The sequence below is a fragment of the Dasypus novemcinctus genome, chromosome 22, assembly GCF_030445035.2.
Source record: "Dasypus novemcinctus isolate mDasNov1 chromosome 22, mDasNov1.1.hap2, whole genome shotgun sequence".
NCBI lineage: Eukaryota > Metazoa > Chordata > Mammalia > Cingulata > Dasypodidae > Dasypus > Dasypus novemcinctus.
The window spans coordinates 72,444,665-72,516,753 of NC_080694.1; the positions used below are offsets into that span (position 1 = coordinate 72,444,665).

General features: G+C 39.0%; 1 protein-coding gene and 2 pseudogenes across 1 annotated transcript; 2 read left to right on the forward strand and 1 right to left on the reverse strand.

The window, feature by feature from the left end:
* Positions 1 to 21,746: 21,746 nt before the first annotated feature.
* LOC101432497 (olfactory receptor 11A1-like) lies at positions 21,747 to 22,692 on the reverse strand (annotated as a pseudogene).
* A 15,394-nt stretch (positions 22,693 to 38,086) lies between these two features.
* On the forward strand, positions 38,087 to 39,009 carry LOC101432942 (olfactory receptor 12D1-like; annotated as a pseudogene).
* Positions 39,010 to 42,656: 3,647 nt separating this feature from the next.
* Positions 42,657 to 47,403, forward strand: LOC101433383 (olfactory receptor 12D2-like). The gene is made up of 3 exons (XM_071211080.1): positions 42,657 to 42,742; positions 43,376 to 43,539; positions 46,475 to 47,403. Exons 1-3 carry the CDS (start codon positions 42,657 to 42,659, stop codon positions 47,401 to 47,403), a joined length of 1,179 nt encoding a protein of 392 aa, XP_071067181.1.
* Positions 47,404 to 72,089: the final 24,686 nt, after the last annotated feature.

Below are 72,089 nucleotides of genomic sequence, written 5' to 3' on the forward strand. Positions count from 1 at the left end.
AGACAAGACACTGAGTGGACAGCATCATTTTCAACAAGTTAGAGAAATCGTCAAGAATTATATTTTTATTTTATACTCTCAAATTCATCAGTATTATTAAGCTCTAATTTTTTTAGGAGGTGCTGGACATTGAACCCAGGATCTCATCCATGGGAAGCAGGGTCTCTGTAACAAAGTTACATCCAGTCCCCAATGAAAGTTGGTTTCTACATTTGTTTGTTTTTAGGAGGTACTGGGAATAGAACCTGGGACCTCGTACATGGGAAGCAGATATTCAACCATTTGAGCTACATCCAATCCCCTCACTCTAAATTTTAAAGTCCATGCTTACTTGGATTACTTATAAATTCATTTGCTACATCCTTAGTCTTTTTTCCTATTGATTATATTAATTACTAAAAATAAGGAGCAAATTATCCAATTATGTGGATTTGGATAGTCAACAGTTTCATTTCAGGCATTTAATTTTAGTGAGAATTGAGTTGGGTCACATCATAGAATTAACTTCTATTTAAGTAGTTTTGCATATATTTATAGACAATTTGACTATTCTCTTTTGAAACATGTCTATTCAAAACATTTATTCATTTTTCTTCTAGGCTGTACCTTTATTAATAGATTTGGGTGCAACGAATCTAGTTATAAATTCTCTATCAGACTGGTAGATAGACGGCAAATATATTCTCCCACTCCTAGGTTAACATTTTATGCCCTTGCTTGTGCTTCAAAGTATGGAAACTCACATGAGTCCTTTCAATTTTTTTATTTCTGAAGCATATCCAAATAAAGTTATTAAAAGTTTAAGAATTGAAGATGAACAAACCTTTATAAGAAATTAAGTGACATAATTACATGTGGTATTTTGCCTCACTAATTTGTTACTACTTCAAGTATAAACAGATTTAAATATATAAAATTCTCTGATTCTATTATAAGAATCAGAAAAAAATTAGTGAATTTATTTCAGTTTAGCAAAGGGTGCTAAATTTTTAAGTTCCATGAACAGTATCATTCAAGTCAAAAGAAATTCTCTACTTTTGGTCTCTACAAGTGACCTAATGACTAACAATTTCAAAGAAAAGTTGTTGGTAAGTTTTTTGCTATGAAAGGCTTGAAGCAAACAGTGAGCCATTTGCATAGAAACACTAGTAAAAAGCAAAAATCACATGAAAACATTCCCTAAATTCAACAAATTATTTGGAAAGTATCAAATGCAATTGATGAAAGATTTATGTCTCTATATGATCCAGGAGCAGTTTATATTTTACTTCATTTAGAGAATTAAAGGATAATTATTAAATAAGTTATTTCATTACACTGGTTAAGTATTCTTCACGACACATCTGGATATGTGCTATCAGAAATATTTCCTTTAGCTAGTTGCTCCAGAGATATAAGCACCCTGATATCAATTTTCATGCTAAATCTTGTTTTGAGAGTTCCAAAAGTTCTCCATTGGTATGAAGACAAATCCATGCACCCTGAAGAGTGGACTACAATTACATCTTTTTTAAAAAAATCAAAGTTTAGGCTACAGTAGAACTTCTTTATTATCTCCCTCTGTCTGAGCAAAAGCTTCTTTTCACTACTTTCTTTTTCCTTCAGGCATTCTGGCTTTACCTTAATGATTCCATTATAACCTACCACCTTCTGTTAGATTCTTCCTTTGTGGGAAAAATAAGTTATGTAAATATTGACACTCCTTAGGAAATGAACTGTCAAATCTTATCAAGGCATTTTTACAGGAAAAGAATACATGTCAGATTGACCTACAAGATATTAAGTCTAACAAGAAGGTCATGTTAATTAAAATGCACAACGTTACCGGCACAGACACAGAAGAATCACTGGAATAAAATGGAAAGTGGAGGAACAGGTAGCATATTTATGAGTAGTTGTAGCATTTAAGAATGGCATCACACATCTGTGAAGAAAGAGTATCCAGTTTGTCTGACTATGCACAAAGTAGAGACAATTCAGGCTGAATATCTCAAAGCATAAGTAAGTGAAATTCTAAAAGGAATAGAGATGTAAATAGCGAATCTCAAACTCAAAAGTTAATAAGCAGGACCAGCAACATAATTTGTGAGAATTGGTGTGAAATAAAAGGGAATTATTTGTTCAAATATTAAGAAGCGTTTTAAGATGGTGACAGCAAAGTATTAAACCAGGGACATGGGGCCATCTGAGCACAGGACCCTGTGTGACCATGTAGGTTTCAAGCCCCTGAAGCTGGCCTTACTAGTACAAGAAAATTTAAGACATTATCATTATGACTAAAGGAGGGTTATTATTTCATAAACAAGACCCCAGAATGACCAAATATAAAGAGGAAAATTGCTGGTCATGGCCTCATCAAAATAACAGACTATTAGTCTACAAATGAAACTGCTGATAAAATTAACATGGTTAATGTGGGAAAATGTGGGAGGGGTAAGAAGTGGGGCAGATGGGAGTCCCCTATATTTTTATGCAACACTGATGTAATCTAAGTAATCTTTTTAATTTTTTAAATTAATATGGTGACATTTTTTTAAAAATGGGGACAGCATGGCAGTTGTTTCTAGAACTAGAGAGCCTCATACTGAATCTTAGTACTAGAATTAATCTCAAGTAACTGAGATATTTACTTAACTCCCCTAACACTCAGTTTTCTTATGTTAAAATTGTAATCATGTTATTACTTTTTTGTTGGGCTTCTGTAATCCTAAGTGAACTAATATACATGAACAAATAAAATAACTTACACTTCCAAAGCAAACATTAAATATTATTTGTTTGTATCATATTTGCAATATATAACAAAATGGTGATATTAATGATGTGGTGGGTATAAACAGAACTCTTCTCCAAAACAATAAGAATGGAAACAATACAAAGAGGGGGAAAAAAACACTGCATTTATAATTCTTACTTGAAAGTTTGTCTAGTTGGCAAGATCACATGGCAATAACCCTTAGGTGAAAAGATAATATTTTCTTACCTAAAGGATACAGCAAGATTTGGGGATACATACTGATTTATACTGGCATCATTCCCCTACAGAGAAATGTGATCTTTAAATCACAGAATAAAAGAAATATATTAGTGTTAGTACCACAGTAAAGAGTCAGCTTTAGCAGGAACAAAGAGGAATCCTACTTCTCTTGATTGTGTTACTGAGCAATAGGCTCTCTGCCTGATATGCACAGAAGCTAATATTATGACACCAGGGTTTTGAAAAAATAAAGAGTTTTATTGGAATGTTGACCAGGAAAGAGACAGAAAGCAAGTCCAAATCTCTCTCCTCAATCTGAGAATTTAGGGGAGTTTTACAGCATGGAAATAAAGGGAGGTGGGGACAGTGTTGGGGACTTGGGGTGGCATGTTTTGATAGGTTGTTCATAATGTTGTCTGCATATGGTGGTAATATGCACCACATCTTCCTTGTTGAGGGACCCATCCCTTTTTCTATTCTCTGATGACTCATCACCCTCCTAATATTGATTCTGAAGAAGGTGATTTCTGCTCCTGCTGTCGGAAAGGTGGGCTAAAGGACAAGAGTCAGTGTTTTCTAAGCAGGTTCAGGTTAAATTACCTGCAGTAAAATAAGCTCAGAAGAAAAGGTTACAGGAACAGAAAACATCACTCCAAACTAATTTTAGCCTGTCCATGATTTCTATTCCTCTTTCTTTGGTTTCCACAGAACTAGAGCAATATTTTTGAAAAGAGAATATTAAAGATAATCATATCCTTGTATTAATCAATAGGATGTGACTGGTCCAGGTTCCCCAACAATTATTGGCAATTTTCTTTCTACGTTATAAACCAAAGAGTATTTTCCAAGGGAACACTCAAATGAGGAAGCGAATCCATACCTCTGTGCCAGGAAATAAAAGGAATATCAACTGTGGAATCATAGCAGGCAATTGATGCTTGTGTTACTGTCCATGGTCCTGAAATAAAGGGCAAAGCTTTCCACAAGGTAAGGATAAAAGAAGGGAACATAGAATTCAAGATAGGAATTCCCCAAAACTATATTGCAGGGAGGAAAAAAAGATTACGCTGTTTCTTCTCAAAACAGTTCTTTTCTGCACCCAAAGGAAATATTCCTCTAGATTTTCATGGCTAGACATCTTTGGCTCATAAGAAGGCATGCAGAATTTCAGAAAGGTAGGCAGAATTTTTGGAAGGTGTAGAACTAATGCTGAGATCCCAGCATGAATTATCACTTCAAGTATTTTTCAATTATTTTTTATAATCACTGGGAATATAAACCTAAAAAGCATGCTTGACTATTTATCTGAACAATCAATCAGGTAAGAACTAAAGAGGAGACAGGCTGGGATGTTATCCATATAGTCTACCTGTTACTGAATGGTATGTCTTCTTCCTATTATTAAAGTTAAATGCCCAGTATTTAAAACAAATTCCCTTCTTTATGGTAAGCCACAACATAAGTTGGGGGTTATGACGTCACTTTACTTCCCATATTTTTATTGCTATATCTTATTTTCAATTCAACACCCTGGTTCTCCAGATGTTCTCCAAAGCATATGCTCAAACTCCAAATATTTTTAAAAATACATGAAAATCATTGAGAATTGACTTTAATTTCTAATTTTCTTTAAATATCAGGAAATTCTTTTGTGAATGGATTTTTCATACAATTCCATTTTGTGGATCAGAGAGTTAGTAATGGGGTTGGTCACATCATGTGTATTTTAAAACAGATTGTAAAATTCTTCAAATATGCAAATTATATATGACAATGAAAAAGGTATTGGGATGTTTTGAAAGCAACCTTCATTGGAAATTTAGTAGAGGTGAGAAAATTTCTCAAAATCTTTTCCAATTATAAAATCTGGAATCCAATGTGCTCCCTAAATCTGCTTCCTAGGGCACTCATTATTTTACTGTAGCCATTTCAAAACAATTTCCTTCTCCTGTCATTGTTTTGCAAAATGCTATTATACAGTGCTCCCCAATTTGCACCTACTTTTAGATTTGAATTTACTTTTTTATTCTTCCATCAGTGTCTCCTACACCTGTAAAGGTCCCTTATGTCCTTCCTTCTTCCCTCCCAACTATAAGAACTAATCCACTACATCTGGAAATGAAAGGCTCAAAAAGAAACTATAACACAAAATATGCCATCTTTGGTACAAGTACATAAAGGAGATAATGTCAGATTTTTGCAAATAATGAAGGAAAGAAGATTCAAAAGTTTTTCTCGCTTTCTGCAAAGAACCCAAATTTAGTGAACTATTAAACTTTATTACAATTAATTTATTTACAGTCCTCAAGACTTTAACATCAGTGTCATTATAGAAGTGCAAATGAGGTGAAAATGAATGAACTACTTTAGTAGGAAACATAGGTTTTTTTTGATGGAAAAAGGAGCATAAAGAGAAAGCACTTTTTCAAATGAAAAGAGCTGAAACTTATGGTGACCTCAGAGGGAGCTGAAATGAAACAGATATTATACTGGGTTGATGGAAATCAATGTTGCTACCAGTGTCATATTAATGAAAATAAGGGGAAGAAAATACATCTCACTTAAAGTGGACTATTCTTTAATACTGAAGAGTCAGTTTGTTTAATAGAAAATAAAAACAGAGAGAAATTGTAATAGATAATGGTATTAGGTACTTAGCTTTGCTTTGAAGATGCATTCCAGGCTGCTTAATGATTGGCACTCACGTGCTTCACCAAGTGCTTCTGGTGAACTGGAACATTTTGGGCAGTTAGTTTCATTCAGGATTAGTGCACCAAATTGGAAATTCTTCTAGTTATTAGCTGTGGGAGTGATCAGAACTACAGAATAAAGATTTTTACATTTTGCTTTTAATTGAATAATTTCTGGTAATTTTGACAATTTAATAGGTGACCCACTGCTAGGAAGCAAGTCTCATTTTGCCACACTGTAGAGTACAGTAAAGTACTAAGGTGGCTGAGCCTAGTATTAATTAACTGATTACCTGTAAACCATAAGTGGCCCCATTGTTTTTAGCTATGATGGCTATTTTATTTTATAAACATGTTAACTATTTAGAAAATAAAATTTACCAGGATTTTAACATGTCTAATGTACTTTTGTACAGGATTTGGAATAGAAAACATTATAATTATCAGGCATATATTTAGAACAGGATAAAGGTACAGCACTTAATATTAATTAATGTATTACTTAATGCATAAGGATTTTGAGCTGCAATTAATAGTCTTAAGTTTCAGGTTTGTAATACTTTACATGTTATCTCTCCATGGGAGCAGGCCATAATGCCAATTGTGTTTAAGTGTTACTTACAATACTCTGATAATCATGACTCCACTTGGTATGTTCTTCACACGGTGAGAAAGCTGCAACATTGTTGATCCTAGAGAGAAGCTAAGAGGTAGTTTCCAGTGTCCCACTGGCCTGGGTGCATAGTGCTCTCTGGCACTATGGAACAGTGCCAGTCTGGAGGCTATATCCATTGTACATTTGTCTGTACCAAACCATCGTTGGCTGCTGGAGGAGTTTGAAACTGCAATGCAGTTTCTGTTGACTTCTGGAGTACAACCAGAGGTGTGATGTAGTATTGTTTGAGGGGTCAGTGACCAGCCTAGCCAATAACTCATATGGAGAAGCAACCTGTAATGTATGCAAGAGCTGGTTTGAATGCACAAGAGAGTTTGACAATGTTGAAGCTTGCCTCTTGATTTTTATATACTTTTTAAACATTTCCAATGCAATGTGTTACATATCAAATGACATTGCTTACTTTTGCAATTTTACCATGAAGATATTAGTAGGTATTTTACTTTAGTAATAGAGGAGGGTAGGAAAAAAACAAACTACTTTTCATTGTTTAAATGAAAATGGAAGATTCTCAATGGAATCAAGGTAACTCTTCATTACTCTTTACTTAAATCTGCACCTTGGGGTGACCTGCAGACAGGTTTCACTATCATTAAGTTACTCTTTGCCATCAATACCAAAGCAAGTTTTAGTTAACAATGGCTTCTAGAGCTAGAATCATTTAAATGCTTCAGTTTGGAAGATATTTTTGCAAACTTTTTACATTTGAACCACAATTATAGGCTGGCAAATTTACTCCAGCAGATTACAATTAGCAACCAATGGAATCTATCCCATGCATTTAAGAGAGAGCGATTTTACATTTAACTTAATTTTATTAAACACAAGCTTACAGTTTCCATTATTTTAAAGATTCAACACACACAATGTTAACTAACTAACCTGGTATTTTATAAACCCAAGAGACAATACTTAAGCTAAACAAGTTGAAATTGTTATTGATTAAACAAAGAATGTTGTTTTTCTTTTTAGAGGGGCTTTTTAAAAACTTTTGTTTTTTGATAATTTTAAAACTGTGAATAGAGCGGCAGACTTGGCCCAGTGGTTAGGGCATCTGTCTACCACATGAGAGGTCCATGGTTCAAGCCCCTTGACAGTGTGGAGCTGGCTCATGCACAGTGCTGAGGCACGCAAGGAGTGCCCTGCTATGCAGGGGTGTCCCCCATGTAGGGGAGCCCCACGCGCAAGGAGTATACTCCGTAAGGAGAGCCACCCAGTGCAAAAGAAAGTGCAGCCTGCCCAGGAATGGCGTGGCACACATGGAGAGCTGACACAACAAGATGATGCAACAAAAAGAAACACAGATTCCTATGCTGCTGACAACAACAGAAGTGGACAAGAAGACGCAGCAAAATAGACACAGAGAACAGACAACCAGGGTGCAGAGGAAGTGGAGAGAAATAAATCTTTAAAAAAAAACTGTGAATAATTTTAAAAGCATACTAACTTTTAGACTCTGGAATATAGCACAATTATTTAAACTATTTTAATTTTAATAATGAGGACTTTATAGCGTTTTAAGTTTTTATATTTAGATTTTATATGACCTTTTATACCATTTAGTTTAATTTGGGTTTTAGAAATATATATATATATATATATTACTTATAAAACTGCATATTTAACCTTAATAAATTGAGCAAATAGACAGACATGAATAGTTTGATACAGAAACACTACTTAGTTATTTTTACAAACCCGTTTATTATTATTTTTTTCTGGTTAATTCAAGATATAGTTCCCTCATTGATTGCCATTTGGAGGGAACCTGGCAAGCATTTGGAGTTTTGCTTAGACTGAAAAAGAAACTGGGTAGCTTTTACTAATTTTTTTTTTGAGACAGCCTGAACAATGGGGGTTGTTTAGTAAGGCCTGGTACACTGAGAAGAGTATTGCTTACTTTTGGAAAACCTGGCAACAGTTATTTCTGATTTCTGGTGGAAATAACCAATTAGAATTAATTTATATTATAAAAGTTAAGTAAAATGACAGTTTTTCCTTTAATAGGGTAAAGAGGAAATGAGAAGCCCAAAAATATTTAGAATGGCACAAAAATGATATGCATAAACCCCCTTTCCTTTTTAAATTTTTTTTTTATTTTATTGAAATATATCATTCATACATGAACACACATAAACAAGTGTATAGTAAAGATTGCAAACTTACAAAATAAACATACATAAATCACACAGTGGTCTCATACATCACCCGTCCATCAACACTTTGTAATGTTGTGAAACATTTGTTATAAACTATGCAAGAGCATCCTCAAAATATGACTACCAACTATAGTCTTTATCTTACATTTGGTGTATTTTCCCCGAACCCATACTATTTTTTAATGTATTTTTATTACAGATATTGTGAACTTGCAAAACAATCATACAGATGTGTAGATTTCCCATACAACTCCAAACCCTGGTGGAACATTTGTTACAGATTATGAGATAATATCATCAGACTATTACCACCAATCATGATCCATAGCATACATTTGGCACACTTTTTCCATGCACCTCTATTATCAACACAGTATAGCTTGGCATTAATGCAAGAATATTATAGTATTGCTGTTAACCAGTCTGTATGTCACACCAATTGTAGTTTTCCCATATTTCTCCATATTCCCAACATCCTGCAATAGCGATGTATATCTTCTCTAGCTCATAGAAGGACTCTCTTGCATTTGTACCCTTAACCACAATTCTCAACTGCCTCTGGGTTCACTAAACCCCCTTTCCTTTTGATTTAATTATAAGTTTTAAAATTTAATTATCAAGTTGAATTGTTAAGGGGTGGGCCAGATTTACGGGAGTCATAAGCAAAGGAAAATGCAATTTATAATTATCATCATAATAGTTGAAGACTAGGGGTGAAATTAGTTATAAAATAACTATAGGATAAGTTTGAGTAATAACCACTATTATCATAATAAGCACTAGATCAACCCAATGTAGCCATAAACAGGCAAATTAATTTAATATTACTATTATAATAGCCAAAATGCAGATTATATTCACTCCATTGTAATAGTTTTATTATAAATTATATGTACATAAATATATATAAAGGTATTTATATAATATTTTAATTTTTAGTTACAGTTTTTAGGATGTTTTTACTTTAAGATGAATTGGATACCTTTATTAATTAGGTTAAAATAATCTTATTAGTAACAATCCTGTGAAGTTTTTTCTTGCTTTTTTTCTTAGTAACTGAGCAAATTTTATTTGCAAACTATGCATTTAATTCACTAGCAAGGCAGTATTGACATTTAAAGATTCAATTTGAAACTATCTTTTACCATGATTTTTTAGGCACAAGCATATTGACAAAAGCCAAACACAGATTTTAAAGTTAAGGTTTACCTTTTCTGTGGGCAGTTTTCATGACCCTTACTCCTGATTGTTCTCAGCCAAAACATTAAAAGGGCTACCAAGTGATTAGAGGTTTATTGTTTTCAAGCAATAGCCTCTTTCCTTTAGACAAGTTTATAGCTTTAAAGCATTTCAAAACATTTTACATAGACTTACAAAGAGAGAGATTCAAAAAAGCAGAACCTGGGCAGAAGTCAATTGTGCGAATTTATTTTAGCCTTTGATACTTTAGGAATGGAAATTTATTGCATTTTTTCTAGTATTGCTTGACACCCTATTTCATCTCCCCCTTCCAAGCAGTTGGGTGCATAGTGATAAAATAGGAATGTGGCTTATGAATAGAAGGTGTGGACTTACTGAAAGGGGGCAAGACACTCCCCCTTTCCCAGGCTGTCTGTCTTTGCTATGCATCCTCCTAAAGAGAGGAGGGGAAGGTGATGGAAATGAGTTCCAGGCTGCTAAAATGGTTTGAAAATAGCCTTTTAAACTTGGTGCCTTCTTGGGGGATCCTTGCTCTGACAGGGTTTTGATTTAAGTTACTGATTTCACTAGCCACTCTGACTGGGGCCAGTTTCAATGAATTTGGGTGTTCAGCATGGACACAGAAACTCCCCGCTCCCCAAGTTCTGGCAAATGGGATGGACCCAGAGATGGGAAACCAGAGCATGCACAAACATTCAGACTCCATGGTTTTGCCTTATAAATGATAATCTTTTCACTCCTTTGCTAATGGCAAGGGAGGGTTCCAGGTTAACCAGAGCTTACTATTTCATGCAGGTACACAATCCAACATGACTATCCTGAGGCATGAAAATACTGGCACAGAACACAGACAGAAGCACCAACCCTATTAATCTGACTTACAATTTCTATATTTTCCCAACATGGCTGCCCCTGGAACGATTTCAAAACTTAGAAAGAGAGAACTTTCAATACTAAAAGTTTAGAGGAATTTCTGTTTACCCTGGCTGTTTAAAAGAGAATTTATCTGCAATTCATCACCAAGAAAAAAGACTCCTGGCTAAACTTTTCTCACTGTTTTAACTTTACACCCAGACCAAGCTTCAGTAGAAAGCTGATTCATTTTCCTGTAACCAAGTTTCTCAAAATCCAGACCAATTTCCAGGATGTTAGGACTCAAACTTATAAACATCCTTTCCTATTATAATCAAGCCCTCACTACCTCAGTGGAGACAAAACCAGAACCAGATGCTAGAATGCATTTAGACAAACCCAAATACCAGACTTTTTCCCTTTTTTTCTTTCCTTTCAGACCTTGAGAGAACAGCTTCCCCCCGAATTTCTGGAGGTAATGGGGCTCTCTCAGAAGTAGATCAGACTTCCTCTTTAATATTTAAAGTTAGTTTTCCCTGACTATGCTCCCCAGGGGTGTCTTACATTTTCCTATATTTGGAGTTCCTTTTTTGTTCCCAGATTTTTTTCAGACATTCTGTTGCCCTCAATTTTCATCAGGAGGATTCTGGCACAGCCCACATCTTTCTAGATTAAATGTAATCCAGGGGTGCCCAAAGATTTGGGGTTCACTGAGTCCTCCCAGCTTCCTCGGGAATCTGGAAGGGGTAGCAAAATTCTACCTTCTCTGGCCTTCATTTGCAAATCCCGGACGAGCCCCCAAAATGTTGTAGACATAAAGAGAGGTTCAATTATTGCATATGGAAAGGCAAGGTCTCATAAATAATTTTGGAAAGGAAAAAGGAATTTATTTATGGCCGGCCAGATTTGAGAGCTTTCCGTTCAAAACCTGAGCCTCAAATGAGGTTTCCGAGTTCCTTTCACACAGAGGAAGTGCCAAATGGTCCTTTGTTTCAGTGCTCAATAAGCTTGAATTAACATATATTTCCCACATTTTAGGTAAGCTTTTAGCATGGATTTCATACATTGTATGTAGGTTTTTGACACATTTGGTTTGCATTTTCTCTGAATATTTAAAGTTTATAGAGTTTGCATTGCTAAATTGTTTCTCTGGGACTGGAGTTTTTACTGTACTTACCAAGGGCAGGGCTGCAGTTCTCACCATTCGACACACACAGCTCAGGTTATTTATCAAGATGAACAGCCCCCACTCATAGCTTATATTGTCATGGCTTACAGATCTTGCAACAAGTGCCAGACCCCAGACTTCTTTTTTATTACAAAGATGGGCATATTCCAAGGACTGAATGAAGGGCTAATATGTCCAGCAGCAACTTGTTCTGTCACCAACTCTTGTGCCACAACTAATTTCTCTCTAGGGGGGAGCCGCTGATCCACCCACACCAGTGCGTCACTTCACCAGGTTATTAGAGCTGCAGTAGTATGGGCAAGAGATGCTACAGGGGCCACTATGGAAAAGGTGAATGTCCCAAGCATTGTCGTCCTCTTTTTGGAGTTAAAGATACTGGGGAGACAATGCCTTGTTGATGTTGCCCAAGTCTTTTTGAGGGACGAAAATTTTAATTAAGCGTTATTTGAGCAATGGCTAATGAGGAGCTCACTAGTAACAATCACATACCTGCCAGTACATCATGTCCCCCGCAGATTGACAGAATAGAGGGTAAACTAAAATGCTGAAACCATCCCTGTTGTCTTTCCTCTTCTTCCCATTTTAAAATTTGTGAACTGTGACAAGGATGATGGGCATGGCCAACATCTTGCAAATCCACAGAGGTGGGGGTCAATGGCCAACTGGTAGGCCAATGGCTTTGGGAGAAAACTGAAATATAAGTTCCTGTATCAATGAAGCCTTCAAATATTTTTCTGTTGACCTTGAGTGTGAGCATGGGCTGCTCAGTTTTTATAACCTGGGTCCAATATGTAGTTTGTAAGCCTTTTGGTATGACTTGGGGAACAGCAGTATTCAAGAAACAGAGAAGAACAAAAGGTTTTCCTTACTCTATGGCAAGAAAGCCATGACTAAAACAGGGATTCAGATTTTCTCCCTCCCAAAAATTGCCAGAAATAGAAATAGGCAGAACTTGAAGAGGAGATGAACCTTGGGCAAATTGAGAATGAGGCCTACAAGGTGGGGAGTAATAGGCCCCAAAATACCAGTAGAAATGGCTCATGGCCCCATTTCAGGAGTTAATACCCATTGGGAGGTGGCAGAGAGGTCCAGCCCTATTTCATAGAGGGACAGTTAGAACAGGAGGAGGAATTCAAGTGAAAGGTGATGGGACCTCCCTGGGAGGGGGTGTTTGATTCTACTCCCTATGGGCAAAAAGTGGCTGTGGGGAGAACCGCTCCCATTATTTCTCGGGGTCGGGGCTGGCCCCAGCCTCCATTTCCCAAGGGTTGCCATGGAGTTTCTTTGTTAGAAGACATTTTAAATTTGCATTTACTGGCCCAAAGATTACTTGCAGGCAGCGAGGAAATGGACTTGGGAGCTGGCATGATTAAGAGGGGCCCAAAGACCAAGAGCCACGCACTGCTGCAGTTTCTACATTTGGACACTCATGCCAAAAATGACCAGGTTGATATGACACTGAAAACAAATGGGTGCAGAAGAGGGTGCAGAGGCCTTTTTGAAAGCCACAGCCATGAGAGCCGAGGGGCCAAGGTCCACACACAGCCAAACATAATGCTATGCTGGCTATTCTTTTATGTGACTGGATAGCTTCTTTTCACCCGGTATTGGCATTTTCAAAAGCCAGCTGCTTTACAAGTATATTTCCAGCCTCGGGGTTAGCAACCACCCTGCCCACAATTTTAAATAGCTGAGCACCAAAATCTGCATAGGGTTCCTCTGGACCCTGTATATCTTTTGATAACTCCAAAGTTTTTCTCATTGAGAGGGAAGCTACCTCCACATGCACAGAGTACAAATGTTAATTTGCTGGTAGGCTTGCAGGCCATACAACATTTGCTGGTCAGTAGGGTCATAAGCTCCAGTGCCAGCGAGCATGTCCATGGTAATAGCAATATTATGAGTATGATTTTGCACTGCTTGGGCACTGCTCTCTTCAAATCAATTACACTTCCATAAAAAATAGTGGCCCCCTGTCAAGCAAGCTTTAGCCAAAACCATCCAATCTTTAGGACAAAGAGGATCTTGACCTTCTGATTCTACTAAAGATAAAGTGAACGGGGCAGTGGGCCCATATGTGTTACAAGCAGATTTCAATTCTTTTAACAATTTTAAAGGAATGGATTCATGCAGACATACATATTGTGCAGGATTATTGGGATTAAGGTGTTCTATGATGGGAAAAAGAGTAAATTCAGAAATATCCTCACCCTCCATCTGGGTGGACCAGAGACTGGCCTTTAAAGGAGACAGAATAGGAGAGACCACAGCTACGGGAGACACTAGGGAAGGAGAACCCACGTTAGGGGGAAGGCACTGTTGACCAACAGGGGCAGCTTTCTGCAACACTTGCTGATCCTCCAAAGACAACTGTGACAGCTGCCATTGAATGGTGGCAGGGGAAGACTCACAGTTGTCTTCCCCACCCATTTCATTACTATCTAGGTCTATCAGAGTAGCAGAAGGGCTGTTTTAACAAAGTTTCATAACCATGCATTGTGGTGGCCAGAGAAGCCAAAAGAGGAAGAGCAGAACCTCTTTCCCTTTCATGAACCAGATCTAGTGAATCACAAATTAAGGCCCACAAAGTGAAAGTATTTACTGGAATATTAATTGGGCCTTCAGCAGTATAGAGGTCTCTCAAGTTTTGACCCACCATTTGCCAAGTATCCTCATCTACAGTACCTTCCTCTGGAAACCAAGGACAAGCATGCTGGATAAAATCTAAAAGCTGTTCTAGCTGTTGGGTAGTTACCTTAGAACCTCAGTCAGACAACAGTGCCTTCAACATTCAAACATACAAATCATGTAAAGAAGTGTGATTCCTCATGTTTTACACCTGGTGAACAGCTCCATCTTATTTCTAGAATATGGTCTATGACCGATGCATCTATCCCTTTACCAGTCTTGCTGCAGCCAACAACCTCCCTCAGGATAGGACCTCATCACCTGTTGCATTCAGACTCCTTGAAATTCGCCCGTGCCTTGAGTCCCTGTTCGGGCACCACTTGCTGTGACCTACACAGTTCAGCCACAGCCAAACAGAGTCTGCACAGTCCCAAAGTCAGAGGATGAAGGGGGTGAAGAAATGAAAAACACAAAATAGCGGGGACAAGGTGGGCTGTGAGGAGACTCCAGGAGCACAGCAGCTGCCTCAGGCACCCAGCTTACTCAGGCAGGTTATTTTATACCTTAAGTGACATCAACACATTAAGCAGTTCTCCGGGGAAGCTCTTGTTTCTAGATCACTACAAATACAACAGCTATTCTTCTTTTCAGTAGCCCTCTGATACAGTTCTATTGGAATTCTTATCCACACCTAGTATATTTTGTTCAGCACTTAACCTTGTCCAGCGCACCTCCTTCTTTCTCTACATTCTTCCTGTGAACTTTGGAGCCTGCTTTGCCGGTATCCTAGTACCTGCTCCCCATGCTAATAATTAGAAACCAGTAATTTGAACAATAATCCTTGGGACTGAATGGATGATGTCACAAACAATTTTTTTAAGAGAGCATGGTGTGTCCTGGACTGACAAGGGCTCTAGCGGGCATGTGGGCATGAGCATCTCTCTGAGAAGAACGAGGCGGTGATCCTCCTGAAGGGGTTGCTGGAGCAGCCCCAGTGTGGCCTCAGCAACACTGTGGTGCAGATCCTGGGCTGCATGGCATCCACAACCACACAGATTGAGACATGCTGGATGACCCATGCTCTGGCAAAGTATTAAAGACTGTTCCAACAGGTCACCATCCACAGTTGTGCCTCAACTGCGAGTTTGTGGGCAGCTGTGACATTGTACTGCAGATGCACCTGGTGGAAGAACTGAAAAAGCTGGGGATCCTTTCAGTCCCTTTAGAACAAGGTCTCTTCTCCTCTTTGTTCCATGAACCCCTTTGCTGGTCAGGTGAAAACCACAGACCTCTTAACAAAGTCCACACTACACTGTATATCATTTAATAAATATACCACACCCACACCAACATGTCCCCACAAGAATAATGTTTTTTTTCACTTCAACTCAAGCTTATGGACCCCTTGTTAAGAACCCCTGGTCCAGATGAAGAGAAAGAACAAGACTCAAAGTGAGGGGGGCACAAGTCCTCGCCAAGCAGAATTTCCTCCATATTTGGGTTTTATCACTAAGGCAGCAAGTGCTTGCACTACTCTTCAGGTCTATGAGCGGTTGGGTGGTTTTAGTTTATCTAGTACTTGGATTAAGGATAATCTATAGAGAATTATAACCAGTGCACTGTAATAATTCAGTGTTGCACTGGAAAACTAGAGAGTAAAACTAGGGGCTTTTTTTTTTAAGATTTATTTTCATTTATTTCTCTCCCCTTTCCCCGCCTCTGCCCCAGTTGTCTGTTCTCTGTATCCATTTGCTGCATGTTCTTTTTGTCTGCTTCTGTTGTTGTCAGTGGCACAGGAGCGGCACCATTCATGGGCAGGCTGAACTTTCTTCACGCTGGGCGGCTCCCTTAAGGGATGCACTCCTTGCGCATGGGGCTCCCCTATGTGGGGGACACTCCTGCATGGCAGGGCATTCCTTGCACGCATCAGCACTGCACATGGGCCAGCTCCAATGGGTCAAGGAGGCTCAGAGTTTGAACTGCAGACTCCCATGTGGTAGACGGATGCCCTAACCACTGGGCCAAGTCTGCTTCCCAAAACTAGGGGCTTTTGAGTCACTATCATTCATGGCTTCTCAACCGGTGAGAAAATCTGCAAAGATGTTATATACCCCTCCCCAATTTTGTAACTTTTTTGTTAAGTAAAGGATGGGCAAGGAGAAAAATGTTATAACTGGGGTGATGTTTTTTAAAATAAACTTACAACTTGGGGGGGGGGGAAGAAAACATGGTTCCTATTCTCAAGGAATTTATAATATAATATGACTGAGGATAGACCACTTAGTTATGCAGGAAACATTAGAAAACACCTTCAGACAGTATCCAACCTTCGAGGCTTGATCACTGCATATTTCAGAAGATATAAAATACAAGGAGTTGAATGTGCATGGACAGCTTTATGGTGGGGGAGGAGTAAAATGTTAACTCAGCCCTGCAGGCCTGGTGATGTTTGGATGAGAAAGGAAGGGTTTTCAGGGTTGAAGTCAGCAGGAGTAAGAACGTGACGGCAGTAGAGAGCGCTTTCATGGAATGCAAGGTGGTCAGTCCAAGAAGAGAGGACACTGAATGCTGGTATGTGGTAGGAAATCCTATTCCTTAGGTAGGTAAATGCAGAGTTCTTGATACCAGGCACAGATATGTATACGTGATTCAATGGTAAATAAGATGTGAGAGCATTTGAGCAAGAAAGAGCATAAAATTGTACAATTTTTGTTCAATGCTGGCAGCATGAATCTCAGTAATTAAAGAATGGAATCAGGAGAGCTGTTTAGCTGCAAATAAAAGAAGGTCAGATTGAGTGATGAGAAAAAGCCCAGAAAGGTAACTGAAAATAGTGAGAAAGGGACTGCAAAGGGACATTTTGTAGGAGAAAGGTTATAGTACTTAGTCTGAATTTGAGGGATAAAGGAAATGGAAGAATCAACATTTCCAATCCATGTAACTGAGAAAATATTTGGAAAAAAGAAGTTTATTTTTGAAACGTTGGAACACAAGAGGACTACTTGGGAGGACAAGCTATTGCCCACTCCTGCCTTCAGTGTCCATTAATTAATTTTTTTATTCATTTTGTGACAAATACCACCTTTTGCATTCCAAGCACTCAGGATACAATGGAAAGAAAAAAGAAAAACATTAAATCCCTGTCATAATATACCTTATGACCTTGTGAGTGAGACAAACATTAACTAAGTAGCAAGTGTTTAAACAAAATAAATGTGATTACACCATCTTTCAAATGAGGTAAGTTCTATGACAGTGCTACAACACCTGTGAGAGATAGGAGGCAAAGAGCAATGACCTGAGATTGCAAGGACAAGCAGCATCTATTTCAGTGAAGGAAAGAGACACTGTGCACCTGACAGGCTGAAAGGCAGCGAGAGTGGCCGGACAGCAGGGAACAAATGGGCATGGTTCATTCTCTGCGGCCAAGGTACCTAGAGTAAGTCATGCTAGGGATTTTGCCATTTTTCTACCTTCCATAGAGCAATGGTTCTCTGGAGAACTATATTTAAACAAAGGACTGATGTAATCATATTCTTTTCTAATCATAATCAAATACATATATATTTATTTATTACAGAAGTTGTGAACTTGTAAAACAATCATGCACATGTGTGGAATTCCCATCCAACACCCCTTCACCAATACACTGCACCATGGGGGAACATTTGTTACAGATTATGGGATAATATCATCAGGCTATTACCACCAAGATAGCCTACATTTGGCACACTTTTCCTTACCCCCCATTACCTAAACAGTACATCTTTGGCATTGGTGATGGTATTCTTTAAGGATCATTCTGGCTGCATTGTGGAGAATGTGTTGGATTGGCCCAGGCTGGGCACAGTTTGGGAAGTTAATTGTCCTGTCAATCAACAACAGCTTGAACCAGAGAAGTAGCTGTGTAGATGCTTAGGAGCATTTGCTGCGCTCCAACTACGTGCCAAGCACTGAGCTTAGGATGCACCCTTCAACGGTCTAGTGATGAAGCAGATTCACAAATAAGTACTTACACAATCCCGTAAATCAACATTTAATAAGAGCTCCTTCCCATACTTGGAGAACTCCAGCAAGCCTCCATTTTCCCCCTCAGTCTCTCATCTTTGTACCTCCCCACTTGTACCATCCTTTATGAAGTCCAACCTCTTATTCCTCCCTTTGCTATTTCAGCTTCTTTTCTCCACACCTCAGAGGGGCAGCATAAAGGAAACCCATTGCCAGGAGACAGGACTGAGGGGGCTGCCTGCCCCAAGCCCAATATCAAGTGAATCCTCTTCATACTATTCCCCTCTTGCAGTAAAACACAGCCCACAGTGAGCCGCAGCAAGACCCTTGACTTCCTTCTGGGATGCTCAGTGGCCAGAGCAACAGCTGCCCCTTTGTGTTACATGGGCTCCACGTGCTGGGCCTCCTGGGGAACTGGCTGCTTGCCCTGGCTGTTGGTGCTGACCCACCTCCACACTGCCATGTGCCTCCTCATCAGCCACCTCCCCCTCGTGGGCCTCTGCTTCACTTCAGTCACAGCCCTCAGAATCCTAGAGGCCTTGGGGACCTGTAGTGGCTCCATCTCCTCCTCTGGATCTCGCCAACGATACTTCTTTGCTGACCTCTCTGCTGCCATCTGCTATCTGCGCTATCCACTCATGATGACTCCTTGCAGATTGAGCTGCTGGTGGGTGTGTTGTGGGGAGGGGCCCATAGCCGGTTGCTATGCTGACTATCCTCCAACTCTAATCAAGAGAGTCCCCACTGCTCTATGACCCCAGTCCCCTCTTAAGGCTTTCCTGTTCTGGTGAGGCTCTGATAGGACTTTCAGGGGCCAGCACCTCCTCTGCACCCTACGTTCCTGTGCCCATATTCTCCATGCTGTGATGAAAATTCCATCCACACAGGGAAAAACAGAAAGCCTTGGGTCCATGCAATTCCCACCCCTCCACCCTCATCCTCTCCTGCAGCGCAGTCTTTGCCCCTCCATGAAGCCCAATCGTGTTCTCCTTCCCCCGAGGAGCTGTTTCTGCTGTTATGTATGCCTTGATCCTCCTTTAAACTCTCTCATTGATAGTCTGAAAAAGAAGAATGTGAACAGTTCATTGAAAAGGATTCTTGGCGTGGCACCTTCTCAGGAGTAGAGACCCTCCCCATAACCAAACATTCAGGGGAAATCATTCCTAACTTTATCCCGACATGTGAGTTAGTCACTTAACACCAAGACATCACAGAACAGTTCATGAGCTCCTGGGAAGAGCTCTGAAGCAGAGACCATGGGCAAGGCTCGAGTCTCCTACTGGAGTGGGTTTTTAGTTATATACACAGGTAAGCGTGAATTGAACGCCCTTTTCTTTATACTGCCCTCAAACACTAATATCACTAATTCTCGATTAACCACCGCCTTCACTACCACCATTTTGATGACCACAGCCATTTAATCTTTTTTTTTTTTTAAAGGAGGTACTGGATTGAATCCAGGACCCTGTACATGGAAAGCAGGTGCTCAAACTGCTCTGTGCTGTGCCCATTTCTATCAGTGGTTTTAAAAATCAAGATCCTCATCCCCCCTCCCCACGTTCAAGAGTCAATTCACCATCGCTGTCATCAGAGTCGCCATACAAATTACCATCTTCACTACTTCCCCATCAATATCACTATTCATAAGGAAAACTAAACATGTTCTATACACTTTCCCCTTTCTCCCTTATTTTTTGGATCTTTTATGTCATGTGTTCCTACCACGTTAGACAGTTTCTGTGGATTTCCTAGTAGTTACGGCTGAAATTCTGAAGAAAGGTAAGGGTGGGAAGATTTTTTAAATACTGTTTTTTCATAGGATAAAATATTATTTCCCATTTAAGTTCCACTTTATCGTGAAACGCAAAAATCCTTTCTCTGAGTCATCTTTCAAGTCTATATCTGAAAGAAGAATCCATTCACTGATTGATGCATGGAGTATACTGTTGATGCTGAACAAAAGTCATTAACAAAGCTTAAATAATTAGGAGCTGGGTAATAGATGCAACAAGCTGAATCTAGTGGCCAATGATATAAATAACATTCCAAGAGTGGCACAACCACACAGTGCATGTCTCAAGGTGCCAGAGGGATAGCGCAGCAACTTCAGCATGCCCACGCTGGAAAACAGTAACTCAAATATAATCAAGTTTAGATATTTCATTATCAATTTATAAGAAATATAAAATATTGAGATAGAAGTTTACAGCACAGGTACTCAGTAAGTCTAATTTAGAAAATGGGATATTCGATGTGATAAATAACCTGATTTCCAATATAAATCATTGGCAAGAAAAAATGGAGGAAGAAGAACTGTTATAAAATAAAAGGAAATAAAAAGCATAGCCAAAAAAATGCACTGTGGAAGCCTAATTGGGATCTTAATTTTAAAAAATTGCTTAAAGGAATCATTGATTAACCAGAGAAATTTGAATATGATTTGAGTTTTAGATGATATTAAGGAAATACTGATTAGTCTTGCTACGTATCATAATGGCATGGTGAGTATATATTTTTATTTAGGTCTTTATCAGCCAAGAAGCATACTAAAATAGCTGCATGTGGAATGACTAGAATTTCTTTAAAATTTTCTAACAAAGAAATGGAGTTATGAGGAGATGGAATAAGATAGACAAAATGTTGAAGTTGGGTAATAGTTACATGAGGTTTCATTATGCAGTTCTCTCTACTTTTGTTTGAAATTTTCTAAAATAAAAAATTAAAAATAAATAAGTGAAATACATTTAACTTTAAGTTTTTAAAAATATGCATATCCTTAGACCTGGCAATTATACTCCTAAGAGCTTATCCAGGAAAATCACAGATGTAAATGATGTTGTACAGGCAAGACTTAAATACAACCAAGAATTCCCCAAAATAGAATATTATCTAAAGAAACCATGTTTTGCTATACTATGAAACCTAGAAGAATAAAGGAGATACTTATTAATATAGAAAGATATTCATAGCATGCTATTCCATGGAAAACCAGATTATAAATTTTATGCTCCAACATGTTATAAGTATATGTATAGAGAGAGAACAAAATTCTGGAATGTCATACAATAATAATGCAGCTTATATTTCTTGGTGGGTTTTTTTTTTGATGTTGCTAATTTTGTTTATCTTTGCATTCTCTTTTTCTATGTTAAATATTCATGGGCTGTTTAATAAAAACTTACAAAGTTTAAAATAATTTTTAATATAGAACTTGAAAATTATTGCCCTGCCATCCTCACGTTCAGAATAACTACATAAAAGCTCAAAAGGGAGCATCAGAATAGAATAAAGTTATTCTTCTACATCCAATCTTATAAGACTTCCCTTTGGAAGTGTGTAAAACAAAAATCTTCACCACCCTCCTCCTTCATTCAGGTGCTTCAGTTTGCCTAATGTAGAGAAGCCTCCTCAGTGTCCGGTGAACCTCCTTGTTCCTCAGGGCGTAAACCACGGGGTTGAACATAGGCGTGAGCACCGTGTAGAGCAGGGAACAGACCTTGGAGAGGAGCAGAGAGTGGACAGCAGGGGGTTCAATATACAAAATCATGAGGGTTCCATAGAGTGTGGACACTACAACCAGATGAAAGGAGCAGGTGGAGAAAGCGTTTCACCTGCTGGCCCCAGCAGGAACTCTCAGCACGGCCACCAGGATCCGGCATAAGATGTCAGGATCAGTCCAAAGGAAATAGCGAGGCAGACCACGGAGAGAATAGATGTTGTCACCTGGGCCACTCTGGGATTTGAACAGCCAGCTCCACCAGGGGCATGAAGTCACAGTAAAAGTGGTTAATGTGGTTGGGGTGGCAGAACTTCAGCTACACCATCAGGGCCACAACGAGTCCATCTACCAGGAAGCCAGAGAGCCAGGCTGTCAACACCAGCCCCAAGCCCCATCTGGGACCCATCAGGAGAGGGTAGCGGGGTGGGTAGCAGACCACAAGGTAGCAATTGTATGCTATTACAGCCAGCAGGAAGCACTCAGTCACCACTAGAGAGCGAAATATAAAGAACTAGAGCAGGCACCCAGCCACAGAGATGGCTGCCTCCTGCAAGAAGCCCTCCAGCATTTTGGGCACTACTGTGGAAGTGTCGAGGAGCTCCAGGAGGGACAGATTAGCCAGGAAGAAATACATGGGTGTGTGGAGCCTCTGGGAGCTAATCACTGCCACGAGGATTAGGGTGATCCCTATGACAATGAAGACATAGATGACAGTGAGCACAACAAAGAAAGGGAGGTGCAATTCAGGGATGCCACAGAAGCCAAGGAGGGCAAATTCAGTAAAAGACTGGTTTCCTATGGAGGCAATTCCCATATAGATCATCCAAGTTTCTCCTTGGCAATGAAAACCAGAGAAATTTTCGTGTCGCTCTATATTTTCTACCCTAAACCTGGAACCAGTAGGCTTAAAAGAAAAAGGTTAGAGTGAGTCTCCAAAACAAAAATCACGTGCACAAATCCTCATCTGTCCCTCTTTTTAACTGCTTCACCGACTCCAATTCCTCCCTTCCTTGCTTAATTGTGGGTATTCTCCAAGGCTCAAAATGTTTATCCAAACTCACTATTTGAGTCTTTCAAAGTCCTTTATCCTTTAGGTCAATCTACTATGTCTAATATATCATGACGTTCACCCCCCCCCCAATCTGTATAACCAGCCATAGGATCCCTCTTAAGCATCACCCACATAATATCTCCCAAATGCCTGTTAGATGCACCAATCAAGACTTCCCATCATCAGCTCAAAATCAGCACGTCCAACATCAAACTTTGTTATCTTCCCTGGTCACACTCAGCTATTCTATGATTGCTATGAAAATTCTTCCTTGGTCCTGCTTCCCACCCTCTCCAATCACAGGTTGAATTTGGATTGAGGTCAGAAATGGTAGAAGAGAAGGCTATAGAGGTGAACCTTGATCAAGCATGGAGAGCCTTTCATATCATGAGAAGGTGCCATACCTTTATCTTGTAGGCAACAAGGCAAACCTAGAGGCTTTTAAACAATAGGGCAGGCTGGTCTAACCGGCATTTAGATAATAATGTGTAAGCTAGACCCAAGGTAACAAGAGCTGAAGTTTTGGATTGTATGCACTTTCTCCTCCCCAAAAGAATGCACGCTCATTTAACACAGGGACTAAATTTTTATATCCATCACAGCACCCAACAAACAAAGATGAAGTCTTAAATAATATCTAACGCTTAAAACCACCTGTCCCCTAACACAAGACTATGTGGAATGACCAGAAAGGTGGCCTCTGCTCCATGGACCTAGAAATCTGACAGGTTCTTTCACCAACCTCAAACTCCTACCTCTAAAAGCTGTTCCCTTACACTCTGCCCCAATCTGCACTTCTTTATGGCAAGACCCTTTTGTTGTAGAGAAGTCAGGTGTACGCAGTATGGAAGGCCAGGACATGAGAACTCTGAGAAGGAAGTTGGTTTATTTGACCAGCCAGACTCAGCGGACTCCTGTCCAAGCCCCAAATAGAATTTTTCGATCCCTTTTATACAGAAGAAATAAGAGTAGGGAGACAAATGGTGCTTGTATGCAAAAAGACTTTTTGTTAGTTTCTTCAATTGTTTTATCTGAGTATTAGATAGGTTATTTCCTCCAGGTGAACTTGCTTAACACATATTCCCCACATTCCAAGCCAGCTTGAATTTAGCATATCCTCCACATTTCGCCTGGATGCAACCTTGAATAATCATTCAGTCTTGCATCCTTTCTGAACATTCAAAGACTTTAGGGACTATATTATTTATTTGGATTTCTAGAGACTAGGTACACTTGGAAACAATTTTGAATTTATGCACAGGCTATATTATATTCCCCCCTTTGAAGCCAAGCTTAAATTATTAATCTTCAGGATCACTATTGTCAGAGTCCCTCTGGACTAACTGGTATGCATATAGAGCCATGAGATGGGCAGCTGTCTACCTTTTTATTATATAATTTATTAGGTTGCACATTCTGCTTATGATGAAAGGGAGAAGGCAAGGAAGGAAGGTGCATGCTCCTATGAGGAAGACATTTATTCCCAGTAGAAGTCTGAAATTGTTTACCTTTGACTGCCAGCTTCCAAAGGGATTATTTAAATTCTAAACATTCCAGGTTTGCACTGGGACATGAGCAATTTTTACTATTTTGCTTGTAATTTCATCAATAACCTTTCCAGTGCTGTCCAATTCAAGGCAGCAGTTAGAGAATTCGAATTTTCTACAAACTCTCCCTTCAGCTGCCAAGAGATAATCTAGGGCAAGATGGTTTTGACATATAGCATTTCTAAATTTAGTTTGCTCTTGGGCTAATAAGTTTAGTGCATGGGCAGTTTCATTAGTTATTAACTCTACCACAGCTTGTAGGCAGATGATTCGGTTTAACATATACATAGGGGTTTGATAAACCCACATGCCATCTTCTGCCCAAGTTGCTGGCATTTAGCATTCGATTATATGTTCAGGGGGCCATTTTTTCACCTCCCCAGGTAATGACAGCCCTTTTTTCTCTTATGTTTTGATATACTGGCTGGCTTACCTCTTTCCCTTCTGTTAAGGGAATGAGGAAGAAGGAGGGTTTAATTGTACCGAACATGCAAGTACCACACCAGTTTCTCAGAAGTTCTTGGAAGGCAACCTTCTCACAAATATAGTACAAACCATTTGGAGCAATAAAGGGGCCCTTTGCAGTGAAGTTCCACACTGAGAGTAATTTGGGGAAGGTACGATTTATGAGAATGAGGTCAGATTCGTTCCATGTTCCCCAAGGCTCTGTTGTATTTGTGGTATAATTTTGGAAATTTCCCCCTGTACATGTTAGGTTTCCAACAGATATATAGGAGCTTAGGCAAGCCCTTGAAGCACAATATTTTCCTATGACAGAAGTTTGCAAGGGCCACATACTATCTCAGGGGACAGCTGGGAGTCCAGTTGCATTATATGGTTGGCTGTAATTGTATTTTCTGGTTTCCCAGGGCCACTGGTCTCCCATATTAGTACCTCCACATACATAGCATGAGGAGACATTTAAGGCTGCCCCTTCCACCTCAGCCATACTTATAAATAGGTTTTTTGCTGCTTGTGGGATGGAAAGGGCATTTCCACTTCTTCATAGAAGGAGTGAAACACAGAATGGGCTTTACTTGTGAGTGGGTATTTCCGATACCCAACACAGATGTAGACTCCTGGGTTTATTCCTTTATCATTAATGCGGAGACACATTTGGACTCCCTGAGTCTGCCAGGATTCAGGTTTAAGGATGGTGAGATTTAAGGGGTTACATTGACCACATGGACAGTTAGCCAGGGCCATACCCTTGGTGAGGATGGCTGTTTGTTTAGCTGTGTCTGTGTTCCAGGTGGCCCAAGTGACACAGGACCAGTAGGGGCAGTAGTATGCACTTACGTATTTTCACCACCCCCCCCCCCTTTGGGCTGTAATTTTCTTTTCTGGAGTACATATATACTTATTGTTGTGAGCATATGTCTGCTCCCAGCTGAACCCTCTACAATGGTGTTCCATGGTATCCTGGAGTCTATAACTTGACATGCGTCAAAGAGGAGGGCACTTGTTGGTTCTGGCCAGTGACTGGGTAGAGGAAAGTAGCTCCCCATTTTGATCAAGCACTCTTATTTTCCACTTACGGGAGACTGTTGGGGGTCTAGGGTCATAGCAGGTCATTTGGCCAGATGCATTATAGATACTATAGGAGATTCCCTGAAACTGACTGGTTTTCTGGTCTTTGCAGGTGTAATGTCTATGGTATATTAATGTGGTATTGGCATGGGTCCCTGTACACACTGTTTGAATACAAGCCTCATACTCTGTGGTATCAACCCGGGACCAGGGGAGGGTCAGGGCTAGAAGTAGGAAAAATAGCTGAAGGGGCATTTTAATGGATTAAACCAGATTCCTATTCTTTGACTGTGCGTAGACCAGTCAGCTTCCAGGGTGTGACTGGAGCAGGGCTTGGTGTTCTGTCCTCAATCTTCAGCCATGTGTGGACCAGTCAACTTCCAAGGTATGACTGGAGCAGGGCTTGGTGTTCTGTTTTTTTGCAAGATGAGTTTGGTTGAGCTGTGGGTATCTGGAATACAGGCCCGGACTCTGGGGCAGCTCACTTGACTCAGCTATGGTGTGTCCATGGGGTGATTTCAACTACTTTAACTGCAGTGGGGGTGGATAAAATGACAAGATAGGGCCCTCGCCATGGAGCTGACTTCCAGTCCTTGACCTAAACTGCATCTCCTGGCTTGTATGGGTGTATAGAGCTGCTTAAGCTAATGGGGACCCTTTTTTGGACCTAGTGATGCAGGTTCTGTAGGGTTTTTCCTAAGCTTATCATCTGCTGAGCTATTGATAAGTTTCCTCTTTCTCTGAAATCCCCTTCTATATTTCTGATTAAGGGAGGAGGCCTCCCAAAGAGGATTTTATAAGGGGCTAGGCTTAGTTTTCGGCTTAGACTGACTCAAACTTGTAGGAGAGCATTTGAAAGTACTTGCACCCATGTTAGCCCAGTTTCTTAGCAAATCTTGACAATATAACTCTTTATTGTACAGTTCATTCTCTTTACATTTCCTGAGCTCTGAGGATGGTAAGCCATGTGCAGTTTCCATTGGATGCACAGTGCCTTTGCAATCTTTTGAGTGATTTTGGAGACGAAGGCAGGTCCGTTATCAGAGCCAATCGAGAGCAGTAGCCCATAGTGAGGAATGATTTTCTTGAGGAGAACCCATCCAACTTCTGCAACTTTCTTTGGATGTCAGTCTTTGACTGGGCAACGAATGCTGCATTGACCATTGTTTGGCTCTCTGGAGCTTCTGGGTTAAAGGGCATGTATATACGAAATGCTCTGCACAATCTCTCATAGAATTGAGTCAAACTCTCATCCAGAGCCTGTAGAATTTGACGGGTTTTTGCCATATTCACTGCCTTGCAGCTCCCCGCCTTGAATCCTTCAACTAAGGACCTATGGAACATTTCTAGTTGGTTGAGCCTGGCGGCGCTATTCGGATCCCACAGGGGGTCCTCCTCTGGGAACTGCAAGCGGACATATTGATCACTGTCAAAAGTTCCCTCAGTTGGGTGCTCTCTAAGTCAGGTTAGAGCTCCCTGTGTGACACGCATTCTTTCTTCAAAGTTTAATAAAGTCATTATAAGTTTTTTACAATCAGCCCAGGTGGGTTTGTGGGTCTGTATGATGGACTGGAACAGGTCTGTCATGGCCTGAGGCTTCTCCAAGAGTGGTGGGGTGTGGCTTTTCCAGTTAAAGAGGTCTGGTTTGTAAAGGGCTGACAGATGAATGAATGTCTGGTTCCCACCCTGAACCTGGCCATCTGCATCGTAAAAAATTGGGGTCCAGGCTTCATGGAGAGGTAGCAGGAAGGCAGCCTTTCTCTCTGCTCCTTCTGCTCCCAGGGATCCCTGTAGTTTGAGTTGCTGTCTGTCAGCATTTCCTTCCCGACTGACGGGCAGCGCTGTAGCAGCATTGTCAGGGGCAATCGGCTGTAAAAGCAGCTGCTCTGCATTTTCTGTTGCAGAAGCTCCTAGAGATGTCTGCTGAGATGGTAAAATCTGCTGCAGAGATGACGTAGGGCTCTCAGGTGCAGATGGCGATAAAGGCAACTGTGGGGATGGTATGCGTGCCCTTTCTGATGGTGATAAATGCAGTGGTGGGTATGGTATGGACGTCACACATCCTCATGTGGATGAGGACAACAGGGCACTGCTTAGGGAGATTAGCTCATTTTCATTCCTTAGTCCTGCCAGGGCAGGAGCCATTGCTTAAGGTGGTGGAAATTCATGTTCATATGGCCCTTCTAAAATGGGCGGATTGGCACTGGACTTGGGGCACACTTTCTCGGTGCCCTTTGCACGGTGATTGTTTGGTCTGGTCCCTGGGACGGCACTCCTCGGTTTCTGTATTAGGCAACTTCTAACTTCCTTAGTAATGCACTTCCCAAACCAAGTTAGATTTTGGCTCACAGCATTTTTCCAAGCATCGATGTAGGGGAATTGATCTGGATGTCCTGGATTTCCAGTTACTGCATTGTGGACTTTACGGATGATCCAAGGATCCAAAGTGCCCTCCTAGGACCAGTCCAAGCCGAAAGTTGGCCATTCTAATTCACAAAGCATCCTAAACTTTCCTGGCTGAAACCTTATGCTGTACACATCTTCATGGAATGCACGGGGGAAGTTTTCAGCATACAGCCTAACGGGGTTTTACTGTGTGTGTTTCCCATTTCCACCCAGTGCCAATGGTGCACAACAGTTACTCAAGTCTAGGTTTTGTCTGTCTCCGACTGCATCCCTCGTGGGAGCTTTTGGCACCTCTTAAACTTAGCAGATCAGTATAAGCCCCCAATTCAGAAGAGGGTCCCTTTGCAGGGACCCCCCCAGACCACCCTTGATCGTATGAGGTCACCACAGAACTGTGGATCAGGACTCCGCACTCACCCCGCAGAAGTGATTTTCTGCGTCTCACTCAGTCACCACAAGCACACGCACACAACCACCCCCCTTTCCTTTCCTTGGACCTGGAGAGGAGATGGCTTCCTCCTGTATTCTCAGGAGTACTAGGGCCTCCCCTTTGAGAGTTGATCAGGCTCCCTCTTAATTATAGAATTAGGCTTTTCCTGCACTATGCCCCCGGTGGTCTTACCAGTCTGACGTGCGGAGCTCCTTGCTTCGTTCTCAGGGTCTCTCAAACCCTCTGTTGTCTCCAGTTCATCCAGGAGGGCCCCAGGAAAGACCACAAACTCTTTCTGGACTTAAATGTGGTATCCAGGGGCACCCAGGGCTGGGTTTCACCCGGACACTCCCAGCCTTCTCAGAGACATCCAGGAGGGGCAAACAACTGTTGCCACTTCTGGCCTTCTCAGCACAACCCTGCAACAGCCCCCATGAGTGTTGTAGAGAAGTCGGGTGTACAGAGTATCGAAGACCAAGACACAAGAACTCTGAGAAGGAAGTTGATTTCTTTCAACTGGCCAGACGCGGCGGACTCCTGTCCTAACAAAAACCGAGCATACAATATAATCTCATATTTAATTTTTAACAATTTCAATAGAGCTCTTTTAAGAATTTTTATTTGTTAATTTGATATTATCATCCTGATATATGAAGATATACACTGAGCAAATAGGCAGACACAAATAGAGTTAGACACAGAAACACAACTCATTGATGTTACTTCTAATTTGCATTATTTTATATACCATTAGTTTAATTAGTTCTAGAAATACATATTACTTATATACTTGCATGTTTTACCCCAACAATTTGAGCAAATAGGTAGACATGAATATGTTGACAAAGAAACACAACATAGTTACTCAAAACTTTCATTTTTTACAAAACAAGTGTGACTGCAAAATAATTGAAGATTTCGAAAAAGTTTTTTTCTTAATTTGCACTATAACCATGCAGTTTTGCTCAAGAGTTTTGTTTCTTAACTAATGGCTTGTAACCAAAATGTTCCCAATGCTTTAATACAAAGTTCCTTTGTTTTCAAACCTTATATTTTATTTTGATTTAGTAGGTTTTTGGATAAGCAAGGCTAATTCTATGCATATTTACCAGTGCTATCAAAGCCTCAGGGAAACTAGTTTCTCTCAGGAATTGTCACTCTTAGGAATTCTGACAGTTAAGGCAGGAGACTTCCTTTATTTTTTTATTCCATGTAGATGAAAAACCTCCAGGGGATGTTTAATCTTGAGGGTTAAGAATTCCACCAGTCAGCAATTTAGTTCACACTTGGAATCATGAGAGAAAGCAGGATTATTAATACCAGTAGGACAGGAGACAGGGATGTCTCACATTTGCTTTTCCCTGAGCTATAGGGACAGAAGCTCTTATGAAATAACCGTAAAGAAAGGCAAGGGGTGAGGCTCGGCTTGACATGACCGTAAATGAAGGAAGGTTAGTTTAGAAGTTACACTTACAATAATAGTTTCAGGCTAAAATCACCCAGTTAAAAATTCAGTTATTATCTTTTTATTGTTTTGTAATGTAAATGCACGTATAGATGATTTTAACTCTTAGTTTTCATTAATTTTTAACCTTGAGGTGAATTGGATACCTTTATTAAGTAAGTTACAAGAATTTTATTAGTAACAATCCTGTGAAGTTCTGCCTTTTCCTAATAATGGAACAAACTCTCATCTGTGAGTTTTGCATTTAATTCACCAGCAAGAGAGTATTGGCATTTAAAGATTCATTTTTAAACTACCTTTACTGTGAATTCTTAGGTGCAGGCAACTGACAAAAGCCAAACACAGGTTTTAAGTTGAGGTTTATCCTTTTTTTTTTCCTGCAGTTTTACAACCTTTACTGCTGACATTCCCAGCCAGACCATTAAAAATACTATCAAGTAATTAGAGGCCCATTGTTTTCAAGCAGTAGCCACCTTCCTTTAGACAAGTTTACAATTTTAAAACATGCAAAGCATTTCGATATAGACTCGGAGATATTTGAAAAAGCAGAACCTAGGCAGAATCAGATTTATTTTGATTTTTGACACCTTGGGGAAGGAACTTTATTCCATTTATTTTGATCCTGCTCTGCATCCCCTTCACATCACCTCTTCCAGGCAGTCAGGTGCATAGTGATTAAATAGGAATGTGGCTTATGAATAGAAGACATGGACTCACTGGAAAGGGACAAGCCACTCCCCCCTTTCCAGCTCTCCACTAAAATGGCTTGAAATAATTTTTTCAAATTTGGCACCTTTCCTGGGGACCCTCTGTACTGACAGGGCTGTGAATCAAGTTACCAGCTCCAGCAGCCACCCTGACTGGGCCAGCTCCAACACCTTGGGGGCAGGCATGACGCAGACACAGACACAGATGATCACTGGGTTCCCACAAATGGGGCGGACCAAAGACAGGCAAGCCAGCAGAGCATGGGCACATATAACCCTGCAGCAATTTTGCTTTATAAACTACAGTCAACTCATTTTGTTGCCGATGGCAAGGGAGGGTTCCAGCTCAACCAAATTCCACCACTTTACACAACCACACAACTCCAACTCCAGCATTGAGCTGACACAGACAAAAGCACAAAACTCATTAATATGACCCACAAGTTTTACATATATCTTCTTCAGCAAGGCTGCCCCTGCAGTCATTACAAACTTTAGAGAGAGAACTCTTAACACTAACATCTGATATGAAGTGAATTCATTCACAATTCAGCACCATAACAAAAGATTCCATCTAGACCTTTTCACTGTTTAACTTTACACCCAGACGAAGGTCCACTAAAAAAAAGGCCAATTCACTTTCCTGTAACCAAGTTTTTCAAAATCCAAAATTGAAACCAATTTCCAGGATGTTAGGACTCAAACCTATAAATATCCCTTCCTATTATAATTAAACCTTTATTACCTCAGTGGAGACAAGACCAGTACCAAATTCTAACATGCAGTTAGACAAATCCCAAACACCAGGCTTTCCCCCTTTTTTTCTCCTTTTTATCGGACCAAGAGAGAATGGCTTTCCACCCAAATTTCTGGAGGTACTGGGGTTCTCTCGGGAGGTGATCAGCCTCCCTCGCTACAATTAATGCCAGAGCTTTCCTGACTATGCTCCCCCAGGTAGTCTTATTTTCTTCCGTGTTGGAGTCTTTTTCATTCCCAGAATTTTTTCTTAGAGATATTCCATTGCCCTCTATTTTCACCTGGAAGATTCTAGTGGAGCCCACATCTTTTCTGGATTAAAATTTATCCAAGGGTGCCCAGACTGGGGTTCACCTAAGCCCTCCTGTCTTCCTTGGGGATCCATAAGAGTAGTGAAATATTACCTCCTCTGGCCTTTGATTTCAAAACCTGGAAGAGCCCCCCCAAAATGTTGTAGAAGTCAAGAGAGGTTCAATTATTTGCATAAAGAAAGGCCAGGACTCAGGAATAATTTTCGGAAGGAAAAAGGATTTATTTACAACTGGTCGGGCTCAGAGCTTCTCATTCCAAAATCTGAACCCTGGAACAAGATTTTTGAGTTCCTTTTATACAGAAGAAGGGTCAAATGGTTCTTTGAACCCCTAATGTGTATTTGTTTTAGGATATTAATTGCTATAATCAATTTGTTATATATGTTAATGTACTCTAGTATGAAATCAAAGTAATATGCCTATATTACTAATGTGTACAGAATTAGGTCTTTTTATCTGTGTAATCCTTACTGATTAATACATTTTAATATGAGTAATAAATACTATCATTAGTAATATTTTTATTGCTGTTATTAAATTTTGAGTATGTTGATTTAGGGTCATGATTACTCAAATCCAAAGCATCTCCTAATTCACACATGAGTTATGTAGAATTTTTGAAAGGTATGTCATGTGTTTTTCTTCTCCAAGCAGGGAAATCAATAAGTAATTAAAGTCAATGACATTGTAATCAGTAATTAACAGAAATAAAATAGCCAAAGGGCCACCTAAAGTGTACTGGAACCTCTCTATCCAGAGATCTTTTCCAGAAGAATTCAATAAAACTTTTTATTGTTTTCCTTTTCTGACAACAAACTCCTACTAATTTAAGGCAATGAAATTTTTGGTATTCAGATGATTCTAGAACAAATAGACAAAAGGTAGTTTGTTCCTCAACTCAAGGTACCTATAAGTGACAAATGGTACTAAAATATATGGGAGTTGCCAGCATTTTGTGTATTGAGAAAGTCAAACAATAATAGAAGACCATGAAAATACATTTTGAAATGTAGGGCTGCAGCTCAGGTTGGCCCTGGAGAAAGGGAATATGCATACCTTTTACGAGTACTGGACACATGATTTGATTGACATTGATCCTCAAAGAGACTTGGCAGCATGGGCCACCTGTGACTGGGGCATACAGAGGCAGTGTAATAAACAGAATCTTGGTTAAAATCTCTTCTACAGTGTATCTTCTGGTACTGCAGACATACTCAATAGTTATTTGTTCAATTTCTGGAGGTATAATTGGGATTAAACCATACTTGTCAATTAGAGAAACCTCTACACCAGGCTTTTCATTGTGGAAAATGAGATATGACAATGAAGAAGATCAAGTGGAAGCCTTTAGAACTTCCCTCCTCAATCTGGCTAGGAAATGTGATAGTGACAGTAGATTATCTCAAGGCAGTTTAACAAGAGAAGAACAAGCGGTGGAACCATCCGTAAGATATAAAGACTTACAATCAAGTAATCGATTATTATGCAGTTTATTGCTGGCATAAAAAGGGAAAAAGCAATGGAACTATCAGTGGAGCAAAAGGCTGAATATTTACAGAGACTTGGCATACTTTTAAAATAGCATCACACATCAGTGAAGAATAGCTAGCTGTCAGACTCCACAGAAAATAAAGTAAAGCCAGTTCTTGGTGCTTATCTCACAACACAAGTAGGCCAAACTCAAAGAGGGCCAGAGATGCACTTAAAAATCTAAATTCAAAAGCTAATAAACAGACCAGCTCTATAATTGGTGGGACTGGAAAATACAGGGCTCCTTGATCAAAAATTATGATAATTTAAGGAGAGTGAGCTCAAATCACTCAGCCGAGAGAGACTCTGGAATTCAGGGCCCTGTGCAGCTACTAATGTCAAGGCTCAAGACTCCAGCCTGCCTAATAACACTTAAGACCATATCATGATGATTTGAGGAGGAAAACTACTTCCTAAATGACATGAGGAATGAAAATGTCATGAAGATAAAATTGCTGGTCATGGTTTCATCTTCCTAATGGATTTCTGATCAACAAGGGAAAAAGAGTAATATCGAGATGAGATGAGGAAATTTGAAAAGAACGGATGGTCTTTTTAGGGGTCTCTAAAACTAGGGAACCTCAGTTGAGGTCGTAGTTCCACAACTGATCTCAAGAAACTGAGATAATTTCTTAATTCCTCTGAGCCTCAGTTTTCTGAGGATTTTTGTAAGAATTAAAGGAGGTAATACATTTTGAGGATCAGAACAATAATGTATGCATTAAATTTATTTAATTGTATCATATTTGAAGCATATAAAATAACAGAATTGTTGATGTAATGACTGTATACTTAATTCCCCTACAAAGCAGCAACAATGTAAACTGAAAAGAAAAAAAAAAATGGAAAAAGATATGGCAATTTAACTGTTATTAAAAAGCTTCACTAGGTATAAAAATCATAGGAACATATTGGTTATCTAAAAGCCTGAGATTTTATTACTAAAGGATGCAACAAGAAGCAGAATACACTCTGTAGATAACAGATTTATTACCACAAACAGAGAATTGTGAGCTTATGGACCCCAACATGAAAGGAAATTACTCAGTGTTATTAACAAAAGTGATAGTAAGATTTAGGGAGTGGGAGGGGAAATCCGATATTTGTCTTTATTCCTCTTTCTTTGTTTCCCAAATAGAGAAACATTCTTAAATGATGAAAAAGTTAAAAGCAATCATGTGTGTCCTGTTCAATGGGATGTCACTGCTCCCCATTCTCTAACTCTTATGGCCAATTTTTCTTTCCACTTTATATAAAACAGTATTTTCCAAGGGAGTCCCCAATATGAAAAGTCAATCGATATCTCTTTCCTAGGATCTCAAAGTAAATTCGACAAAGGAAATATAAAATGCAATTAACACTTGTGGTTTTGTACATGGGTCTGAAATAAGGGAAAACGCTTGGGAAGGGAAGATTATAGGAAGAATGGGGAAAAGGAGAAAGAAATTCCCTGATGAGGCCGCCTCATCTTGTAGGTGCGGAGAATATCCTGTGTATTCTTAGAACATTCTTCCCAGCACCCAGGGGACGCATTCTCTCAGGATGTTTATGGCTAGAGATCTGGGGTTCATAAAAAAGCAGGCAGATAAGTGAAAAGGAAAGAGAGGTTTTGAAGGTGAAGAAAATATGCTGCAACACAAATGGAATTACCACGTGAGATAATGTTCTCCTATTTATATTCACTGAGAGTGAAAACTGGAAAATCTTTCTGGCCTGGAAGTCTGAATGCTCAAGTAGATAAGAATGTAATAGAAAACAGACTAGGAAGGTCCCTGTATAAACTATACATAGTGAGTGATCTGCTCCTTGAGGTTGCAGTTTATGGAGACACCTTACTTCTCATATTTTTAAAAATATCTAATTCTCAATTATATGTCTGGTTCTCTAGACAGTCTACGAAGCAGGGTAATAATTGAGTAGAGCAGAGACTCATTTCTAATTTTCTTTAAAACTTAGGAAGAGTTTATTTTCAATGGATTTTTTATACAATTATGTTATTGTGTCAGAGAATCAAAAATGATATGTGGTTTATCAACTCTTTTAAACAAGTACAGTAAAATTTTTAAATACACAAAATATATATGGCTATGAAAAATCTTTTCTAAGACTTTGGAAATCAACACATATCTAAGTGTATGAAAGATTAGACAATTTCTCCAAATTTCACATACTTACAAAACCTAGAATCCCATGGATTTCCAAAAAAGAGCTTCCAAGTTCATTCATTTTTTTTAACTCTAGTAACATCAAGTCATTTTCTTTTCCCCTCCATGATTTCTCCTACTTTGAATTATTCACTCTTTATAGAAAACTCCCTAATACCTGCATCTCTATTCAGAATTCCTTGCAGTTTTTGTTCTCCTAACAGTTCCTCACACTCCTCTAAGTTTCTCATATATCCTTGCTTCTTCTTTCCCCAAACAGCCACTACATCTAGAAATGAAAAGGACAAAGAGGAAGCTACCATGAAAAGCATGTCTCCTTATATGAGTGTATCTATAGGAGATAATGTCAAGTACTTTGTAAACAAAAGATTTAAAAAATCCAAAAATTTTTATACCTCCCTGTAAACATGTCAAAGTTTACTCAAATACTAAACCATATTATAATTAACTTAATTTACTTTCTCCAAAAATTTTATCATCACTGAAAAACACTATTATTTCAAATATGCAAATTAAATAAAAATTAATTAATAACTTTGTAAGAAGATGTTTATTTGATGAAAGAGAGTGCATAATTTTTGGGAATTTGGGATTGTCGAGAATGACCTTGCAATGACACATAGGGGTCATTACATATCTTGACATACCTTACAATATTATGTGGGAGCCAGTTTAAACTACAATGTGAACTATAACCCACGCTTAGAGGAAATGCTCCAATATGTTTTCATCAATTTTAACTTATGTACCAAACTAATGAAAGATGTTCTTAATGTGAGAAAGTGTGGAAGGCCTAGGGAGTGGTTCTTATGGGAATCCCCTATATTTTTTATGCAAGCTTTTTGTAATCTAAGTATCTTTAAAAATCTTTTTAAAATATATTAAAAAGAGGGGGATGTAAAGAGAAACATGCTTTTCAATTTAAAAATCTTGAAGCTGGGAAGCGGCTGTGCCTCAATCAGTTGGGTTCCTGTCTACCATATGGGAGGTCCTGGGTCCACATCCCGGGGCCTCCTTGTGAAGACAGACTCACCTGCATGCCACAGAGTGCCACATGGCCTACAACGTGGTGGAGCACCACCCTGCCCACAAATGCTGTAGAGTGCTGCCTAGCTTTAAAGCACCGTGGAAAGCCAACTCAGCAAGGTGATACAATAAAAAAGGAAGACAAGCAAACACACAGAGGAGAACACACAGTGAATGAACACAGAGAGCAGACAGCATGCAAAAAGTTATAAGGAGGGGGGAGTCTGGAACCTGACTGGTATTTGGAAGGACTGATCTGGATTCCACATTAATGGAAGTACAGGTGAGGAAGGTGCACTTCACTAGAGGTAGATTATGTCTTTATATATGAATAGTAAGTCTGTATCCATCAAAATTAAAACAGGACCTAAGAAAACAGGTATAAAAGAAGCTATGTTTTCAAGGGAGCTGAATTGTTGCATACTCAAGGAGAGGAGAGCATTGTGTGATCTAAAGGAGGAACTCTTGAGTCCATCGAGAAAGGATCCTCTTACCTAAGGATGCAGGTATCTAGGAAATGGAAAAGAGCCCCAGGAAAACAAGAAAAGATGATTAAAATACCATTTTTCATTAAAAAGTAATTTGGGGAGCCTGTTTAAAGATGATAATAAGGCTCAGATTTAAAGAAGACTACATTTACCAGTTGAAAAGCAGTGAAAAAATTCCAACTGCACATCAAGCTAACATCTGACATTTGTGGGCTCAATTCTGACCCCAGATCAGAATTCATGATGCTTCCAGGGATAGGAGTCAAAAGGGATCAGAAATAGGTCACTTCTGAGGATACTTGCATTGTAAGATGAAGTCAGTATGATTTTTTAAAATTGTATTTTGTTTGTTACAAATGTCACGGTTCTGATTATTTCATCCATATCCACTTTTAGTAAGCGAAAATCCTTCTGGTGGCATCTTACTTGGCTTTTGGAAGTCCTATGGTGGAGTGCATTAAACATCACCCTGTTAGTACTGACTTACGAAGATGGGAGTTGAATAAATACATACATGTTCAGCCATAGAAGACAGAACTTATAAGACTGAACCCTGAGAGAAGGGAAATATTAATGATTAATCTAATAAAGAAAAAAAGGTCTGTGCAACAGTTAATATGTAAGCTTAGTATTTACAAGTCTAAAGGCCTGTTTCGGTAAATCATTTTACTGACATGTAAAAGAACCATTCTCTCCCTCAGTGTCTTTTTGTCTTGGAGAAATGATCCTAGGCTAGAAGGATTTGACTCTCCATAGTGAATATTTCCCAGATGTTACTTTGCCTTTTTTCCAGGTGATGCTGAATCAAACCTCAGTCACTTATTCTTTCCTCCTGGGACTAACAGGCATCCAAGAGCTGCAGCCTCTGCTCTTGGTGGTTTGCTGCACTATCTACATCGGCAGTGTGGCTGGGAATGGAGCCATTCTGATGATCATCATCTCTAACCCAAGACTCCACTCTCCTATGTACTTCTTACTGGGAAATCTCTCATGCCTAGACATCTGCTTCTCCACGGTAACACTGCCAAAGATGCTGGAGAACGTAGTCTCTTCAAACAAAGCAAATTTTTTTTTGAGATGCATAAGCCAGCTGCACTTCTTCAACTTCCTGGGCAGCACAGAGGTCTTGCTATTGGGCACAATGGCCTTGGACTGCTTTGTGGCTATCTGCAAACCACTTCATTACACTGTCATCATGAATCATCAGCTCTGCATCCAAATGGCCAGCACAGTCTGGGTCACTGGTTTCTTCCATGCCCTGCTGCACTCCATGACCTCTCACTTGAACTTCTGTGGTTCCAACCATATCCATCACTTCTTCTGTGATGTTAAGCATTGCTGGAACTGGCCTGTGAGAATGTTGACCTCAACCAGTGGTTGTTTAATATAGTCACAGGCACCATTGGCATGGGTCCTTTCTTTCTGACACTTCTCTCCTATTTCTATATTCTTGCCTACCTCTTCTTCAAGACTCATTCTTGCAGAATGCTTCAGAAACCTCTGTCCACCTGTGCCTCCCACTTCATGGTCGTTATTCTTTTCTATGTTCCTGTTCTCTTCACCTACGTTCATCCTGCTTCAGGCAGCTCCATGGAACAGGATGCAGTCATTGCCCTCATGTACAGTGTGGTGACTCCTGTACTAAATCCACTGATCTATACCTTGAGGATCAAGGAGGTGAAGCAGTCCATGTGTAGGGCAATCATAAGGAAGTTCTGACTGAAAGCAATTTCAGAAATCTTCTGAGGCATAAACTGGCACGCAATGAGAAAGTTGAGGTTTAAATGTATACTTTGTTTCAAATAATTTATACTATGTTTATATATGAAAGGAATGGGTACCAAAAATAAATGGAATGTCTAACATAGGTATGTTAAACAATGCATTCCTGGGTAATATTTGAGAAACATGAAGTGACAGAAACTGACTTTGAAACCTTAATGGTAAATTCGTTTTAGGATAATTAATTTGTTATATATTCTAATATATTCATGTGAAATGAACTAAAGTAATATGCCTATTTACTCTAGTGAATAGAGTGAGGTCTGCTGATCTGTATGATCCTTCCTGATTAACACATTTTAATGTGAGCAGTAAATTACTATTATGAGCAATATTATAGTTGTTGTTATTAAATTTTGAGGATATTGATTTAGCATAATCATTACTCAACTCTAAAGCAACTGCTAATTCACATATTCGTGGAATTTTTCAAAGGTTTGTCATGATTTTTTTTCTCTAAACAGGGAAATAAATAATTAAAGCTAATGATGTTGTAATCAATCATTAACAAAAATAAAATAAAGTGTGGAAATTCTCTAAACAAGGTGCTTTCGAATTAAACTAAACCAATTGTTCAAAGAATCCTGTGAAATCACATATACCTGCAGTCATGTTGAAAAAACTCTGCAGAATTCCTTTTGTACAATGACTTTATTATTTTCCCCATGGATACTATAACTTTCAAAACCATTTAAACTTTTTTATTTTCCTTTTTGATAGGTTGTATTGTAATATGTTGTGATACTGGTGAAATAGGAAGAATTCATTAAAACTTTGTATTATTTTCCTTTCCTGGCAATAAACTCATACCAATTTAAAGCAGTGAGATGACTCTGAAACAGATGGACAAAAGTTATGATATTCTTCAACTTGAGGAATTTGTGAGTGACAAATGACACTAAAATGCTAAGACCTGTTAGCATTTTTATGTATTTAGAAAGACAAACGATCAGACAAGACCATGAAAATACATTTTGAAATTTAGGGCTATGCAATCAAGAATCTGCATTCACTGTTTCAGACACATCTGACCCTGGAGAAAGGGAATATGCACATCTTTTAAGAGTACTGGACACCGATTTGGTTGACATTGATACTGTAAGAGTCTAGGCATCATGGTTCAACTGTGAGAGGGGCACACAGAGGGCATGTAACAAAAAGAATCATGGTTCAAATCTACTATTCAATGGACCTTCTGGATATTGCAGACACCCAATAGTCATTTACGTAACTACTCACAGTATAATTTAGATTGAATCATAATTGGCAATTAGACAAACCCTACACTAGGTAATTTTTTTCAAAGATTTATTTATTTATTTATTTCTCTCTCCTTCTCCCCCAACCCCCCTCCCCCATTGTCTGCTCTCTGTTTCCATTTCCTGCGTGTTCTTCTTCGTCCGCTTCTGTTGTTGTCAGTGGCACGGGAATCTGTGCTACTTTTTGTTGTGTCATCTTGTGTGTCAGCTCTCTGTGTGTGTGGTGCCATTCCTGGGCAGGCTGCACTTTCTTTTGCGCTGGGTGGCTCTCCTTATGGAGTGCACTCATGGTGTGTGGGGCTCCCCTACACGGGGGACATCCTTGCATGGCACGGCACTCCTTGCATGCATCAGCACTGCACATGGGCCAGCTCCACACAAGTCAAGGAGGCCCGGGGTTTGAACTGCACACCTCCCATGTGGTAGATGGATGCCTTATCCACTGGACCAAGTCCAGTTCCCTACGCCAGGTTTTTCATTGTGTAAAATGAGTTATCACACTGAAAGACATCAAGTGGAAGCCTTTAGAAAGTCCCTCATCTATCTGGCCAGGACATATGATAATGACAGTAGACTACCCAAGGCATTTTAATAGAAGAATAAGCAGTGGACACACCTATAAGATATTAAGAATCACAATAAAGGCATCAGTTAATATAAAGTTTGTGGCCAGCGTAAAGAGAAAAAAGATCAATGGAATAAAGTACGATACGGGGTAACAGTTGAATATTAATGGAGATAGGGATACTTTAGCAATGACATCACATATCTGTGAAGAATAGGTAGTTAGTTGTCTGAATCCACAGAGACAGAGTAGCCACAATTCTTGGTGATTATCTCACAGCATAAGTAAGCTAAACTTTAAGAGGGCTAGAGAGATTAATAACACATCTAAAATTCTAAACCTAACAAAATATTGAGCTACATAACCAGAGGGACTTCAAAAACACATAGTCCCTTGATTAAAAAATATGAGGAATATCATGACATTGAGTGCAAATCACTCAGCCAAGACAGAAGCCCTTCAAGGGTCATGATCATAAGCAACCAGTTTGGTCATGGTTCAGGAAGTCAACCTGGCTAATAAAACTTAAGACGATATTGGGATAATTTGAGGAGAAAAATTACTTCATAAAAACACTCTGAATGAAAATAACATGAAGAAAGAAAATTCTTAGTCATGATTCATCATCATAATGGATTTGTAACCAACAAGAGAAACAAGTTAAGATTCAGACGGTGATACTCGAAAAGAATGGATGACATGGCAGGTGCCACTAAAACTAGAAAGGTGCAATTACATTCCTAGTTTACACAACTGATCTCAAGAAACTGAGATATTTACTTAACTTCTCTGAGTCTCGGTTTTCTGAAGATAAAATAGGAATGGTATTAATGTTTCCTTCATTAGGATTTTGTAAAAATTAATGGACATGATACATATTGAGGGTCAGAACAATAGCATTATATCATAATTGAAGCATATAATATAACAGATAATTATTAATGTGATGACTATATAATTAATCCCCGTACAAAGCAACAATAATGTAAACTCAATAGAAAAAGAAATAGACAAAGACATGGCATTTTAACTGTTATTAGAAAGCTTAACTAGATATAAATATCATACAGACTTATTCCTTGCCTAAGCAAGAGGCAGAATACACCCTGTAGATACCAGCATTATTACCCCTAACAGAGAGATGTGTGTGAGATTTTAGACCCCAAAATTAAAGGAGATTACTTAGTGTTATTACCAAAAGCCAGATTTAGAGGGGGAAAAATACGATATTTTTCTTTATTCCTCTTCTTCGTTTCCCATAACTTTAATGAGTTAAACAATGAGAGTGTTAAAAGCAATCATATGTCTGTGCTGATCAATGGGATGTAACTGCTCCCCATTCTCTAACACTTTTGGCCAAGTTTCTTTCCACTTTATACAAAAGAGTATTTTGGAAGTGAGTCTCCAATACGAGCAAGTCAGCTGACATCTCTTTCCTAGGATTTCAAAGTAAATTCGCAATTAACACTTGTAGTTTTGTCCATGGTGCTGAAACCGGGGAAAACACAAGGGAATGGAAGAAAATAGGAAGAATGGGGGAAAGAAGGAGAAAGAAATTCCCCAACGAGGCCACCTCATTTTCTAGGTGTAGAGAACATCCTGTTGATTCTTAAAACATTCTTCCCAGAACCCAGGGGACACAGTCTCTAAGGGTGTTTATGTCTAGAGATACGGGGTTCATGAAAAAGCAGGCAGATATCCCAAAAGGGAGAGAAGTTTTGAAGATGAAGAAATTATACTGCAATCCAACCTGAATTACCATGCGAAATATTGTTCTCCTATTTATAGTCACTGAGAGTGTAAACCTGAAAACCCTTCCTGCCTGGAATTCAGAATTCTCGAATAGGTAAGAATGCAGTAGAAAACAGGCTAGGAATGTTCCGTATAAACTATCTGTAGTGAGAGAACTATATTTCTGCTAGTACTAAACTTACGTGCCCAGGATTTAAAACTAACTTTGTATAGTAGAGTGGACTGCTCTTTGAGGTTGTAGTTCATGGAGACACCTTACTTCCCATATATTTTTTAATGGCTCATTCTTAATAATATGCCTGGTTCTCAGGACATACTACAAAGCAGGTTGAATAATTTAGGACAGCAGAGTCTCTTATTTTCTTTAAAACTTAGGAAGACTTCACTTTCAATGGATTTTTGATATAATTATGTTTTATGATACAGAAACTCAAAATCTATGTGTGGTTTATCATCTGTATATTAAACAAGGATGGTAAATTTCTTTAAAAACACAATACATATGACTATGAAAAATCTTTTCTAAGACTTTGGAAATCAACACATATCTAAGTGTATTAAAGATTAGATAATTTCTCCAAATTTTACACACTCGCAAAACCTTGAATCCTATGGATTCCCAAAAAAAGAGCTTCCAAGTTCATTTGATTTTTTACTCTAGTAACCTCAAATCAATCCCTTTTCCCATCCATAATTTCTCATACCTTGAATGACTCCCTCTTTATAGAAAGCTTCCCAACATCTGCATCTCAAGACAGAATTCCTTGCAGTTTTGTCCTTTTAACATTTCCTCCGATTCCTCTAAGTTTCTCACATATCATTGCTTCTTCCTTCCCAAAACAGCCACTACTTCTAGAAATGAAAAGGACAAAGAGGAAGCTACCATGAAAAGTATGTATCCTTTTATGAGTGTACTTAAGGAGGTAATGTCAGGTACTTTGCAAATAAAAGAGTAAAGAGGATTCAAAAATTTTTTCTACCTTCCTGTAAAATGTTAAAATTTACTTTAAATAGTAAACTTTACTGTAATTAACTCATTTTCATTTCCTTAATAATTTCAACACTACTGAAAAAACACTATTAGTTATTATATTTAAATGAAAAAAATTAATGAATTATTTTTTAAACTATTTTTTAAAAATTTTTATTAAGTTGTCTTTTTTTTAAAGGATACATAGATCAAAAAAATGTTACATTAAAAGTTATAAGACGTTCCCTCATACCCAACACCCCACTAACCCACTCCTCCCACATCAACAGCTTCTTTCATCATTATGGCACATTAATTGTGTTTAGTGAATACATTTGGAGCACTACTGCACTGAATGCATTATAGCTTACATTGTAGTTTACACTCTCCCCCAGGACTTTCAGTGGGTTGTGGCAGGATTTATAACGTCCAGCATCTGTTCCTGCAATATCGTTTATGACAATTCTAAGTTCCAAAAATGCCCACATATCACATTTCTTCTTCTCTCTCCCTATTCTCAGCAACTACTGTGGCCACTTTTTCCAGATTAATTCTCAGTTTCCTCCATTACTAGTCACAATAGTTCTATAGTAGAATACCAGTAAGTTCACTCTAATCCATATTTTATTCTTCATCCTTGGATGCTGGGTTGATGATGTCGACGCCACCACTATATTGAGCGGGTTTAGATCTCACATGGTTGACGGATGTGATTCTCTTGCTTGGGCACTCTCAGTTCCTTGGTGTGGTGGTTCACCATCTTCAGCTCCCTGTTAGCTGACCTCCACTTTTGCAAGAAAGGCGTTTATTTGATGAAAAAGGGAGCATAATTTTTGGGATATTGGGATTATCCGGAATGACCATGCAATGACAGACACAGGTCATTGTATATCTTGTCATACCTTACAAAATTATGGAGAAGAGAGTTTAAACTATAATGTAAACTATAGCCCAAACTTAGAGGAAATGCTCCAATATGTGTTCATCAAGTTTAACATAAGTATCAAACTAATGAAAGATGTTGTTCATGTGGGAAAGTGTGGAAGGTGTAGGGAGTGGAAATATGGGAATCCCCTACATTTTTATGTAATATTTATGTGATCTATGTATCTTTTTAAATATTTTTAAAGTATATTAAAATTGGGGAGGGGTCATAAAGAGAAAACATACTTTTCAATTGAAAAAATATGGAAACTTACCAGTGTTTGGAGGAACCGATTTGTAGTCCACATTAATGAAAGCACAGGTGAGGAAGTTGCACTTCACTGGAGGTAGTTATGTCTTAATACACGAAGAGTAAGTCTGTATCCATCGAAATAAAAACAGGACCTAAGAAAACAGGTGTAAAAGTTAAGTTTTCAAGAGAGCCAAAGTCTTGTATAACTCAAGAAGTCAGTGTTGTGTGATCTAAAAGAGGAACTCTTGAGTTCATGAAGAAAGAATCTTCTTACCTAAGGATGAAGGTTTCTAGGAAAGGGAATGGAGTCCCAGGGAAACCAGAGAAGAGAAGTAAAATACCGTTTGTCATTAAGAAGCAATTTGGGGATCCTGTTTAGAGATGACATTAAGGATCAGATTATAGACAATATGATAGCCAGGCCCTGAGCCTCAACAGACTCCAGCTCCTACAATCTGATTTATTGGACTCACCTCACTCAGCTAAGATGGAGTTGAAGAAGGACAACCACCACACCATGGAGCCTAGAGTGCCTACAACTGAAAGCAGGAGGATTGCATCCACCATCCATGTGGAATCTGAGCCTCCTCTTGACATAGAGGTGCAACGGACACAACCAGTCCAAGGTCCACAGAGAAAAGTGGCATTGGAGTGGGAAAAGTGGACATGGTGGCTGATGGGTATGGGGAATGGCAGGAAGAGATGAGATGTGGAGGCGCCTTTGGGACTTGGAGTTGCCCTGGATGGTGCCTCAGGGGCAATCACCAGACATTGTAAATCCTCCCAGGGCCCACTGGATGGAATGGGGGAGAATATGGGCCATGATGTGGACCAGTGACCAAGAGATGCAGAGATGCCCAGAGATGTACTAACCAAATGCAATGGATGTGTCATGATGATGGGAGTTAATGTTGCTGGGGGGGGGGGGGAGTGGTGGGGTGGGGGTGGTGGGGTTGAATGGGACCTCATATTTTTTTTAATGTAATATTTTTACAAAATCAATTAAAAAAAAGGATCAGATTATAAAAAGACTAAACTTACCAGCTGAAAATCAGTGAAAACATTGCAAATGCACCTCAATCTAATATCTGATTTATGTGAGCTCAATTTTAACTCCAGATCATGCTTCATGAGGCTTTCAGAGAGAGGAGTCAGAAGTGATCAGAAAGAGGTCACCTCTGAGGCTACTTACATTGTAAGATGAAGAAGGGTCAGTACAACTCTTCTTTTTGCTTGTTGCAGATGTCATGGTTCTGATTATTTCATCCCTGTCCACTTTTAGTAAGCTAATACCCTTTTGGTGGCATCTTACTTGGCTTTTGGAAGTTCTGTGGTGGAGTACATTGAAAATCACCCTGTTAGTCCTGACTTAGGAAGAGGAAAGTTGAATAAATACATAGATGTTCACAGCCAGAAAGGATAGAAATTACAAGATTGAACTCTGAGAGAAGGGAAATAATAACAATTAGTCTCGCAAAGAAATAAAGGTCTGTCCAACAGTTAATACGCAAGGATAATATTTAAAAGTCTAATGGCCTATGTTCAGCAAATCATTTTAGGAATATTGAAAGCAATCTTTCCCTGAAAATATTTTTGGCTTGGAGAAAAGATCCTGGTCTGGAAAGATTTTACCCTCAACAGTGACTGTTCCCCACATGTTACTTTGTCTTTTCTCCTAGTGATCCTGAATCAAACCTCAGTCACTGAATTTTTCCTCCTGGGACTGACAGACATCCAAGAGCTGCAGCCTCTGCTCTTTGTGGTTTTCTGCACCATCTACATTGTCAGTGTGGTTGGGAATGGGGCCATTCTGATGATCGTAATCTCTAACCCAAAACTCCACTCTCCTATGTACTTCTTCCTGGGAAATCTCTCATGCCTAGATATCTGTTACTCCACGGTGACGCTGCCAAAGATGCTGGAGAACTTAGTCTCTTCAAACAAAGCAATTTCCTTCTGGGGATGCATCAGTCAGCTGCACTTCTTTGACTTCCTGGGGAGCGCAGAGGCCTTGCTGTTGGGTGTGATGGCCTTGGACCGCTTTGTGGCGATCTGCAAACCACTTCATTACACTGTCATCATGAGTCATCAGCGTTGCATCCACATGGCCAGCACAGTCTGGGTCATCGGTTTCTTCCATGCCCTGCTGCACTCCATTATGACCTCTCGCTTGAACTTCTGTGGTTCCAACCATATCCATCATTTCTTCTGTGATGTTAAGGCTCTGCTGGAACTGGCTTGTGGGAACATTGACCTCAACCAGTGGTTGATTAATACCGTCCCAGGAACCCTTGCCATGGGCTCCTTCTCTCTGACACTTCTCTCCTATTTCTATATTCTTGCCTACCTCTTCTTCAAGACTCATTCTTGCAGAATGCTTCAGAAACCTCTGTCCACCTGTGCCTCCCACTTCATGGTTGTTATTCTTTTCTATGTTCCTATTCTCTTCACCTACACTCGTCCTGCTTCAGGCAGCTCCATGGACCAGGATGCAGTCATTGCCCTCATGTACAGTGTGGTGACTCCTGTACTAAATCCACTGATCTATACCTTGAGGAACAAGGAGGTGAAGCAGGCCATGAGTAGGGCAATCACAAGGAAGTTTTGACTGAAAGCAATTTCAGAAATCTTCTGAGACTAAAAAAGGCATGCAATGAGAAAGTTGAGAATTGAATGCATACTTTGTCACAAATAATTTATTATATATATATACTATATATACATATATACATATATATATGTATATATAAAAGGAACAGATACCAAAAATAAATGGAATATCTACTACGGATGTGTTAAACAATGCATTCCTAGGTAATACTTGTGAAACTTGAACTGTTGGACACTGGCTTTGACACCCTAATGGTGAATTTATTTTAGGATATAAGTTGCTATAATTACTTTGTTATATATTCTAGTGTACTCTTAAATGAAAAGAAATAAAGTAATATATCTGTATTATTCTAGTGATTAGAATTAGATCCCTTGATCTGTATGATTCTTCTTGATTAATACAATTCAATGTGACAATCAATTACCATTATTAGTAATATTATTGTTGTTAGAATTATGAAATTTTTAGAATGTTGATTTAGGGTCACATTACTCAACACTAAAGCAACTGCTAATTCAAATATAAGTTAAGTGGAATTTTACAAAGTTATGTCATGATTTTTTCTTCTCTACGTACGGTAATCAATAAGTAATTAAAGCCAATGACATTCTAAACAATAATTAAAAGAAATAAAATAACCCACAGGTCACATAATATGTGGAGCCTCTCCAACCAGAGATCTTTTGGCATTAAACTTGCCAAATTTTTCAAAGTATCCTGTGAAATCACATCAAATTGCAGTCGCTGAAAATCTCCTCAGAATTCCTTTTGTCTAATAACTGCATTATTTTCCCTTATGCCTGGACATGGAAAATTATAACTTTCAAAACCCTTTAAACTTTTTTTTTTCCTTTTTGACAGGTTGTATTGGAATATGATCTAATACTGGTGAAATGGGAAGAAATCATTAAATCTTTGTATTATTTTGCTTTCCTAGCAACGAACTCATTCTATGATTGAAATCATAGTTGCTAAAATGATTCTGAAGCAAATGGACTAAAGTCATGATATTCCTCAACTCGAGGAACCTGTAAGAAACAAAAGACACTAAAACGCTAAGAGCTGCCAGCATTTTTACGTATTTAGAAAGACAAACCATCAGATAAGACCTGAAAATACATTTTGAAATGTAGGGCTACCCATTCAAGAATCTGCATTCACTGTTTCAGTCACAATTGACTCTGGAGAAAGGGATTATGCATATCTTTTAAGAGTACTGGACATCTGATTTGATTGACATTGATACTATAAGAGTCTAGGCATCATGGTTCACCTCTGAGAGGGGCACACAGAGGGCATGTAACAAAAAGAGTCATGGTTCATATCTGCTGTACGGTGGACCTTCTGGATACTGCAGGCACACCCAATAGTCATTTACCCAACTCCTCACGGCATAATTTGGAATGAACCATAATTGGCAATTAGACAAACCCTACACCGGGTTTTTCATTGCGTGAAATGAGTTATCACACTGAGAGAGATCAAGTGGAAGCCTTTAGAAAGTCCCTCCTCAATCTGGTCAGGACATGCGATAATGACCGTAGACTATCCCTGAGCATTTTAATAAAAGAAGAATAAGCAGTGACCCATGTATAAGATATTGAGACTCATAGTAAAGTGATCAGTTAATATACAGTATGTTGTTGCCATAAAAAGAGAAACATCAATGGAATAAAGTAGAATAAAGTAGAAAGTGGGGTACCAGGTTGAATATATATGCAGACATGCCCTACTTTAGAAATGGCATCACATATCTGTGAAGAATAGCCAGTTGTCAGGCTACAGAGAGAAAAAGTAGTCCCAAAAATTGGTGGTTGTCTCAAAGCATAAGTAAGCTAATCTTTAAGAGGGCTAGAGAGGTAAATAAATCTAAAATTCTAAAGCTAATAAACTGATGAGCTATTTAATCAGAGGGATTTGAAATGTTTATAGTCTCTTGTTTAAGACTTATGAAGAATTTCAAGTCAGATCACTCAGTCAAGAAAAGAAACCCTTCAGAGCCCAGGGTCATAAGGAAGCGGTTAGGTCAAGGCTCAAGAAGCCAGCCTGGCTAATACAATTTAAGACCACATCATGATGATTGGAGGAGGAAAACTGCTTCTTAAAGAAAACTCTGAATGAAAAGAGCTTGAAGAAGGATATTCCTGATCCTGATTCATCGCCATAATAGATTTCTATTCAACAAAGGAAACAAGTTTAAATTGAGATGATGATACTTGAAAGGAATGGATGACCTGGCAGGGGTCTCTAAAACTACTATGTTTCAGTTACAGTCATAGTTCAACATTTGATCTCGAGAAACTGAGACATTTATTTAATCCTCCAAACCTCGGTTTTCAGAAGATAAAATAGGAATGGTATTAATGTTCCCTTCATTGAGGATCAGCACAATTATGAACATATTGACTGTTATTTAATTGTATCATATTGAAGTATGTAAAATAACAGAATTATTAGTGAAATGACTATATACTCAATTCCCCTACAATGCAACAACAACATAGACTCAATAGGAAAAAATGGACAAGGACATGGTATTTTAACTGTTACTAGAAAGCTTGACTAGATATAAAAATCATAGACATATTCATTGTCTAAAAAACTGAGATTTTATCACTAAAGGACACAGCAAGAAGTAGACTACACCCAGTAGATAACAGCATTATTACACCAAACAGAGAAATATGAGCTTTTAGACCCCAAAATTAAAGGAAATTATCTAGTGTTATTACCAAAAGTGAATAGTCAGTTTTAGAAGGGGAAATAATGCAATATTTTTCTTTATTCTTTTCTTCGTTTCCCATAATATTAATGATTTAAACAATGAGAATATTAAAGGAATTCTGGACATTATGCATGAGTGTTTTGTAAAGTCACATCTCTAATAAAAAAAGATATTAAAAAACTAATAATAAAGGCAATCATATGTCTGTGTTTATCAATGGATTGTCACTGCTCCCAATTCCTTAACACTTATGGCAAATTTTCTTTCCATTTTACGCAGAAGAGTCTTTTTCAAGGGAGTCCCCAATATGAGAATGTCAATTGACATCTCTTTCCTAGGGTTTCAAAACAAATTCGACAAAGGAAATATGTAAAACAATTGATACTTGTGGTTTTGTTCATGGTACTGAAACCCAGGAAAACACATTAGAAGGGAAGAAAATAGGAAGAATGGGGAAAAGAAGAAAGAAATTCCCCAACGAGGCTGCTTCATCTAGTAGGTTTGGAGAGTATCCTATTTATTCTTAAAACATTCTTCCCAGCAACCAGGGGACACAGTCTCTCAGGATGTTAATGTGTAGAGATCTTGGGTTCATAAAAAAGGAGACAGAGGTCTGGAAAGGAGAGAGAAGTTTTGAAAATGAAGAAATTATGCTGCAATCCAACCTGAATTAAGACGTGAAAAATATTTTCCTATCTATGGTCGCTGATAGTGTAAACCTGAAAACCTTTCTTGCCAGGAAGTCTGAATGGTCAACTAGGTAAGAATGAAATTGAACACAGGCTAGGAAGGTGCCTGTATAAACTATCTGTAGTGCATTATCTGTCTTTCTGGTAGTACTAAACTTAAGTGCCCAGGATTTAAAACCGACTTCCTAAATTAGAGTGGACTTCACCTTGAGGTTTTAGTTTATAGAGGCACCTTCCTTCTCATGTATAATTTTAAAATATCTCATTCTCAATTATATGCCTGGTTCTCTAGACATTCTAGAAAACAGGTTAAATAATTCAGTAGAGCAAAGTCTCATTCATAATTTTGTTTAAAACTTAGGAAGAATTTATTTTCAATGGATTTTTGATACAATTATGTTTTATGAAACAGAGAATCAAAAACTATATGTGGTTTATCATCTCTATTTTAAACAAGCACAGTTAAAGTCTTTAAATACACAAAATATATATGACTATGAAAAGTCTTTTCTAAGAGTTTGGAAATCAAAATATATCTAAGTGTTTTAAAGATTAGATAATTTCTACAAATTTCTTGCACTTATAAACCCTAGAATCCTGTGGGTTCCCAAAAAGGAGAGCTTCCAAGATTATGCACATTTTTACTCTAGTAACTTCAAATCATTTTCTTTTCCCCTCCATGATTTCTCATACCTTGAATGATTCCCTCTTTACAGAAAGTTGCCTAATATCTGCATCTCTATTCTGAATTTCCTACAGTTTTTCTTCTAACAGTACCTCACACTGCTCTAAGTTTCTCACATATCATTGCTTCTTTCCCCAAAAGAGATTCTACATCAGGAAATAAAAAGGAGAAAGAAGAAGCTACCTCAAAAAGTATATCTGCTTTGTGAGTGTACCTACAGGAGTAATGTCAGGCACTTCGCAATTAAAAGGGTAAAGAAGACTCAAAATTTTTTCTACCCTCCTGTAAACATGTCAAAATTTACTCAAATATTAAACCTTATTATAATTAATTTATTTCTTTTCTTCAATAATTTCAACATCCCTGAAAAAAACACTATCATTTCAAACATGTAAGTGAAATAAAAATTAATGAATTACTTTTGTTAGAAAGTTTATTTGATGCAAAAGGGAGCATAAAATTCTGCACATTGGGATTGTCCTGAATGACCTAGCAATGACAGGTACAGGCCATTATATATCTTGTCATAACTTGCAAAATTACACGGTAGTATGAACAATAAGTAAACTATAATCCACACTTAGTGGAAATGCTCCCATATGTGTTCATCAATTGTAACTTATGAACCAAACTAAAGAAAGATGTTAACATGGGTAAATGTGGAAGGGGAAGGGAGTAGAGCATATGGGAATCCCTTCAATTTTTCATGTAACATTAAAGTAATCTAAGTATCTTTTTAAAAATTTGGAAAGAATATTAAAAAGGAGGGAGGGCATAGAGAGAAAACACACTTTTCAATTAAATAGATCTGAAAACTTACCAGTATTCAGAGGGATTGATCTGGAGTCCACAATAATGGAAGTACAGGTGAAGAAGGTGCACTTCACTGGAAGTAGATTATATCTTAATACATGAAGAGTAAGTCTATACCCATCAAACTACAAACAGAACCCAAGGAAACAGGTATAAAAAAAGATAAGCTTTCACGGGTGTCAAAGTCTTAGATACCTCAAGGAGAGGTCATTGTTGTGTGAGCTAAAAGGGGAACTCTTAAGTCCATTGAGAAAGGATCTTCTTACCTAGGGATGCAGGTATCTAAGAAATGGAAAAGAGTTCCAAGGAAACCAGAGAAGAGCAGTAAAATATCAGATGTCATCAAGAAGTAATTTGGGTGTCCAGTTTGGGGTGATCCTAAGTCTCAGATTATAGGAAGACTAAAAGTACCAACAGATAAGGGAGAGAAAAAAATTCCATATACATCTCAGGCTAGTATCTGAATAACGTGGGCTCAATTCAGACCCTAGATAAGACTTCATGATAATTCCAGGGATGAGTCTGTAAAGGATCAGAAAGAGATCACCTCAGAGTCTACTTACATTGTAAGATGAAGAAAGGTCATTATGATTATCTTAAATCACTTTTTGTTAGTTACAGAGGACATGACTCTGATTACTTCATCCCTGTCCATTTCCATAAGCTAAAATCCTTCAGGTGGTGTCTACTTGGTTTGGAAATATTATAATAGAGTACATTAAAAATCACCCTGTTAGAAGTGACTTAGGAAGAGGAACGTTGAATAAGTATATAGATGTTCAGAGCCAGAAATGATAGAAGACTTATGATATGGAACTTTGATAGAAGGGAAATATTAATGAATAGTCTAACAAAGGAAAAAATATATGTGTAATACTCAATATGCAGGCATAATATGTAAAAGCCTAATGGCCCATGATAGGTAAATCATCTCATTTTAAAAGAACCATACTCTCCCACGAAGCATTTTTGTCTTGGGGAAAAGATCCTGGGCTGGGAGGACTTGACCCCCCGTATTAGAGTTTCACAGATGTTTTCTTGTCTTTTCTCCCAGTGATGCTGAATCAAACCTCAGTCACTGAATTTTTCCTCCTGGGACTGACAGACATCCAAGAGCTGCAGCCTCTGCTCTTTGTGGTTTTCTGCACCATCTACATCAGCAGTGTGGCTGGGAATGGGGCAATTCTGATGATTGTCATCTCTGACCCAAGACTCCATTCTCCTCTGTACTACTTACTGGGAAATCTCTCGTGCCTAGATATCTGCTACTCCATGGTGACACTGCCAAAGGTGCTGGAGAACTTAGTATCTTCAAACAAAGCAATATTTTCTTGGGATGCATCAGCCAGCTGCATTTCTTTGACTTTCTGGGCAGCACACAGGCCTTGCTGTTGGACATGATGGCCTTGGATTGATTTGTGGCAATCTGTAAACCACTTCATTACACCAGCATCATGAATCATTAGCTCTACATCCAGATGGCCAGCACAGTTTGGGTCATCGGTTTCTTCCATGTCCTGCTGCACTCTATAATGACCTCTGGCTTGAACTTCTGTGGTTCCAACCATATCGATCATTTCTTCTGTGATGTTAAGGCATTGCTGGAACTGGCCTGTGGGAACATTGACCTCAATCAATGGTTGATTAATGTTGTCACAGGGAACATTGCCATGGGCCCCTTCTTTCTGACAGTTCTTTCCTATTTCTACATTCTCACCCCTCTTCATCAAGACACATTCTTGCAGAATGCTTCAGAAAGCACTCTCCACCTGTGCCTCCCACTTCATGGTTATTTTTCTTTTCTGTGTACCTACACTCGTCCTGCTTCAGGCAACTCCATGGACCAGGATGCAGTCATTGCCGTCATGTACAGTGTGGTGACTTCTGTACTAAATCCACTGATCTATACCTTGAGGAACAGGAGGTGAAGAGGGCCTTGGGTAGGGCAATCAGAAGAAAACTCTCACATGAGTGAACATCGGGAACTCTTCTGAGGCATAAATAAGCAGATGTGAATGTATATAGCTTCTCAAATATGTATAGAAGAAAGAATTGAATACATGAAAGGCATGTGGCAAGTACTAGTCTCCATGTATTAAACAATGCATTCCCCTTATTATAAGAATCATGAGCAGATTAGACACTGGCTGTGGAAGCCTAATGATGAGTTGGTTTAGGGATATGATTTGATAAAATTGAAATTTTATAAATTTTAATATATTTTTTGTGAAATCAGATGTAGAAATACGCCTGTATTAGTCGTGTGCGTAGTACTTAGACCTGTTTATCTCGTGATCCCTCTTAGTTAATAATTTTAATGTAAGCAATAAAATTACTACTATAATTATTATTGCTATTCTTATGATGATGCTTAATTTGGAATATTCAAATAATTTACGACCACCGTTACTCAATTGAAAAAGAAAATGCTAACTCACACATGAGTTAAGGGAATTTTTAAAGGGGTATATCATGATTGCTTGTTCTTCAAGCAGGGAGGTAAATAAATAATTAAAGCCAATGACATTGTAATACCTAATAAACAGAAATAAATAAGCACTGGTTCCCCTAGAGTGTTCTGGAGCCTCTATATTCAGAGACCTTTTAGAAGTCAGCTGCCATGTTGTGAAGAAGTCTTGTGACATAACTATAAAAGTGTAGGCTAGAGGAATAGAGTATGGATTAAGTGGACTTACTGATATTCTACTATAGAACTATTGTGATTAGTAATGGAGGAAAATGTAGCATTGATGTGGGGAGGGTGGCCATGGTAGCTGCTGAGGGTAGGGAGAGGGAAGAAGAGATGTGATGTGGGGGCTTTTTGGGACTTGGAGTTGTTCTGGGTGGTACTGCAGGGACAGTTGCTGGACATTTTCTTTCCTGCCATGGCCTGCTGGGTGGAATGGGGGAGAGTGTAACTATAGTGTTGACCACTGACCATGTGGTGCAGCAGTGCTCAGAGATGTGTTCACCAAGTGCAATGAATGTCCCATGATGATGGAAGAGGTTGTTGGTATGGGAGGAGTGGGGTGAGTGGGGTGAGGGGCATGAGGTCCCCATATGTTTTAATATAACATTTATAAAAAATATCCTACCAAAACTGATCTACACATTCAATGCAATCCCAATAAAAATCAACACAGCCTTCTTTAAGGAACTAGAAAAACTAACTATGAAATTTATTTGGAATAAAAAGAGGCCCCGAATAGCCAAAGACATATTGAAAAAGAAAAACGAAATAGGAGGAATCACACTTCCTGACTTCAAAACATACTACAAAGCTACAGTAGTGAAAACAGCATGGTACTGGCATAAGGAGAGACACACAGACCAATGGAATCGAATTGAAAGTTCAGATATAGAACCTCATGTATATAGCCATATAATATTCGATAAAGCCACCAAACCCTCTCAACTGGGAGAGAATGGCCTATTCAACAAATGGTGCCTGGAGAACTGGATAGCCATATGTAGAAGAATGAAAGAGGATTACCATCTCACACCTTATACAAAGATCAACTCTAGATGGATCAAAGACCTAAATATAAGAGCCAAGACCATAAAGACCTTAGAAAGCAGTGTAGGGAAACATCTACAGGACCTTGTAATAGGAAATGGCTTCATGAATATCACACCAAAAGCACGAGCAGCAAAAGAACAAATAGATAAATGGGACTACCTCAAAATTAAAGCCTTCTGCACCTCAAAGGAGTTTGTCAAGAAAGTAAAAAGGGAACCCACACAATGGGAGAAAATATTTGGCAACCATATATCTGATAAGAGACTTATAACTTGCATATATAAAGAACTCATATATCTCAAAAACAAAAAGATAAACAACCCATTTAAAAAATGGGAAAAAGACTTAAACAGACACTTCTCCAAAGAAGAAATACAAATGGCAAAAATGAACATGAAAAAATGCTCCAAATCCCTAGCTATCAGGGAAATGCAAATCAAAACTACAATGAGATACCATCTTACTCCCATAAGATTGGCAGCCATGAAAAAAACAGTAGAATACAAATGCTGGAGAGGATGTGAAGAAAGGGGAACACTCATCCACTGCTGGTGGGAATGCAGAAGGATCCAACCATTCTGGAGGACAGTTTGGCAGTTTCTCAAAAAATTATCCATAGATTTGCCATATGACCCAGCAATACCACTGCTGGGTATATACCCATCAGATCTGAAAACAAGGACACAAACCGATATATGTACACCAATGTTCATAGCAGCATTGTTCACCATCGCCAAAAGTTGGAATCAATCCAAAAGTCCATCAACAGATGAGTGGATCAATAAAATGTGGTATATACACACAATGGAATACTACTCAGCTGTAAGAACCAATACACTACAATCGCACGTGATAACATGGATGAACCTTGAGAATCTTATGTTAAGTGAAGCAACCCAGGCATTGAAGGACAAATACTATATGACCTCAATGATATGAAATAAGTTAACTGCCTCAGAGAGCTAGAGTCTGGAAAAGTGGCTTACTGGAAATCGGGGGGTGGAGGAAGGATGTGAGTTAATGTCTGTAGGGGTGGAATCTGTGATGAGCTGGGGGTAAGTATGAGCACAAAGAAGGGACAAAATGGGGGCAAGGGGTTACCTTCGGGTGGGGTTTTCTGGGTTTGAGGGGGGCTGGGGATGGGAAGAGGGGTAATATGGTCCAAGAAATAGGTGGGAGGGAGGGGCAATATACAAACATGGGAGAGTGCCAGAAGTTCGTTGAGAACTAAATGTTGAGTAAAACGTATCAAAGTATAAATAGGAGGGTCACCTGGTTAGGACGCTCAGGGGGTATGGTCTGATGCGGGACGGACTCCAGAGGGAATAGCTGAAGGCTCATTTTGCCAAGGTGGGTTCTACCATTGGGTGGGGTGGACCCATATCCTGGGGAAGACTAATGCCGTCGAATAGAGAGAACTGTATCTCTCGTGAGAAAGGACGGCTCCCAGGGCATTAGATTGGCAGGCGTTGTGGGCCCTAAGGGGAGGGGAAAATGGACGTGCAATGGATAGAACAAAGGTAAATAAGGGGGCAAAAGAGGAGTTATGTGAGAGTACACGAGGATGAATATAAAACAGCTAATATTACACCAAAAACATATAGGGGACGACAGACTAATAATGAAAACCATAAGACAAAACATAGGATAACTAAAAAATTTAGAAAACTGTACAACCTAAAGTATGGACCACATAGTAAGCACAAATGTTACCTTGTTTGAAAACTATAGTTTCAGAATCTGTACATCAGTTTCAGGAAATATGATATGAATAAGTTAAAAGATTATTGCTGTGGAAGGGAAAAGGTTTTATGGTGGATCTGGGGAAATACTGTATATTATATATATGAATTTTGGTGATCTAAGACTCTTCTGAAGCTGACATTATGTTGGGATTCACTTTACGGGAAGTTTTGGATCACAGAGTGGTTCAACAATGGCAGCGGAGGAATACTGATATGGGATGTTATTGACAGGATATATATGGTTGACAGGGAGCTATACAGGGATTATGCCCAGGGTATATGGTAATGTCTATATATACTCATAGTGGAAACAATTAAAAACAACAGCTGGGGGGGTACTGGGCTCCTGGCCGGGGGGTCACTGCTGTGGGCCCTGGGAGAGCAGCGGCAATCCTCCAGGTGCAAGAACTAGGAAGGAAGGAGGGCCCAACAGTGGGCTCTTGATACTAATGGCTACACTTTTGAGCCTATGCACCTGCAATAAGAACAAGGCCTAGAGTAGCATTGTGCCTGGGGGTTTCCTCCTGACAGCCTTCATGTTACTCAAATGTGGCCACTCTCACAGCCAAACTCAGCGTGTAGATGTGATGCATTCCCCCCAGCGTGGGACACGACACCCGGGGATGAGCCTCCCTGGCACCGAGGGATCACTACCACATACCAGCTGAAGAACCAACTAGAAAATGACCTTGAATTAAAGATTCAATGCGGAACAGCAGAATATACCTGTCTACATATAATAACATGACTTCGGGAAGTGGTTTGACCTACTGTAAGGGGGAAATGGAAAGGAGAAATGAGATTATAAGGCTGTGAGTCTCTAAAAAAGAGTCTGGAGGATGTCAGAAGGAATACCCCTATGTACAACTGAACAGAGTCTAAGAGACAGATAAGGTAGATACAACCCCAGGTATTGGTTCTTTTGAGGGATAAAGAGACCCACGGGTTCTATGGTCATGGCAGAAGGGGTTCACTGCCATGACAGATGGCCCTTCTTTGGAGCTGGTGTTTCTGCGTGATGGAAATGGACTCAGAGGGGATCTCTTTTCACAAGACTTGCATGCTACTTTATTGGAATTGTAGTTGGTGCTGAGTTTAAGATATATGTAGGGGATTTGAATCTCTGGACTGATAATATGACACCCAGGCCCAGAGCCTCAACAGACTTCAGCTCCTACACTTTGACTTATTGGACTTACTCCACTCAGCTAACATGGAGTTGAAGAAGGTCAACCACCACAACATGGAGCCTAGAGTGTCTACAACTAGAAGCGGGAAGAGTGCATCCAGTACCCATGTGGAATCTAAGCCCTCACTTGACATAGGTGTGCAATGGACACAACCAATCCAATGTCCACAGAGGAAATGTGAAATGGGTGTGGGAACGGTAGCCATGGGGGCTGCTGCGTGTGGGGAACGGGAGGAAGAGATGAGATGTGGAGGCGTTTTCGGGACATGGAGTTGTCCTGGATAGTGCTTCACGGACAATTACGGGACACTGTAGATCCCCCCAGGGCCCACTGGATGGAACGTGAGAGAGTCTGGGCTATGATGTGGACCATTGACTATGGGGTGCAGTGATGCTCAGAGTAGAACTTACCAGGTGCAATGGATGTATCACAATGATGGGAGAGAGTGTTGCTGTGGGGGGAGTGGGGGGCGGGGGCGGTGGGGTTGAATGGGACCTCATATATTTTTTTTAATGTAATTAAAAAATAATAATAATAAATAAATATTTAAAAATAAATAAATAAAGACAAAAAACTTAATGAAGACAAAAAAAGTGTAGGCTAGGGTTACTTTTTATCTCATTTTTGTATTATTTACTCCTTAGCCATTGGCCCTGGTAAGTTATGACTTTCAAATCCCTTTCTATTTTTTTTTTTTTTTGCTTGTTTGTTTCCCTATGGCTACCTTTGTTTGTTTGTTTTACTGATTCTTAGGTAATATGATATAATACAGGAGAAATATGAGGAAATTTGTTCTATTTTCTTTATGTTACACTAAATTAATAGTAACTGAAAGAAATGAAATGAAGTCACAGTTCTGAGGTATTTGGGGCTAAGAGAAGTACCATGTCACTCACTTCTCAGAATGTATTAGTGGCTGCCAGCCCTACAAGAATGCTGAGCTGCCAGTATTTACGTCTATTCAGAGAGAAAAAACGACAAGATCATGAAAAGACATTGAGCTAGTGAGCTAACTACTCAAAGTCCTGCATTCACTCTTTTTTCTTTTCTCTTTCCTTTTTTTTCATGTTACCTTCAAAAACTATAGGAAGTTCCCATATATCCCCACCCCCACCCCCCACTCCTCAAACAACAACCCCACCCCCACCTCCGCACACTCCCTGCACTTGGCAAACACACCCCGGAGCACCTCTGCACCACATGGAAACAGTTCACATTATAGCTTACACTCTCCCCCAGCCCACCCAGTGGGATATGGCAGGATATATAATGTCCAGTATCTGTCCCTGCAACATCATTCAGACAACCCCAAGTCCCCAAAACACCCCACATCACATCTCTTCTTCCCGCTCACTGCCCCCAGCAACTACCGTGGCCACGTTCTCCACACCAATGCTACAATTTCTTCCATTAATAGCCACAATATTTCCATAGCAGAATATCAGTAAGCCCACTTTAATCCATATTTTATTCCTCCATCCTGTGGACCCTGGGGTGGTTATGTCCACTCCACCTCTATATCAAGAGGGGACTTAGATTCCACATGGATGATGGATGCAATTCTGCTTGCAGTTGTAGGCACTCTCAGTTCCCAAGTGTGGTGGTTGACCATTTTCACCTCCCTGTTAGCTGGCCTGGGTAAATCCAATGAAACAGAGGGTAGGAGTTGCAAGAATGCTGAGGCTCAGGGTCCAGCTGGCACATGGACAGTCTAGAGATTCAAATCTCCTGGGTATACACCAACCCTAGCTCCAACCCCAGGCTCAATAAAAGTGACAGAAGAGGCATGTGTAGAATGGTCACCTCTGAGTCCAACTCCATCATACTCAGGAACACAAATTCCAAAGTAGGGCCTACTGACATGGCACTGAATTCCAGTAACATTTGCCATGACCGTATAATGTGTGGGTCTCCATAGCCCTCAGGACAACCAGTCCCTGGGGTTGTATCTACTTTGGCTGTCTCTGGGATCCTCCTGAGGTGTGCACAAACGCAATCCCTCTTATCACCTCCAGACTCTTTTTTGAAGACTCTTAGTCATATAAGTGCATTTGTCTTTACCATTTCCCCCTTTTATTCAAGGCAAAAAAGCAGTTTTTAACACATGATCCTACATGTAGGCTGAGATATTCCGCTGGTCTGAGTTGATCTGTTTATTCAATGTCTTTTTCTTGTTACATTACCAGCTAGTGCTTGGTAGCAATCCTTTGGCACCAGGGAGTAAGTCATGTCCCACTGTGGGGGGAAGGTAATACATTTAAATGCTGAGTTTGGCTGAGAGAGTGGTCATTTTTGAGCAACAGGGAGGCTCTCAGTAGGTAACTCTTAGGTCCCCTGCAGCTCTAGGCCTAGTTCAGATTTCAGGCACAAAGACTCATAAGTACAGTCATCAGTATCAAGGACTCATAGTTGGACCATTCTTCTTTATTGGTCTTTGCCATTGCACTTGGGGGGTTGTTTCTGTTCCATTGCAATGTGATAGAGTTCTCCTGAGTAGGAACTCAGCACTCCCTTGGTTATCATTTGTAACTGTAACTACTATGAAAATATCCAACATGTATCTGAATATTTTTATGTATCCTATGTATGTGCCCAGTAGAACTCCCTCTCAACCATATGTCCCCTATCTTCTCTTCTCCCAAGACACAACTATTAATTCCTGATGAGAGACACGTTCAAAAATATAACACAGTCTTTCAAGAAATTAAAGCTAAAAATGAATTCATTATAGGGAAACTGCGGGAGGGGTAGGGAGTGGAGAATATGGGAATCCCCTACATTTTTTATGTATCATTTATGTAATCTAAGTATCTTTTTTAAACAAAACAAGTCATTATAAAGAAGTCCTCGTGTGAATGGACTGTCTCTGACCAATAAAAATGTTGGAACCTAGAGTTACATCGACTAATGCCTGTAAATACAGAAGATTCAAATCATACATAAGAAAACCAGCTGTAGAAAAAATGAGTTTCTTTAATTTCAAAGAACCCAACTTAATTTTCTTTCCTGGTTTATTTCTACCAGTGATAGAAAACACAGTCACTTTGAGAATCTTCCTCATTTTTTCCTGAGCTGCACTTGGGTTGAGTATTACAAAGTATCCAAGCATTGAGGAGAGCCACCATGATCTCAAAGTGCTCTCACCAGTTAGGGATTCACTAAGTGTTTTTAACCTCCTGGCTTTAACTAGTAGTAGAGGTCATTCTGGAAAAGTCTCATTGTGTCATTTACATTGCCTCTTCAGATGAAATGGTTTAAAATGACACTCATGTGGAAGTTCTAAATAATACAACCATCTAATAGAGACTCTGAAATACATGTTTTTCAATCATGAATGAAGAAAAAAGAAATATAAACAATATGAAAAGATTTAATAAAAAGGCAAATTTGAAAATTAAGCAAAAAATAGATATATTATACAATGATTAAAATTTAAAACTCAATAAAAAAGTTAAGCAAGAGATAAAACACAATGATAAAATAAGTGAATTAAAGGGTAAATCAAAGGATTTCCCACAAAATGAGCAATAATAAATGAAGTGATTTTTTTTAATGAAAAAGATTAGGAATTACAAAAGAGAAAAAAAGTTCAAATTTATCTAATGATAGTTCCAGAAAAATATATTGATTTCTTTTTCCATTCTTTCAGGGAATGAGTTACAGGTAATATTCATAGAACTAATTTCTGAGGGTTTGTCCAGATGTAATAGAGTCATAGAGCTCTGGGTTTGAGAAGCACAATATATATTGATCCAAATAAAGAAAATAAATTCACAAGTAATTATGTGCAACTGAAAAAAAAAGATAATTGAAAAAGTAAAATAAAATAAAAATTAAAAAAAAATAACTGACAGGAATTTTAAAAAGCTTGAAGTAGAACAAGAAATTTTAAAGCAATAGCAATGTGATATTCAGGAAGCTCTGTTGTTTTACCTCTCACATTTGGTTCTACAGTCCCCTGGGAAATATGCTATGTAGATGGTGTAATTTTATTCATGTGGGTATACCCAACTGAACCAGCACCAGTACAGCAGGAAAGCACCTTCTCCCACTGAACTGCAGGGGTGTCTTTGTCATAATCAGGTGGCTGGATATGTATGAGAGTCTCAAATATGCCAGCTAATCTATGAATATTATGATCATTCATGCTCATAATATAAAGCTCTATTAATTACTGCAGCTTTATAGCAATTTTATATCTTGTAGTCTAAATTTTCTAATTCTGCTCTTTCAGATTTTCTGGGCTACTATAGGTCTTCTGAATATCCATATATGCTTTGGAATCAGGTTTCAATTTCCAAAAAACACTCCCTGGGGAGCGGGTGCATCTCAGTGGTTGAACACCTGCCTCCCGTGTATGAAGTTCCTAGTTCAATCCCTGGTACCTCTTTAAATAAATACTTGCTAAGATTTTTATTGGAATTACATTGAATCTACAGAACAAATAGAGAACTTTCTTCTTTAAAGGCTGCGTCATCTAATCCATGAACAGGGTATTCTCCTGCATTTATCTTCAAAAATTCTCTGAGATATTACATATAGTTTTCAGTGTAATAGTTTTGTACATGCCTTAGATATATTTCTATGTATTTGATATATTTGATATATTTTATGCTATTGTAAATTGTATTTTTATTTGTCTAATTTGTTGCTAATATTATATATTGAACTTTTTGCTGTGACCTCACTCAGTTTACTTACAAATTCTAGCCTATCTTTAAAGATTCTTTTGAGTTCCAATGTATACATCAAGTTATATGTTAATATAAAGCTTTTCATTTCTCCCTTTCCAATTGTTAAAACTTCTATTTCTTCTAGTATTTTTGTGCTGCCTTGGAACTGTAACTCAATGTTGAATAGAAGTGATGATAGTAAATTTTCTCATCTTGTCAAGAGAAACACATTCAGGTTTCAAGGCAGCTACCAAAGTACTCAGCATTGGGGCGTCTCCATTTTGCTCAGATGGGCTTGACTTGGCCAAGGGACAGATGCCAAAGCAAGTTGCTCTGCTAGTTCAGCATGACTGTTCTTGCCCTCCCATCAACTGTCCCCCTCATTTCAACCCCAGAGAAATCAGAAACATCCTAGAAAATGTGGAAGATGCATAGAATTGTGAATCTGGTAAATTCAGAATGTATGAAAATGGCCCGTACACCCCTTGGAATAGGCCTGAAATGAATGTGGAGAGAAGCTTATCTTTGCATAAAGTTCTGTTCTGGATTATTATCTCAGGTTGTGTATATTAAATAATAAAGAGACACTATTCTTATGAGTAACAGTGATTGTAGGACTTTTATTAATTACGAGTGAAAGGTTAATAATGGAGTCCCCACAACAGGGGAAAATACCAATCCTACAAAATATGTTTAAATGGGAAATAGGACCAAAAATTGCAATGTTTGAATCATAGTTATTTAACATAACAGTAGAAATAATTGCAATTATAAAGACAAAATATCACTTAGGGTTAACGTGTAAGGCACAGTACCTTTTTTAAAGGGTATCTCATTTATTCTTCTCAATAACACTCCAAAGTATGATTTATTATTATTATTCCACTACTATAAATGAAGAATTTTGGGTAGAGAGAGATAAAATATTTTTTCCCAAGATATACATAGCTATTAAATTAGAGAGCTGAGCTATGATTCCAGAAAGTCTGGCTCCAGACTTTATAATTTTAACATTAACCATACCCCTAATTTTCCTAAACTTAAATCTAATTATAACCCCAGGCCTAACTCTATCCTAACACATAAAAATGGAAGGGGAAATTGATCAAAGATTGGGAAAGCAGTTTAACATGTGGACTTAATATTTAAAAAACAAGATACCTGACTGAAAATATTAATTTTGGATGATGAGAGAGAGAGAGAAGGAGATACAGAGAAGTTTCTACAATTAGTCTAGGAGTTTAACACATTATAAAAACAGAGCAACATAGACAAGGAATGGAAGAAGAACCTATGCTAATAAATGTATATTTTCTCCCCAAGCCCAATTTATCCATCTTCATTAAAGATACTTTCCATAAGCAATTAGTGTATTTTAGGCAAAAGTTAGATGACAATCAGTAATAGTATGCAACAATATCCTAACACCATGCCTGCACAGATTATTTAAAAACTCACTGTAGAAATCAAGTAGGATTTAATTTGATGCTTTTTAACAGAAAAAGTTTATGGTAAAGTTTAACACATTCAGATGGCCCTGAATTTATAAAATGAAATGAAATCTGCAAAATTCTCATTCTGAATATCTATAATATAAAATTAAAAATTGTTACTACTTTATTGTATTTTCAATGTCCACCCTGGAAAGTTCAAATTCCCTGACAGTTTGGAATCCAGTACAGTTATTTTGAGAAGCCAGGTCCAAACAGGACTTTGTGTTGAAGATAGTAAATGCTCTATTTGTGGAGGAGAGGGTAAGAGAAGAGAACATGAAAACTGCAAGAAAGCCAGGCTCTCCGGAATAGTGGTGTGAGGAGCCCAAGGAAACTTCTCACCCAGAAAGACATCTATTAAATGGCTCAACATTGACAAAGACCAACCTTCAGAGTCTCCAGAGATTGATCTGGGGGCTTACAAATTGGTAAGCATTTATGCAATAAAATATAAGGAAAATTGTTTAAAAAAAAAAACAAAAAACACCGGAAGGCTGTGACATTCAAGATAAGAACAACACCCATTCCCTCGCTGTCCTTCCTCACGAAAGAGATGATCCAGCAAAATGAGCAGCTGAGGGGCAGCTTCCATCTCTCCCAGTTTCCTGGCGAGGAAGAGCTATTCTGGGTTGACAGTCAGTGAACACGGGAAAATCACATTTTTCACAGCTCCATGTTACACAAAGTCTGCATCGGGCAAGTAGCAGCAACTGGGTGGTGGCCCTTGTTCCCCATCTCCAACTCCCATTGTGTAGGGAGGATCTGGGTGGAGCAGCTGGTGAAGAGCATGGTCCCCCTTTGCCACACAGATCTGTCTTACATAAAACATGATCTAGAGGGAGTGGCAGCAAAATCATAGTTCCAGTTCCACAGCTGCCTGGGATAGAAGAGCTACTCTGGGAGATTCAGCAGCTGGTGAGATTGACATGTTCCACGTTACAGAAGATCTAAACTGAGTGATGACAGCAACTTGACAAAGGCATCAATTTACACACACATACCCACACAGCTCCTACTCTGCAAGTATGATCCAAATGGGACAGCCAGTGAAGAGTAAATTGCCCCCACTCTCAGCTCCTGCGGGCTCTATAACACAGAGGATATTCCCAGAGGAAGGTTAGGGCAAGCCTCAAAGACTGGCAATACCGTGTCCCTGCCAAAGCATCCAGCTTTATTTGAAACATATTGTAGACCAGACTGAGCAATTTATGTTGCCAATAAATTCTTGAAATCAATATACAAATCAGTTAGAAATTAGTGGAGACTAATACTTGTGTGTGATCCCAATAAATCAGGCCAGCCAGAAGCTTGCCAGGAAGGGCAGAGAAAGAGACAAAGATTGCCTGGCTAAAATCTAAGTCATCTTCTCAAACTATTTCAAAAATTTGAAAAGGGAGGAATACTTCCCAACTCATTCTGTATGGGCAGCATTTCCCTAATACCAAAGCCAGAAAGGACATAGCAAGGAAAGAAAGCTGCAGATGAATGCCCTTTATGAATATAGATTTTAAAATCTTCAATAAAATGCTAGCACACTGAAGCCAAGAACACTTTAATAGTATTAAGCACTATTACCAAGTAAGAGTTATCCTAGGAATACAAGGGTGTTTGACTATAAGGAAATGAGTAAATTTAATATACCATAGTTACAGAATGAAAGAGAAACAGCACATTATTCCTCAAATGATGTAGAAATGGCATCTGAAAAAAAAAAGGCAGTGTTCTTTTTTTTATAAAACACTTAGAACACTAGGAATAGAATAAACTTCCTCAACATGATAAGTGCATATGTCTTAGATTGCCATGCTGCTATGACAAATGCCACCCAATGGGCTGGCCTAAGCAACAAGAATTTATTGGCTTACCGGTCTTGAGACCAAAAGTCCCAAATCAAGGTGTAGGCAAAGGCATGCTTTCTCCCAGATTCAGCACCTTTCTGGTGATGACATTTCTCCAACACAGCGTGATGTCCATGGTTTCCTCTTGTATGGTTTCCTAGGACTCGCTGAGTCTGAATTTCTTCTGCTTATGAGGATCTCAAATTATAGAGATTAAGGTCAGTCATGATTCAGTTGGGCCATTCTTTTATTTTATTTTATTTATTTTTTGTTTTTATTTTTGCAGTTTTTATATTTTTTATTTATTTTTAATTTTTAAATTTTTTTTTTATTTTTTGGGTTTACTCTTTTTTGTCTTTATTTATTTAATGTTACATTTAAAAAATATGAATGTAATATTACCCTTCCCTACTCCTTCCCCCATAACAACAACCACCTCCATCATCATGAGACATTCATTGCACTTAGTGAATACATCTCTGAGAACCACTGCACCTCATGGTCCATGGTCCACACCATAACCCACACTCTCCCACAGTCCACCCAGTGGGCCATGGGAAGACATACAATGTCTGGTAACTGTCCCTGCAGCACCACCCAGGACAACTCCAACCCCTAAAAGTGTCCCAACATCACATCTCTTCCTCCCACTCCCTACCCCCAGCAGCCACCTTGGCCACATTCTCTACACCAATGCCACATTTTCTTTGATTACTAATCGCAATAGTTCATGAACAGAATATCAGTAAGTCCACTCTAATTCATACTATATTCCTCCATTCTATGGACCCTGGAATGGTTATGTCCACTCCACATCTATATCAAGAGGGGGCTTAGAGTCCACATGGATGCTGGATGCAATTCTGCTTTCAGTTGTAGGCATTCTTGACTCCCTGGTGTGGTGGTTGACCTTCTTCATCTCCATGTCAGCTGAGTGGGGTAAGTCCGATAAACCAGAGTGTAGGAGTTGCAAGTCTGTTGAGGCTCAGGGCCTGGTTATCACATGGTCAGTCCAGAGATTCATGTCCCCTGGGTATACACTAAACCCCAGCATGAACTACAGATCCAGTAAAAGTAACAGGAGAGGTTTGTGAACAAAGATCATATTTGAGCCCAGCTCCATCACACAGAAACACAAACTGCAAAGTAAGGCCAACTGACATGACACTGAACTCCATCTGCCATGACCATAGAACGTGTGGGTCTCTGTAGCTCTCAGAAGAACCAATACCTGAGGTTGTATCTACTTTTTCTGTCTCTGGGACTCTGCTGAGGTGTGCATAAGGGTGACCCACTGATAATCTCCTGGCTCTTGTGGAGACTCATAGTCATATAAACTCATTTTTCCTTTCCATTTCCCCCTTTAATTCAGGTCAAAAAGCATTTGTTTGTAACTCCCGGTATTCTATGTAGACTGAGATATTCTGCTGGTCTGAGTTGACCCTTTTATTCAAGGTCATTTTCCAGTTACATCATCAGCTGGTACTTGGTAGTAATCCCTTGGCACCAGGGAGGCTCATCCCCTGGAGTCATGTCCCATGCTGGGGGGAAGGCAATGCATTTACATGCTGAGTTTGGCTTCAAGACTGGCCACATTTGAGCAACATGGAGGCTCTCAGGAGGTAACTCTTAGGCACTCTGCAGCTCTAGGACTTGTTCTTATTTCAGGTGCACAGGCTCACAAGCATAGTCATTAGTATCAAGGGCTCATTGTTGGACCTTCCTTCTTTTTTGGTCTCTGCTGTTGCACTTGGGGGATTGTTGCTGTTCCTTTAGGGAATGTGATAGAGCTCCCCTGGCTAGGAACTCAGCACTCCTTCAGTTGTTGTTTTAATTGTAACCAGTATGAAAATATCCAAACAGTTTTATGTAGCCTGGATATAGGCCCTGGAGAACTCCCTGCCAACCATGTGTCCCCTGTCAATAACATCCCACACCAGTATTCCTCCCCTGTATTGGGCCATTCTTAACTAGGATCTTAGAAGACCCTATTCACAAATGAGTCAACACCTTAGCAATCTAAAAGGAGTTCTACGTACAAATGGGCTCCCAGTAACAGGGACATGAATAAAGAATAAGGGCATGTCTTTTATTGGGATGCATAATTCTATCTACCATTGCACAGATGAAATACCCACAGTTAGCATCATACTTAATGGTGAGAGACTGAAAACTTTCCCACTAGGATCAGGAACAAGACAAGGATGTCTACTTTCACCACTGCTATTTAATATCATATAGGAAGTTCTAGCCAGAACAATTGGGCAAGAAAAATTAATTAAAGGAATCCAAATTGTAAATAAAGAAGTAAAATTATCTGTACTCATAAAGAGCATGAGCCTATAGATAGAAAATATCATAGAATCCACAAGAAAACTACCAGAGCTAATAAATGAGTTCAGCAAAAGTTATTGAGCACAAGATCCATACTCAAATATCAATTGTGCTTCTATACACCCATAATGAACAACATGAAAAAGAAAACAAAAAAAAATTCCATTTGCAAAATCAGCTTAAAGAATAAAATATCTAAGAACAAATTTAACCAAGGAAGTGAAAGACTTTGACACTGAAATCTAAAAAACTTTTCTTAAAGGAATTAAGTAAGATATAAATAAATGGAAATACATCCTTGGTTTATGGATTGGAAGACTTAATGTTGTTAAAATGTCAACACTGCACAATGATATTTACATATTCATTAAAATCCCTACCAAAGCCAGTTATCAAATCTATTTGGAATAATGAAGGGTCCAGAATATCTAAAACCATCTTTCAAATGAGTAATAAAGTTGGATGTCTCACACTTTCCAAATTTCAAAACCTACTACGATATCACAGTAATCAAAAGAGTGAGGTATTGTCTTAAGAATAGACAAACAGAACAATGGAATAGAATTGAGATTTTAGAAATAAGTCCAAATATCTATGCTCAAATGATTTTTGACAAGAATGGCAAGTCTATTCAATGGGTAAATAAGAGTCAATTCTTAAAATGACACTGGAAAAACTGGGTATTTATTTGGGGTAGGAGCTTACAGATACCAGGCCATAAAGCATAAAATTCTCCAAAGTCTATTTTCCCTAAGTATTCACCAAAGTCTATTTTCACTTGTTGGAGCAAGAGGGCTGCCAATGTCTGTGAGGGCTCAGGCTTGCTGGGTTTCTCCTTTCCTGGGGCTTGTTTCTCTTTCCTTTGTGTGCTTACTTCCTGGGGCTCCAGCTTAAAGCTTCAGCATCAAACTCTAGCATCAAAACTCCAACATCAAAAATGCTTAACTCTGTCCTTTGTCATCCCCTTTACTTGTGGGTCCCCACCCACCAAAGGGTGGGGACTTAACACCCTACTTGCACAAGAGGTTTATGTAATTACTTAATGAAGTAAACCAATGAATCCCAACATCAACAACAGGCAATTTTCTCAATGGAAGCTTCCTCCAGATTTGCCAGTAATGACTAACTCTGGGAATCAGGTCTCCAGGGTCAAGAAAGATTCCTTTTGCAGCCCAGTCCTTTCTGGTCCAATGAGACATGACAATTGATAATGCCTAGTGCCCAAGCTTCATCATTTGTACCCTCTCACATGATCTCACCCATGGAGCCAAAGGCCCTGGACTCTAAGGTCAATGGTTACCACTCCTGGGATGGCTTTTACAGAAGTCCACAGGTAAGAGTAGAAGGGGTCATTTGGAAAATTGACTAATGGACTCAGAATTCAGTGTACCACAGAAAGTACAAGTCCTGCAGTTTGGAAACTACATAACTTTGAACGACTACTTCCAAAGCAGCGTGTTAACAATTCCAGTTATGGGAAAATACCTTGCATGGTAAAACTGCTGCTAGATACTCATGTGGAAGTATTTAATAGTAAGTTAAACATTTGTGTCTGGAGTTTAGGAGAGAGTTGGCATTGAAGATAAATTTTGGAGTTATTTGTTTCTAGATTTTTAAAGCATGGAACTGGAAGATAGAGAAGAGGTCCAGAAGGGGGTGATAAAAAGGAAAGGACTCAGCAAAGGAGACTGGAAAGGACTGAAGGTGAGAGCACTGAACTCAGGAGTAGGTTAGCCATCCTTCAAGCCAGACAAAGAAAGTGTGGGAAGGAAGGAGGATCAACCATGTTAAATCACCTTGAGAGGTCAAGTAACTTAACAACTGAGAACTGAACTTTGATATTCACAAGAGTGGTTTCAGAGGAATGATAAAAGCAAAAATTTGATTGAAATAGGTTCCAGAAAGAATGAAATGTAGAGCAATGAGCTTGGAAAATAGCAAACCATGAGTAATGGAGACAATGAGCTTCTTGAAGAATTGTGCCATAAACAGCAGGGAAGTGGGGCAGTAACTAGAAAAGGCTGTGGAGACACACTAGGATATTAGGATATGGTCCTCTGAGGCTGAAATTTTAGAGATGGAGAGAGAAGCCTCACAACCCCAAGAGGCTGAAATATTCAGATTACCTCAGTACTGAGCCCCACTTGGCCTGAGAGCTAGATGAATAAGCTGGAGGTGGATAGAATAGCAATCAGAGTACTCGACCAAAATATCAAGAAGATCCAACCTGGGAGAAGATGCAAAAATGTGAGTGGTATGGCCCTGACTGAGCTAAAAGAAGTGTTGTTCTAAAGAGATGAAGGAGTAGAAGAAGATTTAATCTTGTAGCAGCTGCAGAATTCTCCAGTTTCCAATAAAAAGGATGGAAATGGAAAAGTGGGAAAGAAAAGGAAGAGTGGCAGAGCTATGGTTGATAGGATGCCCTATATTTTGAATTCTACTCAGCAAACTAGGAGTATCAGCATCACCTGCCAGCATGTTAGAAATGCAAATTCTCCTGTCCCACCTCAGACCTACTACATCAGAATCTCTAGCTGGAGCCCAGAAATCTATGATTTAACTAGCGCTCTAGGTGGTTGTTATGCAATCTGAAGTTTGAAAAGCACTATTGCCAAGTATTCAGAGATGCTCTGCATAAAGAGGGAAAAGTTTATGTTCCTTTATCCTAAATGTTATCCTTTGGAGCATCTGAAGACTGCTAGAAGCAAGGAGGTAAACAGTACATATATTATAAGAGAAAAGCACAGTATGCCTGTCAAACGATCCATTATGAGACTTGGGTTGTAGACTCTGCAGGTTGAAAGGGATGTTGATCATCTACTCCACTCACAGAAGTCGGAGCAGAGTAAGTATTTTCTCAGGGGTAATCAATTATTTCCAGTTAACATAACACGACCCAGCTTTTCATCGTGGTTGACCTGAAGGGCATGTTCACACACACACACAATAGATATCCTCATTATTAGAAATCAATC

Bases quoted from the DNA above. Each gene is read 5' to 3' on its own strand.
- LOC101433383 (XM_071211080.1), top strand. From the start codon at position 42,657: ATGCGAAATATTGTTCTCCTATTTATAGTCACTGAGAGTGTAAACCTG. The intron at 42,743-43,375 runs GTAAGAATGCAG...CCCTCTTTATAG, and splicing joins AATTCAGAATTCTCGAATAG to AAAGCTTCCCAACATCTGCA. The intron at 43,540-46,474 runs GTATGTATCCTT...CTTTTCTCCTAG, and splicing joins AGAGGAAGCTACCATGAAAA to TGATCCTGAATCAAACCTCA.